This window comes from Hibiscus syriacus, unplaced genomic scaffold (assembly GCF_006381635.1).
Source record: "Hibiscus syriacus cultivar Baekdansim isolate YM2019G1 unplaced genomic scaffold, ASM638163v2 tig00110021_pilon, whole genome shotgun sequence".
NCBI classification, from domain to species: Eukaryota; Viridiplantae; Streptophyta; class Magnoliopsida; order Malvales; family Malvaceae; genus Hibiscus; species Hibiscus syriacus.
Window position 1 is genome coordinate 159,629 of NW_024062569.1, and position 60,948 is coordinate 220,576.

At 34.4% G+C, this 60,948-nt stretch overlaps 5 protein-coding genes and 1 non-coding gene across 7 annotated transcripts; 2 read left to right on the forward strand and 4 right to left on the reverse strand.

Annotated features, from left to right (window-relative positions):
- Positions 1–11,060: 11,060 nt before the first annotated feature.
- Positions 11,061–32,011, reverse strand: LOC120213487 (probable LRR receptor-like serine/threonine-protein kinase At3g47570). Its single transcript, XM_039211603.1, has 4 exons — positions 31,978–32,011; positions 19,225–19,597; positions 11,598–12,083; positions 11,061–11,470 (listed from the first exon to the last, which is right to left on the reverse strand). The coding sequence occupies exons 2-4, from the start codon at positions 19,529–19,531 to the stop codon at positions 11,061–11,063; spliced, it is 1,203 nt and encodes a 400-aa protein (XP_039067534.1). The 5' UTR covers positions 19,532–19,597; positions 31,978–32,011.
- On the forward strand, positions 29,604–29,676 carry TRNAV-UAC. Its single transcript has one exon. It is a non-coding gene; the product is annotated as a tRNA-Val (tRNA).
- Positions 32,012–32,145: 134 nt separating the features above from the next.
- On the reverse strand, positions 32,146–34,322 carry LOC120213488 (probable LRR receptor-like serine/threonine-protein kinase At3g47570). Its single transcript, XM_039211604.1, has 2 exons — positions 33,716–34,322; positions 32,146–33,665 (listed from the first exon to the last, which is right to left on the reverse strand). Exons 1-2 carry the CDS (start codon positions 34,308–34,310, stop codon positions 32,146–32,148), a joined length of 2,115 nt encoding a protein of 704 aa, XP_039067535.1. The 5' UTR covers positions 34,311–34,322.
- Positions 34,323–40,775: 6,453 nt separating this feature from the next.
- On the reverse strand, positions 40,776–42,667 carry LOC120213507. The gene is made up of 3 exons (XM_039211618.1): positions 42,347–42,667; positions 42,002–42,252; positions 40,776–41,079 (listed from the first exon to the last, which is right to left on the reverse strand). Exons 1-3 carry the CDS (start codon positions 42,627–42,629, stop codon positions 41,011–41,013), a joined length of 603 nt encoding a protein of 200 aa, XP_039067549.1. The 5' UTR covers positions 42,630–42,667; the 3' UTR covers positions 40,776–41,010.
- A 7,241-nt stretch (positions 42,668–49,908) lies between these two features.
- Positions 49,909–55,605, forward strand: LOC120213506 (nuclear pore complex protein NUP88-like). Its single transcript, XM_039211617.1, has 9 exons — positions 49,909–50,269; positions 50,981–51,132; positions 51,430–51,552; positions 52,076–52,220; positions 52,700–52,761; positions 53,226–53,442; positions 53,665–54,585; positions 54,879–55,128; positions 55,225–55,605. The coding sequence occupies exons 1-9, from the start codon at positions 49,973–49,975 to the stop codon at positions 55,479–55,481; spliced, it is 2,424 nt and encodes an 807-aa protein (XP_039067548.1). The 5' UTR covers positions 49,909–49,972; the 3' UTR covers positions 55,482–55,605.
- A 770-nt stretch (positions 55,606–56,375) lies between these two features.
- LOC120213509 (cytochrome P450 90A1-like) lies at positions 56,376–60,395 on the reverse strand. 2 transcript variants are annotated; one of them, XM_039211620.1, is made up of 8 exons: positions 59,820–60,395; positions 59,461–59,610; positions 59,018–59,251; positions 57,411–57,497; positions 57,251–57,329; positions 57,050–57,156; positions 56,846–56,976; positions 56,376–56,760 (listed from the first exon to the last, which is right to left on the reverse strand). In XM_039211620.1, exons 1-8 carry the CDS (start codon positions 60,336–60,338, stop codon positions 56,658–56,660), a joined length of 1,410 nt encoding a protein of 469 aa, XP_039067551.1. In that variant the 5' UTR covers positions 60,339–60,395; the 3' UTR covers positions 56,376–56,657. The 2 variants fall into 2 exon arrangements, with proteins under 2 accessions (XP_039067551.1, XP_039067550.1); XM_039211619.1 differs by having other exon boundaries at positions 59,018–59,263.
- Between the last annotated feature and the right edge of the window lie 553 nt (positions 60,396–60,948).

Below are 60,948 nucleotides of genomic sequence, written 5' to 3' on the forward strand. Positions count from 1 at the left end.
ACAGAGACAGTAGATTCAGAGATTTCTGCGCAAACAATGGGATCAAGATGGAGACAACAGTTCCCAAGACACCGCAACATAATGGTGTAGCAGAGCGCATGAACAGAACTCTGAATGAACGTGCCAGAAGTATGAGGATACATGCCGGCTTGCCCAAATTTCTATGGGCTGAAGCAATCAACACTGCAGCTTACTTGATCAACCGTGGGCCCTCAGTTCTTTGGATGGCAGAATACCAGAGGAAGTTTGGAGCAAGAAAGAAATAAACCTTTCACACTTAAGAGTGTTTGGTTGTATTTCTTATGTACACATAGACTCTGCTGAAAGAAGTAAGCTTGATGCTAAGTCCAACAAATGTGCTTTTGTTGGTTATGGCGGTGATGAGTTCGGTTACCGGTTTTGGGACTATGAAAATCGGAGATCATCAGAAGCAGAGACGTCATTTTCAATGAAAATGTGATGTACAAAGATAGGTCAACCGCAGAATCAAGTAATACCGAAGCTGAAACAAAGGAATTTGCTGAGTTCGAGGAGATTTCTGGAAATGATGTTCAGATCAATCCTGAGCAGTTCAAGAAGAACCAGGCACACCAGAACTGAGACGCTCCTCCAGAATTCCTAAACCAACCCAACGATATTCTCCTTCTTACACTACTTGTTGCTGACTGACAATGGTGAACCAGAGTGCTATGATGAAGCAATGCAAGTGGAGGATTCAGTCAAGTGGGAGTTTTCCATGAAAGATGAGATGGACTCGCTTATGTCAAATCAGACTGGGAATTAGCTGAATTACCACAGGCAAGAAAGCACTCCACAACAAGTGGATTTACAGGATCAAAGAAGAGCACGATGGGAGCAACGCTACAAAGCAAGATTGGTTGTCAAAGGCTTTCAGCAAAAAGAAGGTATTGACTACAATGAAATTTTCTCTCCAGTCGTAAAATTGTCTACAATCAGACTGGTGTTGAAAATTGTAGCTGTAGAGAATTTACATCTTGAGCAGTTAGATGTAAAGACAGCTTTCCTTCATGGTGATTTGGAGGAAGAAATCTATATGAGGCAGCCAGAAGGCTTCATAGAGGCAGACAAGAAAAACTGGTATGCAGGTTGAAGAAGAGCTTGTATGGTTTAAAACAAGCTCCTAGACAGTGGTACAAGAAGTTCGATAGCTTCATGAGTAGCAGTGGTTTTATCAGATGCCAAGCAGATCATTGTTGCTACATCAAGAGGTTCGACAACAGCTTCATTATTTATATTGTACGTTGATGACATGCTCGTTGCAGGCTCAGACATGCAAGAGATTATACACTTGAAGCAAAAATTGTCGAAGCAGTTTGCTATGAAGGATCTGGGCGCTGCAAAGCAGATTCTTGGGATGAGGATCAAGAGAGACACAAAGTCGGGGACTTTGATGTTATCACAGGCTGAGTACATCAACAAGTACTCTCCAGGTTCAACATGCAAGATGCTAAACCAGTAAGTACACCTTTAGGTGTCATTTCAGACTCTCCAAAGACCAATCACCAAAGACGGAGGAAGAACGTGCACACATGGTGAAGGTGCCGTATGCCTCAGCAATTGGAAGTCTGATGTATGCCATGGTTTGTACCAGACCAGATATTGCTCATGCAGTGGGAGCTGTTAGCAGGTACATGAATAATCCGGGCAAGGTACACTGGGAAGCAGTCAAATGGATCCTCAGATATCTTCGGGGTACCACAAACAAAGCACTTTGTTTCAAAGGTGGAGATATGATACTGACAGGCTATGTAGATGCTGACTTAGCCGGAAATGTCGACATCAGAAGGAGCATACAGGGTATGTCTATACTCTAGGAGGAACTGCAGTGAGTTGGGTTCTCAACTACAGAAGATAGTTGCTCTCTCCACAACTGAAGCAGAATATGTCGCTGTTACGGAAGCCAGCAAGGAGATGGTTTGGCTCCAAAGTTTCTTGGAAGAGTTAGGCAAGAAACAAGAAACAATATCTTGTATTGCGACAGTCAAAGTGCTATCCATCTAGCAAAGAATCCGTCTTTTCATTCCAGGACAAAGCACATACAATTGAGATATCATTTTATCCGTCTCTTCTGGAAGATGGGATTTGAAACTTGAAAAGATTAGTGGAGCTCAAAATCCGGCAGAATGTTGACAAAGACGGTGACTACGGATAAACTGAAGTTGTGTTCAACTTCAGTTGGCATGCTAGAATAACAAGACCAGACATGCTGCTGCATTGATCAAGGTGTGAAGACATATTAAAATCAGTCTTCAAGTGGGAGATTGTTAAAGTTTCAAAGTTTGGCAACCAACTTTGGAAAATGTTTTTTTCAAAGTTGGTAAATGTTTCTTTGAAAAATGTTTTCAAAGTTTGGTAAAATTTTGGTAGATGTTTGTTGAAAATAGGAATGGGTAAATTCACTTTAGTCATTGCACTTTAGGGTATTTTCAAAGATTAGTCCCTAAGTTCTACTATAAATACCCTTACCCATTAGCTTCAAAATCATCCCAAAACATTTCTTTCTTCCTATACTAGAGAGCTTTCTTGTGAGTAGTTAGTGTTTGTAACACTGTAAATTTTCTCTCTTAGTAAAAGATCTGCAGCAGTCCGGAGACGTAAGCACAATTGGCTGAACTCGTTATCAATTTTCGGGTATTATTTTCCGCTTTTATTTCGCATTCTCACTAATCTGGTTATAGGGAAATTACTTGTACTCGGTTTATTTCCTAACAAAATTTGCTTCGTGTAAACCAATATATAAAAAAATTCAACTAAACAAAGACTAAGACCTAATTCAGAAAAAAAAAACAATAAATACAAATACTAATTTTATCATCTTTATTAGCGAGAGGATGGAATGAACCAAAGCGGTGGAGATAATGAAGAGAAAGTAAATGTTGCACATCTTGGACTTTGGGAAAGGCTCCACTACCTCGTCCGAAATAAACAATTAAACCTATCAAAATCCTTTAAATTTTCACAGTGTAGATGCCCGTATGAGCCCCGGCTTATGAGATAGTACCAAGGATCGTCATCAGTATAGTAAATGCAATTAGCCTGCAACCTTGACAATCAGCGGCGGCAATGACAAAAGTGCAACAATTTCCCAAAAACAAGGAGCTATTACCCAATGAAAACATCTTTTCCCATTCCTTGTGTGCATATCTAGAGTGTCTCTGCCTCCAGTTGGAGGCGCAGGGGCTGCTCCATCGACATTTTATAGCTTTTGGACGTGCTGCATATAAATCTTGGCACAGAAAAATCTCATGAACAATTATACACATTACCACTTAAATAATCACATCTGCTCCATCGACATTATAAATCTGGGTCCATGCTTTATCCCCCGAGCTTTGCAAAAGCTAACCTATGCGAATAAATTGCCAGAACGATGCAATTAGAGCCCGCCTCTTCAGGAATCGAACATAATATCATTCTGTGTAAAAAAAACTTAAACAAATCTTCAGGTGTACGATATATCCATTGTTCTCTTTCAAAGTCGGGGAAAGTACGTAGTGAAGGGAGGGGAAGGCTGACTCTTGACAAAGGATTAAACAGTTGAATTTCGAGATCGAGGCCACATGTTACCAACCAACCAAAAGGACTTCCCCAACATAATCGTCCTCGTTCTCTGGCAAATCCAACTCTACAAAGATTTCTTCTGATGCATTATAAATACAACATTTGTCACTGTCTTCTGTCTCTGCTAGCAGTAAACATGCAGGGAAATTGAGTTTTCGATCCACGAGAGAAGCTTGCCAATTCCGACAGACTGCTGACATACGAATACGATCACGAACGGATTGAGTCTTATCTTCAATACATCTCACAAGATCTCCTGAAATTAGCCCAATCAAATAATTCTTCCTGCACCGAAAACATGATCAAGTATAAAGCTTTTGCTTCCGAATAGGTTTTGGTTGACTCTCTTCTAACATACTCCTTATATACTGTGATAAAAAAAATATAATTAATTAAAGTTAGGAATAAAAAGATTTAATAAAAAAAGTTAGAATAGAAAGAGTTCTTTTCTCGCAAAATAGTGAATAAAGTAATATTTTTAATGTATATTTAAACAAAGTAAAACTCTTTTATTTCTTACTCTATTTATGTTTTTTATTACTCCGTAATTTTCTTTCCCATCCATTCTTTTTTATATTATTCTTTTAGAAATTGATAAGAATGAAACAAAATAAATAAATGGTTGATATAAAATAATATAATATCAAATTTATGTACTTTTAAATTGATTTTTTAATTTCAATTTTTAATAACTTTATTAATCTGAAATAAATTGTACCATCATTATATAGGCTATATAGCATGGAAATGAATAAGTGGATGTAGACCTCTCATATTGTATCCGAGTTCCGGAGGAAGCCTTAGCATTTGTTCCCCCCTAAATTATGTCGAGAAAATTAATGAAGATGTTTCATCTATGTTTATATGGAGATTACTTCAATTCCCGGAACTTGCGAGGAAAGAATTTAATATTATTTTCTTACAATCAATTCATTTTTATTTAGGATTATTATTGGTCTTACATCTTTCTTTTCAATCTTGAAAGCAAGACAAAGTGAAGGTAAAAGGAAATTAGACGGAGAAAATGTGACTCAAATTCAACATTCAAGGTGTCAAAAGCTTAGTGGAAAGGCATATAAGAGGGAACATGATTTGTGTTCGTAAGTACCGTTAAATACGCATAAACTTCTCTCTCGAGATAATTCTAATAATTATCTACATATTTATTATTTAAAAATATTTATTAAAGATTAGATATTTATAAGATTTAATGTTTGTTTAAAATTATTTGTAAGGATAATTTAGATATTTTATGGTTAGAGGATAAGATGTTGACATTTGTCACAATCCAATGATTATTAAAATTTATAAATAGGGGAAAATAATGCAAAAAGTGTGTAAGCACGAATTATAAGAGAAAAAAGTTTAAAGGTAGATAATGGAATAATAGTGAGGTAAATGTGTGATATCGTCATTATATCATGTATTAATAGAAGTGTTATGTTATTTTATAATTATATATTTTTTAATTAAGCCTTATTTTATTTTAATTTCTTAGTGTATTTATATTAATTTTAATACATGATCAATTCTATCATCTAATTGATATATGATTGACTTTATCGTCTAAGCATTATTGTAGACTAAGAAATTATTAAAAGAATGTTAACTAATCAAAGAGTCACTACAATATTAATGGTCGACCAATAAAAACAATATCATATTAAACTTATAGATATAAAAGAAGAGAATCTGCTAAATTACCGAACAAACCAAACACTAACACAAAACAAATAATAATACTAGTTCCATCTCAAATCTTCCCCCAACAACTAGCCACCAAAAAGTATTAGATCCTAGAACCATGCTTTAAACATCTCAGGCCTAAGAGTGCCTAAACTAGTACGCTTTAGCGCCGTTCTATTTCCAACTCTAGGAACGATGCTGAAAATCACCTTACCCACTAAAAGGGATAACATGTTTATTTCCAAGAAAGATTCTATTGCCAAGATCTATGTAATATAAAAAAAAACCTTAAAAAGTCCTTAGCTTAGCAAAAAAAAATCCTTCATCAATTTTTTTTTATTGAATATCATATCACTCCTGGCGATCCAAGACTCTATATACAAGCAGCGCACCAGATCAGCCAAGTGCTCCTATAAAGTCCTTAAAAAGGAGCAGAGAAATAAAAACTAAATAAATTTGAAACATCTGAGTAGCAATTCCAAGACTCCCCCCAACAGTTAATTTCTCTCCAAAAGACAACTGAGAACCTACAAATAACATATAATATTCTTTTATTCTTTTTTGATAAATTATACTGGTGGTCCCTTATATTTTTGATATATTCGATTTTGAACAAAACCGACAGACAAGTCAAGCTAAACAAGAATTGGGCTCGAGAGTATGTAGAATGATTAGCGATGCGAGACTCTCGATATACCGTCATACATGATCGAGAACTGATCTAGAGAAATGATATGATAATTTCTAAAGATTATACGAAATGGTTTATTAAGTATGACAAGGTATATCTATTGACTTATTCAAACCCAACCCAAGATATTCATCAACGAAGGGCAATTGTCCACCGATGCAATACCACCCCAAGTGTATTGGGAAAGAGGGGATCATGGAAGAGGGATCGCTTCTAGTTCATTTGTAACGTCCGGACCTGCACATTCCACCGGTCCTGTCAATGTCAAATGTTTCATACCATTCTAGTCCAATACAAGGGTTTTATACATCAATGCGACAATGCTATCAGACTCGACGTATGCTAAATATGTCTTGATGTTGACTGAGACTGCTAGACCATATCCATTTAGTTATCAACTCTCTGTTCACCGCCGTAATTTTTCAGATTTTCGTCATTTCCATTTAATGATGGGATTGTTGATCAAACACCTCAACAATCATTATTTTTATTAGATCATCATATGTCACTATTATACTTATCAATAAACGATGATGTTAGGCAAACTGCAAACGACGATGATAATAATAATGATGTGAAGATTCTGATGATGAACCTCCAACATGAAAAAATTCAACACGTAATCGACAATTATCGTGTTGTGGAATCGATGGACATCAAATTTATCCGTTAACATGTGTATTTTTCCTTAGAGTATTTTTTAATAATATTTTTAATATCGTTCAAAAATATTTTTCGATTTTCTTTTGTAAAAATCGTATTTTTACTGTTAAAAATGGCATTTCTGTTTTATATATTATAATCGAGGAGGCACCCAAACAATATTTCTTTTCGGTTCATCGGATACATTCAATGACATCCATGATGGTGGATGTGCCCACTACATCAGTTCAGTCAGTGTCTTCCACTGATAGATTCGTTAAGAAAATACTTAATGTAAAAATAATTGTTTAAATTATACTCAAAATTAATTTTAAGTGTTTAAAGATTTCTTTTATTAAAAATATGTATTTAACATATCCGAGTTATATTTTTTTGTGTCTGTCATTAAATTTGATTTTTAAGTGACACGTGTCATACTTATAAAAATATAAAAAAAATATTTAAAAAAATTAAAATTTTATATACTTACGTTTTACTTAACTATCAAATTTAATAATATTAACGATCCAAACACTTAAAAGTGTAACATTAAAAACATTAAACACTTAATTTTAATACAAAATTCTTTAGATACTTTAAGTATAATTTAAACACCTATTTTTACATCAAGTAGTAAAGAAAAAGCTCTCCTCCGTGTTAATTGATTTTCTTTTAAACACTACGTTTTGATAGATTCAAATGGACCACAAATTAGCAGCAAAACATATCAACCACCAGCATTTTAACAATCCTGTGGAAACCGTTTTTCATACGGGCAAGGAACGACTTTGGGATTTTCTTTGAATTTTTTTGAAATGTTTTGAAGTCACAATCGAACTTTTGAATTAGATAAATCGAATACCTAAAATTTTCTTTTAAAATAATTTTTAATAAAATATATTTTTAAAAGATAAATTAGTATACGTATAACCAAATATTCATTATTTTTTGAAATAAGAAAAGGGTTCAAGAATAAATTACTTGTGGAGAAATATAAGTACCCCACAACGCTCAAAATTAGTACTCATTAATTATAAATTGTCTCTAATAGTAAAAATATAAGAATCCGAACATAAATTTAAATTACGATCTCATTATTCTAAATTCAACAATACAATTTTTATTTAACGAAAAATTTAAAAAAAAAATAAAAATATTTTAATATTTATAATCGAAAAGAAAATAATCTCTGAAATACTTTAAAACGAATATTTATCTTTCCAACCGAAATAAAAAGAATATAATAATTTCTCCAAAGAATTCAAGATTAAAATAAATTTATTCGACCAAAATGAATATAACTAAAGTAGACATTCAATTTTTTTTTTGGTTTTTCTAAATAGGGTATTTATTTATTTTAAAATATCAAAATAAGATATCTAGTTAATTGAAGACGATACTTTCTAAATATTTTTAAAATAAATAAATATTACCTTTAATCCAATTATAAAATCAATCCAATTATGCTTATGAGACTTTCATATATATTTATAGTATTAAAATGGGATGAACATAAAATAAAGAACAATAATTAAAGTACTAAATTTAAAGTATAGAAAATAAAGGACAAAAATGAAAATAAAATAAAAATAGTAACCAAATTACAATTGAATAATGACCAAAATATAATTAAAAAACAACATATCAAAAATTAAAATAAGACAAAATGTAAATAAATGACAAAATTGTGAATAAACCAAACATCATATTAAAATAGAGTATAACAAATGACCAAAACATTAATAAATAAAAATAGTATATCAAAGTTAAAATAAAATAAAATGTAAATATGACTAGAATAGAAATAAAATAAAATTAATACATCAAAGTTAAAACAAATAAACTATTAATAAATGACCAATATACAAGGAAACAAAAACAGAAAGTCAAAATTAAAATATCTGGAATATAGATAAATGACCAGAACAAAATGCAACAAAACCTGCAGGCTTAAATCAAAACTAGCAAATAAAGATGAATCTAGTGACCTAAATGTAAAATAAGGTAAGATATAAAGGATCTAAGGGGGATTTTCCCACGAACAGTTGACCAAATACATATGCTAAAGACAAGGATCACACAGCAATTTACCCATAAACTAGTGACCAAAACACAATTGGATTCCTAAAGTTAAAGAACCTAGGGGTAATTATACCACGATGGTGACTGAAACGCAAAACACGCTAAAGTAGCAGGGACCTTAACGTGATTTTGCCTAAAATCGCAATAGAAATTCTACTTCCTTCCCCAATTTTAATTCTACCCGAAAATCCCTAACTTCCCATCTCTTCTCCTCTTCCCCTCTTCACTCACGCGATGGCCATGGCAGCCGACCCTCTGACGAGCCGGCGTCAGCGACGCCTCGGCCACCCTATGTGGGTGGTCATTCCTACTCCGGCCGGTAGCTTACGAAACGTGGGGAACACCAAGAAGAAGACAGCCCCTAAACCACAACCTACGCCATCTCTACCCTCGCGCGAGAGCCATACCGAAGACCGACCACCATGCACGGTGGTCTTTTGACTCTAACTACACCTATGAGTCTACACTCTCCCCGGCGACCCTATCTCTCCGACGAACCCAACGGCAGCAAGGTAAGTTTCTAACCCCTATCTCTTTGTATTTTTTTTAAAACCTTGAACTAGCATAGAACGAAAGAAAATAAAAATAAATTATAATACCTTAAAATCTTAGGCTTTGATTTTTATTGCTGAGTCAAAGTCCCCCTTTTGTGTTACATTTCAATCGGGTTTTATAACCCATTACAGTAGGTATTAACAAAATAAAAAAAAATTCTGATATTGCTTTGAATTTGGTTTTGCTGTGTTGCAGGGGATAGGCTGCCGTAGCAGTTGGAGTACGTGGCAGCAGCAGTCGGTGGTGCAGGGCATGGGCACGGGTGCATGGTGCTGGTGGCAGCTTCACGTGGGCATGGTATGGCCTTGGCAGTGATGATGATGATTTTTTTTTTTATTATTAGATAAAAATTGGTGTTTACAAATCCACAAAAGTCCACACCATAACCCAAATGTAAAATAAAAAAGGCGTACAAGGAACTTGAATCGAACAATTAAAACTGCCACCAGCTAAAAACATTGTACCATCAAACAATCACCAAAGAACAACCAATAAATGGATGATCAATGGTCTCATGACTTCATCGCTTCCATCATTTCTTCATCATCGTAATCAATGAGAAACGATGGAAGCGATGAAGTCATGAGACCATCTTTTCTGATTGATGAAAAGAATTATCTCTTGGTTTCGTCTTTGGTGTCATCTCTTCCGGTTGTTCAGTGTCGTGTTGAAGGTTTAGTTTCGAGGGCAATGACTCAATGAGGTGTGATATGGGTATGATGAAGAAGATAATTCTGATGTAGTTGCCTTTAATGATGTCTGTCGGGATAGAGAAGTTTCCAGAAATTCAATTGAGTTTTGTTTTCAAGCGTGGCTTCACTTTTTGATTCTCTACAAAGAAATTGCTGGAGTATCCATTGAATTGCTTAGTGGCTGTTGGCAATGAGGTTCTACAATATTTGAGATGGTCTCCTCCAAAGGTTGGTTAATTGAAACGTAGATGGGACAGCCTAAGAGGAAGCAGCAAGCTCTGGGGGAGTTCTTAGAACAGAACCGGGGGCTGTTTTACTTTGTTTCGAGACATGCACCGTGCTTAGGTTGTTGTGTTGCTAGTTTGGTCTTGTTTTGCACCTTGATGGCTTTCGTATTTTCAGGAATTTTGTTCACAGGGGAATGGTCGTTTATGCTAGGTGTTCTTATTTGTTGTTAAGAGTTTGGTTCTCATGAAGTTTTATTCTATATTTTCAGTTGATGGGGGAGTAATTAGTAAGGATATTGTTTTGCAACCTTGGTGTTTTGTCGTTTCTAGTAGTAGGTTGTAGGGAGTGTTCGATTTGGTTGGGTGCAACTTTGTTTGTGTTGATCTTATTGGGTCCTATTTTCTGTATTGTCGGAGATCTGTCTGATGTCAATGTCGAAGCTCCCTTCTAACCTGAACTTTTCTCTAGGCGTAGACGTTTTCTTCGTCCCCACTAAACAATTCTGAAATTTTATTACCGTACTAGGCTCGACAGTAGGAAATCATCTAATCATTGTAGAGCTCATTGAGCATCAACTACACTAGAGAATCTCACAAAATCAAATACTATTTGTCTATCGTCATTGTTTGCTATACACGTCAATAGCATTGACATGTTCAATTGCAAAAATATCATTAATTTCAATAATATAATCTTTCAATGAATTTCCATAGACGTGCTCAATAACAATGCAGATATATTAAATTGCATACTCAAAATCCAACATCATTATTAATTAGTAAAACAATCAAAATCCAAAATCATTATTAATTAGTATAACAAACAAATCTCCTTTCCTATCACTTGAAGAAAATGCAAGGTTTAGTACTTCCTTGTATGAAGTTGTTGATTGAGAAGCATATCTAAGTTCGAACCACACAATGTAATTGAGGTGGACGAAGTTTGTCCCTAATGGAACAAAGTTTGGTCACAACATTACTCATGTCCATCCGTTCACTCGGCGATTCAGCAGAACAAGCGAGTCCTATCTCGAGTACCGAATTCAAGCACCAAAAGAGTTCTCTGTTTCCCAAACTGTTTCCACTAAGAGTAATGTCTAGGATGTTTCCTTGTCTGACTCTTTCTTGAAAAAGAGTGGGATCTACAATCTTGATCATTTGTTTAGGCAAATCTGCCTTAACAAAGTTGTGCAGATTTAAACCTTCTTTGAATCTTTCATCGGTCGGCCTTTTCCCTATAAACATCTCTAGTAAGAGGATTCCATAGCTATACACATCACCTTTTGTTGACAACTCTCTTCCCATACCATATTCTACAATTTTATTAATCACAAGTTACATATAAAATAATTGCAAAAAAAACCCTCTAAATATACAAAAACTGGTTTTAGATAGTACACTTTGCTTTTAAATAATGGAAAATAAATATATTGAACTTACCTGGTGGTGCATAACCAATAGTTCCTCTTATTCCAAGGGAGCTTGACTGATTACCAGGATAGCTAAATCCATCCACAGAAAGGAATTTTGTTAAGCCAAAGTCACTTAGATGGCCAACCATTTCCTGATCAAGTAGAATATTGCTTGGCTTGAGGTCACAATGAATTGTCGATGTTCCACAACGATGGTGCAGATATTCTAGTGCATGAGCAACATCTATTGCCACGTTAACTCTTTGAAAGAAGTTCATGTTTCTCTTCGTCTCTGGTTCATTCATGTGAACAGATGGATGCAACCAGTCCTCCAAGGTTCCATTTTCCATGAACTCATAAACCAAGGCTTTAAAATCATTGCCTTGATAATCAATACCTGAAATGGCTGTTAATACCTTGACTATATTCCGATGTCGAATATTTTTCAAGGCCTCACATTCAATCAAGAAACTCCTGGAAGCTCCATGGTTCAGAAGATTAAGCACTTTTACTGCTATAACGGCTCCACTTTCTTCAAGAATTCCTTTGTACACAAAACCAAAACTTCCTGAACCGACCAAATTATGTGAAGAGAATCCATTAGTAGCCCTTAAGATGCTTTGATACGATAACTGTAAAAGCGAATTTTCTGTATAAATTGCTATTGGCCGTTGCTTTTTCTTCTTTTTGAACCACAAGATGAAGAGACTAGTGAAAACCAAAGTCACTCCAAAAATCACAACAACAACTACAATTTTTAATCTGAGGTATTGACCAAAGTGCAGAGAAAGTCCAAGTCACCTTCTCTCCCATTTCCCAAATGATTTCCGTTTAAGAGAAGACTGGACAGCTTATCCAACTTTCCTAACAAAGGCACACTACCACTGAGTCTGTTATTATCAAATTGAACTGCATTCAAATTTGAGGCATTGGATATTGAAATCGGAATTTCTCCAGAGATTTGATTCCCCCATATGGAAAAGAAATCAATAAATGGCATAGTGATTGCAATGTTAGAAGGAAGAGTACCTTCAATCTTGTTTCCACCAATTTCAAAGCTTCTAATATTGGAGAGGTTGAACATCGCAGCAGGAACTACACCAGAAATTGCATTTTCTTCTACTGCAATAAAAGAAAGATTCTTCAGTTGTCCAAGACCTTCAGGTATGATCCCGGTTAATGCATTCCTCCTCAAAACAAGTGCCTCCAAGGATGACAAGTTCCCGAACGATGGCGGTATACTTCCGCTCAAACTGTTGTCAAAATTCAAGACTTAGAGGTTTGACAAGAGACCAAGCAATTCAGGTATTTCTCCTGTTAGCTGGTTGCTTCTCAAACCAACAGATTTAAGCTTCAAACAAGCGGATAAATTGGAAGGAATTTCACCACTGATGGAGTTATTGGATAGCATTAATCTTTCCAATCTCGTCAAACGACCAATTTCTTGAGGAATGTTGTTGTAGAAGCTATTGCCCTCAAGATTCAATTCCCTTAGGAAGCTCAAATTTCCTATGTACGGTGATAAAGATCCCGATAGTCTGTTGAATTGCAGTTCCAACTTAGTGGCTCTCCGATGTTCGCGACCACATGTAACGCCATGCCACCAACAGAAGTGAACGGAACTATTCCAAGACTCCATAACCCCGAGCTGATCACCGGTTATCATGGCTTTGAACTGGAGTAAAGCTTGTTGATCAGTGTCATTTCCTCTATCCACAGGAGTTTCTGCTAAACCAAGCAAGTTAAGACCCTGCATGTTGAAGCATGAGAGAAGAATTATAACTTCAATGTAAACAAGGAGAAAAAAGCTGGATAGCTCCATGATCATGAAACAATTTCTTAATTGATGAGATTGATTTGTATATGAGAAGGCTTGTGGATCATCATCAAGAAACAGAGTGCAATATAAATAGTTTCTGAAATCTGATCCTCGTCAAGAATAGAGTCGACAGACTTGACTGAAAGCAACAGGGAAAATTAGAGAACTATTGTATCTTCAACCTCAGTTTTATTATATAGTTGAATGACACGCAACCATTTATTAATTAATTACCAAGCAATATGAAAGCGAAGATGTTACAGAAAAAAATCCAAATATTATAGGATACATGTACTAAAACTGATTCTATGGAGCCTTTTATTAAGAATTTGTGTTTTTTAATTGTATTTAGATAATCTAATCTGATATAAATAATACAGAAGAGGTTGACTGATATATTATATATATTTTTGGAAGAAAAGTTCAATACAGACACCTATTTTATTAAAGACAATCATTATCAGTGTACAACAACCATTTTAAATCATCATATTCAATTCCACTGAAAAGCATTTCATAATAATTAATTTCAAGAACATTCAAAAAACCAGAAAACAAATTTATCTTCCCTTTCAATACAACTATACAAACACGTTTTACAGAATTCCGGGACTTGTTCTTTTATTATGAAATTCTAATACTAAACCAGAGCTGGAAGCCATAATGATCAGATTCGTGCTTTTTCCTGGAAAATGGTTCTTTACCAAATGTGAAATCTCACATATTTAAAAACAATAATATATTGCCTTACCTCATGGTTTTACACCGTGATTATCATCTGGCATGCAAGCTGGTAGGGGATTCACTTGGCAATAGAATCTGAACTGGAATTACTGCTTGTAGCATTACGTACATGATGCTGGAATATTCGTCATCAATGTTGTAAATTACTAGGAATATGTTGCCTTATATTCTAGTCAAGACAATATAAAATCTGAAAATTTTCCTAACAAAAATTTTAATTGTCGATTAAAAGTAAGAAATTTAGTTTGAGTAGATCTCTGCTACGCAAGTCTCGTTTGTAATCAAGTAATTATCTATATAAACATATATTAAAGATTAAAATTAGGAGTTAAGCCGTTCTCGCAAATTATCTTGTATTCTTCCTTTTTGGTATCAATGAAAATTGCTTACCACAAACCAATAAATACCAAATAAAAAAAACTACTATATGTGTCCATCATCTTCGTTAGCGAGGGGATGGGATGAGCCAAAGCGGTGGAGATAATGAAGAATAGAGTAAGTGTTGCACATCTTTGGACTTTGGGAAAAGCTCCACTACCTCATACGAAAAATACATATTAAACTTATCAAAATCCTTTAAATTTTGACAATTGTAGATGCCCATATCTGAGCCCCTGCTTCTATAGTCGGGCACTGTTTCTTCATCCGTCAAGTAAATACAATTAGGTCTACAACCACGATAATCGGCAGCATCGATGACAAAAGTGCAACAATTTCCCAAGAACAAGGAGCTATTACCTAATGAGAAGATCTTCTCCCAGTTCCTTGTGTGCATATCTAGTTTGAAAATCTCAAATCCAACTGTTACAAAGTGATTAAACCTTCCATGTTTATCTTCAACGTATGGTACAGCCTCGCGACATGCCAAACAAAGATTTCCACCGAAATCGAACAGATATTTCCCAGGGTAAAATGTAGCTGGAGGTGGAGGGGCGAATTCCTCGGCTTTTGGAGGAGTAGAATATATATTTTTGCATACAAAAATCTTTCCTGCATATGTACAATAATAGACTCTACCCTTGAAAAAAATGGCATCATCTGCTAAACAGACATGATGAATCGGAGACCATGCTTTATCCCCGACCCTTGCAAAAGCTAAGCGCATATCCGAATAAATTGCTAGAACTATGCAATTAGAGCCTGCTTTTTCAGGAGTCGAAGATAATATCACTTTGATTAAAAAAGACTTAAACAAATCTTCATTTGTATATGCTCTCTTTCCAGGGTCCGGGAAGGTAAGTAGTGAAGGAAGGGGAAGGCTGACTCTTGACAAAGGATTGAACAGTTGAATTTGGAGATCGAGGCCACATGTTACCAACCAACCAAAAGGACTTCCCCAACATCTCCTTCCTCGTATCTCCGGCAGATCCAGCTCTATGAAGATATCTCCTGATACATTGTAAATACAACGTTTGTCACTGTCCTCTTCCTCTGCTAGCAATAAACAAGCAGGGAAGTTGAGTTTTCGATCTGCCAGAGAAGCTTGCCAAGACCGACAAACTGCAGACATACGAATATGATCACAAACAGTGTGAGTCTTATTTGCAATATATCTCACAAGTTCTCTTAATATAGTAGCCCAATCTGGGATGACTCGGTCGAATAATTCTTCTTGCATCGAAAACATCATGATGAAGTATAAAAAATTTATTTGTTAAGAGCCTAAGTGGGTTTGATTGTTGGTTCGACTCTCTTCTAAATCTTTATATAGTGTGATAAAAAAAGACCCTAATCTGATTGTAGTTAAGAATTGAAAGAAGTTAAGAATAGAAAGAGTTCTTTTCTCTCAAAGTGTATGAAATAAAATAATATTTTTAAATTAAATTTAAACAAAGTAAAACACTCTTATTTCTTACTCTTTTTATGTTTAATTACAACCCCATAATTTTCTTTTTCGCATCCTTCCTTTTTATATTATTCTTTTAAAAATTGATAAATGAGGGATATAAAGTAGTTGTATTGAATCATTGAAGTTACAGCAAGCAGTGAAGAAATATATACACGTAGAGTCCTAGAATACAACCACCACTGGAAAGTTATCACATAAGAGAAATAATAATTTCATTCAAATACATTCAAATATTAGAAATAAGATAATTAAAGGCATTATCGCTGATCTCTGACAAATTTAAATGAACAAAGGGTTGGCATATATAATTATTAATCTCAATTTTTGTATTTTTAACTTCAAAATTGTATAACTTTATTATTCTCAAATAAACTGTTGCGTTTTTAATACTAATATGGTTATATAGCATTGGAAATGAATAAAGAGAATGTATTGACCTTTATTTTTTCAAAGCAATGGAAATCTTAATATACTAATTTTTATTTATATTTTTATAAAATCCTAAAATTTTAATGTTAAAAATTTTAATATTGTGATTTTGATCACAAATATTTGAAACCAATAAAAAAATAACTTTTGAGACCATAAACCTAACAAACATCTCTCGGATTAACCTTATTTTCTAATAAGCTCGTCATCAATTAGAAATTAATTTAATGGATACGTACAGATATATACCTCATGCTTTATTTAGTTAATGAATCCCAATTAACATTAATCATATTAGATCACTGTTAACTTGAATTAATCATTTTTAATGATAAATATTATATGATTATTATTTATTACATTTATACCATGCCCATATAATCTAACATAACTTTCATAAAAATATGTAAGAAAATACATTGAAATAATACCACTTAACGCTCCTACTCACATTCAACTTACAAGAATTAGTCGATTAAGTCTTACTTCGATTGACTATATTGCTAAAGTGTTTCAACTCGTTTTCAGCAGCACCACTCTTATAACACCACAACATACATCGTCGATATAATATTCATTGTATATTATTTCACTTGTGTCGAGTTTGATACAAGATTATTACATATTAATGCTATCGGATCATATTTTGCTTCATACATATCGTATCTGATAGGCGCTCCTCCTCCCTCAATGCCATCACAGCTAATTCAGCCAATCCAACCAATTATATTTTTAAAATTTTCGCAATTTGTATTCGAGGGCAAGATTATTAATAAGACACCTATATATTCATTATTCTTCACATGTCATCCATCATCGTTGATACTAACAACACATATTAACGCTTATAATATCGGATAAAATGTCAGATTATGCTTAGTTGAGCTTTTAAGGTGGTGCAGATTAGAGTATGCGTTAACTCGTGTTATAAATAATGTATTTTAGGTAAAATGACAAAATAGCAGAGCTGTGGCATTTCAAATAATGGGTCGGGGTTACGTTACGGACTAATGCTGGTTTCAGGCATGGTCCACAAAGAAAAATGGGAAAGCAAAACAATTAACCGACTCCGCTGGGGATCGAACCATAGCATAGCATTATAAATTCCTATAAACTACTAATTTTATTATCATTTTCAAAACTATTAAGCATAATACAAATACATAATGACAAGATTAGTACCAAATGTTTGTATAAACGTCACTTTATCTTCTATTCTTTTTTTTTTGGGAGTATTGTATCTTATAATATTTTAATTTTTGATCAAAATAATCTCTGTTCGATGAAAATCGTTTGTTGGCTAACAACCAATACATGTTGTTAACGTGGCTTTTTTATATTTTTAAAGTCAAATTTTTATTGGAGTTTGTATTTTAATGTATGTAATTTATGATTGAATATTAACGTGTTAAAAGTTTGACAACTCTTTTCATTGTACTTTAATCTAAATCTTTATTTGGTCTATGTACTATTTTTTTCTCATTTTATTACCCTTTCAAGTTCATGTCTGGATTCAGAAACTTGGAATAAGATTAGATCTAGTCGACTTACATATGAAGATGATCACATGGGAAAGCTACATTTGCTGATGCTTGATGAAAGTGAAAATTATCGATTACTTATGAATCAAAGACTTTATAGAGTATTTGTTTATTTCAGCATGTGTCATGACCATGTCACCATGTTTATTAGAAGGCCAACGAAATTACAGATTTCATGGCCAATTTGTCTGGCTGCAAAACTATGTTTCCCATGTGATAATATCCATAGCTTATGTTTATAGATCTAATGCAAATATTATTAATTTCGTCAATACAAAATTCCCAGGGATAGCTATTGACATGTTCCATAGCAATTCTAATACAACAAAACAGACTCAAAATCCAACTTTATTTATCTCAACTATCACTTAAAGAACAAACAATGATTTTCCAACAAGCACTTTGGCTGCAACTTAAGTCCATCCTTGTGGCGGCACCTTAGATAACTGCAATTTAATTAAACAAGGAACATGTTCCATAGCAATTCTAATACAACAAAACAAACTCAAAATCCAACTTTATTTATCTCAACTATCACTTAAAGAACAAACAATGATTTTCCAACAAGCACTTTGGCTGCAACTTAAGTCCATCCTTGTGGCGTCACCTTAGATAACTGCAATTTAATTAAACAAGGAAATCTCTTAAGCTTCTCCATATCATCTGAACACAATATTTTGTTAAGATGGGATCATAGGAATATTATTACCTGTTGATTCAGCAGCATATTTAAGTTCGAACCTCACGACGTAATCAAGTTGGATGAAGCTTGTCTCTAATCGAACAAAGCTTGGCAACAACATCACTCATGTTGATCCGCTCAATTGGTAATTCATAAAAACAAGCAAGTCCTATTTCAAATATTGGAATTAAGCATTGAAGATGTCTCTCATTTCCCAAGTTGTTTCCACGGAGAGTAATTTCAATGATCGTTCCTCGTCTAACTCTTTCTTCAAGAAGAATAGGATCTATAATCTCGATCATTCGTTCAGGCAAAGCTGCCTTAACAAAGTTGTGAAGAGTGAAACCTTCTTTGAAGTTTTCATCGATTGGCCTTTTCACCGAAAACATCTCTAGTAGAAAGATTCCATAGCTATACACATCACCTTTTGTTGACAACTCGCTCCCCATGCCATATTCTATAATTAATTCACAAATCACATATACAAATAGTTGCATAGAAACCCACTAAATATAAAAAATGTTTTTATATTGTATGTTTTTCTTTTAAATAATGTAAAAATGAATAGTGAATTACATGGTGGAGCATAACCAATAGTTCCTCTTAATCCAAGGGAGTTTGACTGATTAGTAGAATAGTTAAGCATATCTGCAGAGAGGATTTTTGCCAAGCCAAAATCACTTATATGGCCAACCATTTCCTCATCGAGTAAAATATTGTTTGGCTTGAGGTCACAATGAATGATTGATGGTACACAGTGATGGTGCAAAAATTCGAGTGCATGAGCAACATCATTAGCCACGTTTACTCTTTGGAAGAAGTCCAAGTTTCTTATCGTCTCGGGTTCATTGATACTGGTAGATGGATGCAGCCAATTCTCCAAGCTTCCATTTGCCATGAACTCATAAACCAATGCTTTGAAATCATTACCTTGGTAATCAGCACCTGAAATGACTGTTAATACCTTGACAAGATTCCTATGTCGAATACTCTTTAGCGTCTCACATTCAGCAAAGAAACTCCTGGAAGCTCCTCGATGAAGAAGATTAAGCACCTTTATTGCAATAGCTTCTCCACTCTCTTCAAGAACTCCTTTGTATACATAACCGAAGCTTCCAGATCCAAGCAAATTTTGCACGGAGAATCCATCGGTAGCCTTTAAGATGCTCTGATATGATAACTGAAAAAGAGAATTTTCTGCACAAATTGTTGTTGATTGTTCATTCTTCTTTCGAAACCGCAAGATGAGGAGACAAGTGAAAATCAAAGTCACTTCTAAAATCGCAACAACGATTGCAATTTTGAGAAAAGAGTTTGATACTTTGGTTGATTTTTTTGAGTTACATCTGGACAAGTTTAAATCAGGGATCCCTCCGCAAAGCTTATTATTTCCCTCAATATTTGTAGCACTTGCATTCTTAAAGATTCCTTCACTTGGTATCATTCCCTCAAAATCATTGAAAGAGAGATTTAAATACTTTAAAGCCCTAAAGCTCACAAGAAATTCTGAAACCGTACCTGAAATATTATTGTCAGATAAGTCCAATGCCTCAAGACCTCTCAATGAACTCTAAGATGAAGGAATTGACCCTTCAAACAAATTGCCATCCAAGAACAACTTCTCTAGACTTACACAACTACCAAGGTCTTTTGGAAGTAAACCAAATAAACTGTTGTGAGAAACATCAAATGTTCCTAGATTTTTAATGTTTTTTACTTCAACAGCAAGCTCACCAGTCAAATAGTTTGATGATAAATTTAGTGCAATGGATAAGGATGACAGTCCAAGTACCTGAGGGGGAATGGTTCCACTAAGATTATTATTAGAAAGATCGATTACAAGCAATTTTTGGCACATACCTAGATTTGAAGGGATGTTGTCTTGAAGATTGTTTAAAGATAAATCAAGTATAATTAAGGCTGTTAAATTTCCAATAGAATGGGGAATAGTTCCAGAGAGAAAATTATGAGAAGCAAGAAATATATTTAGGTTCTGAAGCTTCCCAATACCAGAGGGAATGAGACCTGATAGTTGATTATATTCTACAAATAGTGACTCCAAATTGATCAGACTACCAATCCCATCCGGAATGCTTCCCAATATTTTGTTGCATTTCATTTCTAGTTTCAAAAGGGTGCTAGAAAAATTGCTAATGCATTCGGGAAATGCCCCTCCAAAGTTATTATTGTTCATAAGTAGAATTTCTAGTTTGGTTTTATTGACTAAAGTGCATAGAAAGTTCAAGTCACCTTCTCTCCCATGTCCCAAATGGTTCCCGGATAGGAGAAATCTGAATAGATTATCTAGCTTTTCCAACGAAGGCACGTTTCCGCTGAGTCTGTTATCTTGAATTTGAAGTACACTCAAACTCGAGGCATTGGATATCGAAATCGGGATTTGTCCAGAGATTTGATTGTCCCATACGTTAAAGAGCTCTATATATGGCATAGTGATTCCTAAGTTAGAAGGAAGAGTACCTTGGATCTTGTTTTTGTTGGGGAAAATGAGTTATTTCCCACACGAACGTAGTTTTAAAATTGACCTAAAATGTCAAGATTAAAACCACCAAAGGTTGCACAGCGGATAAACCTGTCAAACTATTGAATATTGAAACACAATGGAAAAGAACCGAATAAAAACAATAAAGGAGAGAACACACCAAATTTACGAGGTTCGAAGAGAATATCGTCTACTCCTCGGGCACCATACCAGATTATAACTTCATTATACCGCCAATATTACAATAAATGGAATTCTTTAGAATTCCCAAAGGGGAGAATGAAGAATACAAGAGGAATTGAGAACTTGTTTTTGGGATGATTTCTAATGGAAATACTTAGGCCCATTTATAGTTGAGTTTTAAGAACAATATGTTCAAAGTTTGGCCACCTACCAAAGAATTTTCCAATGTGTACAAGTTAGCCACCAAATATAAAATTCACATGTTCAAAGTTTGACCACCAACCAAGATGAAATTTCCAATAAGTTGGCCACCAACCAAGATGAAATTTCCAACTTGTCAACTTAATTTCTAGACAAATCTAACAAATCTCCACCTTGGCTTGAAATTACCAAGCCTACTCAACTTCTTCATCTCCCCAAATTTGTAGTGCCTCTAATTGCGCTCACAAGCGCCACACACCCGAAGGTGTTAATACTTTCAGGATGTTAATCAAGTTCAAACAATAATTGAACTTGATTACTGTTACCACCTTGGTCATCATATCTGCAGGATTTTCTGATGTCGCAATTTTCTGAAGTAGAATCTTTCCTTCTTCAAAGATCTCCCGCACAAAGTGATACTTCACGTCAATATGCTTAGTCCTTGAATGGTAGACTTGATTTTTCGCTAAGTGAATAGCGCTCTGACTGTCACAATAGAGACTAATGTGACTTTGAACAACTCCCAAGTCTTCCATCAACCCGTTAAGCCAAATTGCTTCATTTACAACCTCTGAAACTGCCATGTATTATGCCTCTGTAGTAGACAAGGCCACCGTAGATTGCAATGTAGACTTCCAACTTATTGGGGCTTTAGCAAGAGTAAAAAAATACCCAGTAGTTGATCGACGCTTATCCAAATCACCAGCATAATCAAAATCAGCATATCCAACCACACACTGACCAAGTGCTTCATCCTGTTTAAAAACTAAACCAGCATCCACGATTTGTTGGAGATACCGTAGAATCCATTTCACAGCTTGCAATGTCCTTCTCCAGGATCATACATGTACATGCTCACAACTCCAACTGCTTGTGAAATGTCAGGACGCATACACACCATTGCATACATCAAGCTCCCAACTGCATTAGCATATGGAACTTTTGCCATATACACTCGTTCTTCGTTAGTTTTAGGAGATAATTGAGAACTAAGTTTCAAATGAGAAACCAATGGGATACTTGCATGTTTGGTATTTTCATTCATGCCAAAACATTGTAATACCTTTCTCAGATACTGCTTCTGTGTTAAACAAAGCTTCCCTCTCTGTCTATCTCTGCTTATCTCCATACCAAGAATCTTCTTGGCCTCACCTAGATCTTTCATCTCAAACTCTTGATTCAAATGAGCCTTTAATTTTTCTATCTCCTTTTGACTCTTCGAAGCGATCAACATATCGTCAACGTACAAGAGAAGATAAATTAAAGATCCATCTTTGAGCTTTTGCAAATACACACAATGATCATATTTGCTTATAGTATACTTTTGCCTCCTCATAAAGCTAGCAAATCGCTTGTACCACTGCCTCGGAGATTGCTTCAATCCATATAGCGATTTGTTCAGCTTACAAACCTATTTCTCACAACCACCATCTTTGTATCCTTCTGGCTGAGTCATATAGATCTCCTCTTCTAAATCACCATGCAAGAAAGCCGTCTTTACATCAATTTGAGCTAGCTCTAAATTCAACTGTGCTACCAAGGCCAACAATATTCTAATGGAGGAATGCTTCACAACAGGGGAAAATACTTTATTGTAGTCGATTCGCTCCTTTTGAGCGTAGCCTTTAGCTACCAACCGTGCCTTGTAGCGAACATCTTTCTTGCTATGAGATTCATCTTTCTTTACAAATACCCACTTGCATCCAATGGCTCTTTTACCTTTCGATAATTGTGCCAGTTTCCAAGTGTTGTTCTTTTCGAGAGATTGCATTTCTTCATCCATGGAAATTTTTCACTTATCACTTTCCAAGCTTTGTATTGCTTCTTGGTAAGTGATAGTGATATTGTTAGGATTTTCGGAAGCTCGAAACGACAACCAGAACGATTTGCAAAGAGGGGTCGGAACGGTTTTGTGTTTAGGGAGTAAGGAGATTGAAAGATAGAGAATTGCACAGCGATTTATAGTGGTTTGACTTTCTCAATCAAAGTCTACGTCCACTACCTTAGCTCCTCACCAAGGATTTTCCAACAAATTCACTAATTTGTTCTTTCTTTTGAGGACAAAGAGATAACCTTACAACTCCCTAGTTTTTCCGGGCTAAACTAGAACCTTTCCCTAGCTTTTACACGGGCTAAGCTAGAACCTTTCCCCTTTACAAAAGGATAAAAGATGTAAACAATAAAACATCTCTAAGGTAGGTGTTTACAAGAATTAAGCTCACAAGAACAAAATATTTACAAGAGAAAGATGAAATAAGAATGAAAAACTCTTCTCTTGTGTTTGATTACTTGGATAGTTGTTCTCATTCTTCTTCAAGTGTCCTTAGCTTGTATTTATAGCTTGGAATGTGTTTGAAGTCATATCTAGCCGTTGGGGATGTTTTGGAGCCGTTTGGGAATGATTTTTCTGTAAAAATAGGCTGCCCAGAATGGGGGGAATCGGTATCCCTTCATAGGGAATCGATACCCCTTCATAATATTCAAATATTATGACCGTTGGGCTGATGAACAGTGATGGAATCGGTACCCCCTTGGGGGGAATCGGTTCCCCTTTTACATACTGGAATTTATTCAAATAGTAATTTACTGTTCAAATAGTAAATTATTATTCATAAAAACATTTTTGTGCTCAATTTTAAATTAAAAGAACTTTGAATTATTTTTGTAAATTTTGAATAAATTCAATTAAGTCCAAATACATTTTGTAAATTTAATTCAAGTCCAAAAACCGTTTTGCCTTAAATTTTTATATCGAAACATAGTTCAACAGATATCATCATCAACAACTGGAAGAGCATAGGCCACCATATCAACAAATCGAGCAAGTCTACGAATTTCTCTCCTTGGCCTTGTAACTGCAAGTGGTTCTGGTGTCTCCAATGGTTCTTGGGTTTGAACCTCTTCATCTTCTGATTCTTCTATTGGAGTTGAAGAATCAGCTGCATCAACTTCTGGGATCATCGTCTGCTGAAACTCCACTTGTTTTGGAGTATGCTCCACCTGCTGCGGAGTACTACTTGTCTGGACAGCTTCACTTGTTACCTTGTTTACTAGGGCAGATTCATCAAAGGTAACATCTCTGCTACAAATTATCTTCTTGGTGTCTAAACACCAAAGGTGGAATCCCTTCACTCCATGGGTGATTCCCATAAAGAGAACCTTCTTTGCTCTCGGATTAAGCTTGGATTCCTTCACATGATAATAAGCAATGGATGAATCATAATCATTAGCAGGTTTTCCAGACCATACCTCCAATGGTATTTTTCCTCCTATCGTTGATGACTGCAGACGCTTGATGAGATGACCACCATATGTCACAGCCTCAGCCCAAAATGCCTTGCCTAACCCAGCATTAGACAACATACATTGAACTTTCTCCAATAGTGTTCGATTCATACGCTCTGCCACCCCATTCTGTTGTGGTGTATGTCTAACAGTGAAGTGTCGAACAATACCATGCTTATGGCAAACATCAAAGAATGGGTCACTTTTATATTCCCCTCCATTATCCGTCCTAAGACGTTTGATCTTTCTACCAGTCTGGTTCTCGATCATATTTTTCTATTTCAGGAAAATTTGAAGCACTTCATCTTTAGACTTCATCAGATACACCCAAACTCTTCTGGAAAAGTCATATACAAAATTTACAAAATAATGGTTTTCTCCCAAAGACGATGTCTTTGAAGGACCCCATACATCTGAGTGAATATAATCTACAATACCTTTTGTATTATATATAGTTGTGCCAAACTTCACTCTCTTATGCTTTCCTAGAACACAATGCTCGCAAAAGTTCAATTTACAAGCCTTTGCACCTTTCAACAATCCTTTCTTTGCCAGAATTTGCAAGGATTTCTCTCCAGCATGTCCCAACCGCATATGCCACAACTGGGTTGCGTCCAAATTATCACATCCGGAAGCTGCTGCAACTGCTCCAATAATTGTACTACCTTGATAGTAATACATATTATTTTTCCTGATGCCCTTCATCATCACAAGTGCGCCATATGTGACTTTTAAAACTCCATCTCTCATAGTGACTATTGAGCCTTTGGATTCCAAGGCTCCCAACGAGATGAGATTTTTCTTCAAACTGGGCACGTATCGGACATCCGTCAGAACTCTGGTTGATCTATCTTGATTTTTTTAATCGAATTGAACCTATCCAACAGTTTTACAGGCATTGTCATTGCCCATATAAACAACTCCTGTATTTAGTTCCACTAAATCAGAGAACCACTCCCGATTAGGGACATATGATAGGTGCAACCCGAATCTAATATCCACTCATCAGAATGGAATGTTGTTGATGAAGCAACCAATGATATGTCAGAGTCATGTGCATCATGCTCTGCAACATATGCATCTGGAGCAACTTTTTTCTTTCTTCTTCAGCTTCGGACAATCTTTCTTCCAATGGGGTTTCTCGTGACAAAAGGCACATTCATCTTTTCCCAGTGTGGACTTCGACTTTGATCTCCCTCTCCACTTTGGCTTTTGACTTTTCGAGCGACCTCTTGCCACCATGGCCTCCGCTGCTTCGTACTTGCTCTCCTTCTTGGTTTTCTTCTTGAGTTCATAACTATACAAAGCAGCAGTTACATCTTTAAGGGTAACATTATCATTACCATGAAGTAACGTTGTCTCAAGGTGCTCAAATTCATCTGGAAGAGATGACAACAACATCAAAGCCAAATCTTCATCTTTGAAGGTTTCATCCATGCCCAATAAGTCTTACACTAGCTCATTGAACGCAGTGATGTGTTCATTCATACTGGTGTCTGGTTGATAATCAAATTTGAACAATATTTTCTTCATATGGAGACGATTCTGAGAGCTTTTCTTCAAGAATTTTTCCTCCAAAGCTTTCCACATCTTACTTGTAGAAGTCTCATTCTTGTAGTCATACTTCTGCTCTCTGGAAATACAAGATCGAATCGTGCTGTACGCCAAACGATTGATTGTTCCCCATTCTTTCTCCTCCATATATTCGGGTTTTTCTTCCTCAATGGCAATGTCTAGACCTTGTTGGAATAAAGCGTCTAACACCTCGCCTTGCCACATGCCAAAATGACCGGATCTATCGAACAACTCCACCGAGAAATTTTCATTTGACATCACCCTCCTCACCGGTCCAGATAAAGAGCTCGATGTCTCAACTGATCCGTATTTTGGCATTTTAATTCTAACGAACAATATTTAATATCACGAACTGTATATTTTCAGCAACAGAACCACCAGGATAACCTCAACCGAAGCTCTGATGTCAATTGTTGGGGAAAACGGGTTATTTCCCATACAAACGTAGTTTTAAAATTGATCTAAAATGTCAAGATTAAAACCACCAAAGGTTGCACAGCGGATAAACCTGTCAAACTATTGAATATTGAAACACAATGGAAAAGAACCGAATAAAAACAATAAAGGAGAGAACACACCAAATTTACGAGGTTCGACGAGAATATCGTCTACTCCTTGGGCACCACACCGGATGATAACTTCACTATATCGCCAATATTATAACAAATGGAATTATTTAGAATTCCCAAAGTGGGAGAATGAAGAATACAAGAGGAAGAGAGAACTTGTTTTTGGGATGATTTCTAATGGAAATACTTAGGCCTATTTATAGTTAAGTTTTAAGAACAATATGTTTAAAGTTTGGCCACCAACCAAGATGAAATTTCCAACTTGTCAACTTAATTTCTAGACAAATCTAACAGTTTTGAGCAATATTAAAGTGTCTAATATTGGACAGATTGAACAATGCAACAGGAACAGTACCAGAAATTGCATTTCGGCTGATGGTGAAATATGAAAGGTTTTTCAGTTGTCCAAGGGATTCAGGTATAATCCCATTCATAGTATTACCCTTCAAAGAAAGTGCCTCCAGGGATTACAAGTTCCCCAAGGAAGGTGGGATGGTCCCTGTTAATCTTTTGTTGGGAAGCCCTAAGATTTTTAGGTTTGGCAAGAGACTCAGAAGAGCAGGTATTTCTCATGTTAGATTGTTGTCGTTCATATCAACAAATGTTAGCTTAGAACAAGCAAATAAATTGGAAGGAATCTCACCACTAATTGAGTTATTAACCATCTTTAATATTTTCAATCTTTTTAAACGACCAATTTCTTGAGGAATGTGGTTGTAGAAGTTGTTCCTAGAAAGATTCAACACCCTGAGGAAGCTCAAATTTCCAATATACGGCGATAAAGATCCCGAGAGTTCGGGAAATTGCAGTTCCAACTTTGTGACTCTCTGATGCTTTCTACAACATGTAACACCATGCCACTGACAGATGTGAATGAAACTATTTCAAGACTCCATATCCTGAGATGATCACCAGTTATCTTGGCTTTGAAGTGTAGTAAAGCTTGTTGATCAGTGTCGTTTCCTCTAATTTCAGGGGCTGTTGCTGCTGCCCAACCAAGCAAGTTAAAATCCTGCAAGATGAAGCATGAGAGCAAAATTATAACTGTTTCTTTTGTATTCCTTGCTCAAATCATAATTTTATTAATAGGCGCAAAGCCAACCAAAAACAACTTACAAGAATTACAACTTGAAGGTAAACAAGGAAAAGAAAGCTGGAAGCTTCCATATGCTTTCTTTTTAACTCCATCAACCTGTATCAATAAATTTCTTAATTGGTGAGATTGATTTGTCTTTGAGAGTGTTCTGTTCGTTAACAAGAAGAAGAGTGCAATATAAATAGTTTTGGAACTCGGATATAATCTATCAATTGGTTTAGGGGTTGACTTTTTTGTTTGACTTTATGCTCCTTGTTACTAAATACTTTTTGCACATGCTTCACAACAACACAATCTTAATTTAGAAACTTTTCATGTGTCTATAACATCTTATATAATATAAATTACAATATCAGTCGTTGACTTGCGGTGGCTTTTTGAACATTAAAAAAAAGGCTTTCTTTTTCTGTTTTATTATAACTAATCATAGTTGTAGTTCTAGTAAATAAAGTCTAGATTATTGTTGATTAGTTGTATATTTAAATAGAAAAAGAAAAAACAATAAACTTGGAATAAGGTTAAATCTAGTCAATATACATATATATGGAGATTATCACATGGGAAAGCTATATTTGTTGATGCTTAATGAAAGTGAAAATTATTGATTACTTATGAATCAAGGACTTTAGTTTAGAGAATATTAGTTTATTTCAGCATGTGTCATGTCCATGTACCAACCAAGTTGCAGATTTCATGGCCAATTTGTCTGGCTGCAAAACTAGGTTTCCCATGTGATATTATCCGTAGCTTATGCTATTTTGCATGTTGAGTGAAGCTGTTGTTTTGAAATATTTAACACTCGCAGAAAGCTCAAATCTTCGATATATGGCAATATTTATCCCACTGGTTTCAAAGTTCACAGTTTCAACTTAGAAAATCTTTCATGACTTCAGTTGCTTTTAAGACCAAGACATTGGCAAAAATGGATGCTGTTATTCAATGAACACATATCCCAAAGACGATCATAGGTAATCCTGACCTTAAAATCGAGCAGAGCCTCTCTATCTTTTTCATTTCCATTAATCACCAAAATTGCTGAACCAAGTAAATAAGGAACCTATAGATTAAAACATACGAGAAGAAAGGCCTTCTGAAGGTTGCAACTACTATGAGAGATTTACCTAGCTTAGTACATGCCCGTCTCAACTCATGCCTCCATTACATTGGCTTTCTCCATAATGCACACAAATGCAATATCCCCTGCCAAACAGACTTGGTATAAACACTCTGGCTGCAACATACAAAAATTACATCTAGTATCTATAATCATCCCCCAACTCGCAAGCCTATCCTTTGTTGATAATGTCTTCCAAAGAGCCATCAATGATATGAATGAATGAAGAGGAATGTACAAAGGAAACCATATAAACTTCCTCCATGGTGCTTTAGCTGCCTTTAGTTCTCAATTCATTCCAAACCTTTTAAATCATGTATCAGCTGGTAATTGTAGCACTTGCATAGCTACCTCAGCTTCAATAGTATCAGATTTCTCTCCTGGAGAATATAAACATATGTTAATCAAGTGGCCAAAAATAAAATCTGATTCCACTTTAAGTAATCAGTTGCTGTGGTGTAGTGGTTATCACGTTAGTCTTACACACTAAAGGTCCCCAGTTCAATCCTGGGCAGCAACATTTTTTAAAATAGTCTTTAAGAAGGAAAGGAATGGACTTTGGATTATATACTTCTTTTTGAATCAGTGGAGCCTGGCCTTCAGGGTTTCTAGTGTTGTGAGAGCCAATAATGAGAGTTCTCGCAAAAGGAAATAGGGTTATGGTTATGGATCATGACGAAGGGTGTTTGACTGAGGAAGGTGTCGAAGAACCGATGTTAATGCTCAAGAGAATCTCTGGGAGCTGGAAACCCCTACTCTTCGATGTTCATCCTAATGCATTTTGCAGTGAATGATTGGCCTTTTACACATTTAATTGTCATAAATCTTGATATAATATGCTATATGTTTGATTTTCAAGTAGGTACAATTTTTTTTTTGGGAAATATGTAAATTTATACATGCAGTAATAATCAAGTATCTTGAAATGAAGCTAATTTCTGGTAATGAACCGAGTGACTTGTTTAGTGTCTTAACCTTTTAGGTGCATATTTTTATTAAGATTTTCCTGTTTGTAGTTTGCATGGTAGTGTAGGGAAACTTTGACCTCACGTTACTGTTGGTTGATAAGGTTTCTCTATAAAATCATTAAACTCGCACACTTACAGAGTAATTTCTATGATGTGTAGAAGAAAATGCTTCCAAATCCAAATGTTATTAATTTCAAACAATATAATGTTCCCATGAATGACATGTTCAATAGCAATGCTGATACAATAAGTTACAGACGCAAAATCCAACATTATTAGTAATACAACAAACAAGTCGCCTTGTATGATCTAAGCCTCTCAAAAGTTTCATCCTTATGAAACCTTAGGTACCTGCAGCAGGAAAATCTTTTTACTTCTTCCTATTGTATGAATGCAACATTTATTGAAAAAGTAGTGGAAATAAACCTTAAAGGCTTTGCTTGATATGAAGGATGAAAAAAAGGAAAGATGAATTTTAATCATTTGATTAACAAATTTTTTATCCTTCCTCATTTCCATCCTTTATACCAATCAAACAATATAATGTTCCCATGAATGACATGTTCAATAGCAATGCTGATACAATAAGTTACAGACGCAAAATCCAACATTATTAGTAATACAACAAACAAGTCGCCTTGTATGATCTAAGCCTCTCAAAAGTTTCATCCTTATGAAACCTTAGGTACCTGCAGCAGGAAAATCTTTTTACTTCTTCCTATTGTATGAATGCAACATTTATTGAAAAAGTAGTGGAAATAAACCTTAAAGGCTTTGCTTGATATGAAGGATGAAAAAAAGGAAAGATGAATTTTAATCATTTGATTAACAAATTTTTTATCCTTCCTCATTTCCATCCTTTATACCAATCAAAGCCTAAGTGATGAAATGATTCAGTATTTTTTTTTGACGATTAGAAGTTATTACCTGTTGATGAGCAGTTTATTTAAATTCATTCATATGAAGTTTTGCTTGATGGAACAAAGCTTGCTAACAACATCACTCATGTCCATCCGCTCACTTGGAGATTCAGCAGAACAAATGAGTCCTATTTCGAATATCGAATTCAAACACTGAAAAAACCTATCATTTCCCAAGCTGTTTTCATTACGAGTCATGTCTGTGATTGTTCCTCGGTTGACTCTCTCTTGAAGGAGAATGGGATCTATAATCTCAATAACTTGTTCGGGCAAAGCTGCTTTAACGAACTGGTGAATACTTAAACCTTCTTTGAATCTTTCATCGATTGGCCTTTTCCCCGTAAACATCTCTAGCAAGAGGATGCCATAGCTATACACATCACCTTTTATTGACAACTTGCTTCCCATGCCATATTCTACATTAATTCATCCAAATTACTTATAGAAATAATTGCAAAGAAAAATCCTCCAAATATATGAAAAAACTGATTTTAGATTATATGTTTTGTTTTTAAATAATGGAAGAAATGGATAATTGAACTGACCTGGTGGAGCATAACCAATAGTGCCTCTTAACCCAAGAGAGCTTGACTGATTATTAGGAAAGTTAAGCATGTCTACATAAATGATTTTTGCCAAGCCAAAGTCACTTAAATGGCCAACCATTTCCTTATCAAGAAGAATGTTGCTTGGCTTGAGGTCACAATGAATTATCAGTGCTTTGCAATGATGGTGTAGATATTCTAGTGCATGAGCAACATCGATGGCCACATTAACTCTTTGGGGGAAGCTTAGGTTCCTTGTCGTCTCTGGTTCATTCTTGTTGGTAGATGGATGTAGCCAATCCTCCAAGCTTCCATTTTCCATGAATTCATAAACTAAGGCTTTAAAATCATTGCCTTGGTAATCTATACCTGATATAGCTGTTAGTACTTTGACAAGATTCCGATGTCGAATGTTCTTCAAGGTTTCACATTCAGCCAAGAAACTCCTTGAAGCTCCCTGATGAAGAAGATTAATCACCTTTATTGCAATAGCTTCTCCACTCTCTTCAAGAATTCCTTTGTATACTGAACCGAAGCTTCCAGATCCAAGCAAATTTTACACGGAGAATCCATCAGTAGCCTTTAAGATGCTTTGGTATGATAACTGTAAAAGGGAATTTTCTGCACAAGTTGTTGTTGGCTGTTGTTTCTTATTTCTAAACCACAAGATGGCGAGACAAGAGAAAATCAAAGTCACCCCTATAATCACAACAACAATTACTATTTTAACGGTAGTGTTTGATCTTCTGATCAACGTTTTTGAACTATATCTTGTCAAGTTTAATTCAGGGATGCCCCCACAAAGCCTATTGTTTCCCTTAACAAACGTAGCACTTGCATTCTTAAATACTCCTGCACTTGGTATCACTCCCTCAAAATCATTGAAAGAGAGATTTAAATACTTCAATGCCCCAAAGCTCACAAGAAATTCTGGAACTTCACCTGAAAGATTATTGTCAGATACGTCTAATGCCACAAGACCTCTCAATGAACTCAAAGATGAAGGAATAGGCCCGTCAAACAAATTGCCACCCAATAACAGCTTCTCCAGACTTACACAACTGCCAAGGTTGTTTGGAAGGAAACCAGATAACCTGTTTTGAGAAACATCCAATCCAACTAAGTTTTTCAAATTTTCTACTTCAACAGGAAGCTCACCAGTCAGATAATTTGATGACAAGTCTAATATAATGGACATGAACTGGATTCCAAATACTTGAGGAGGTATCGGTCCACTAAGATTGTTATGAGAAAGACTCATCCCCAGCAAATTCTGACAATTCCCTATACTCAAAGGAATGCTGCCCTGAAGTTTGTTAAAGTCTAAAGCAAGTTCGGTTAACACTGTTAAATTTCCAATAGAATGGGGAATAGTCCCTGTGAAAGAATTACTATCAGCTACAAATATGTTTAACTTCTGGAGCCTCCCAATATTAAAGGGAATGGGCCTTGATAGTTGATTTTGTGATGTCCTTATCAGCTCCAAATTGACAAGATTTCCAATCCCTTCCGAGATTCTTCCCAATATTTTATTCTCTTCTATTACCAAATGTAAAAGGGTGCTAGAAAAGTTGCTAATACATTCGGGAAGTATCCCTCCGAAATTATTTGTGCCTATGTATAGATATTCTAGTTTGGTATTATTCACTAAAGTGCTGAGAAAGTTCAAGTCACCTTCTCTCCCGTGTCCCAAATGGTTTATGGATATGAGAAAACGAGACAGATTATTCAGATTTTCTAAGGAAGGCACATTTCCAGTAAGTCTATTATCATATAATTGAAGTACATCCAGATTTGAGAAATTGGATATTGAAACGGGGATTTGTCCAGATATTTGATTTCCTCTTATGGAAAAGATCTCAACATATGGCATGGTGATTGGTAAGTCGGAATGAAGAGTACCTTGGATCTTGTTTCCACCAATATCAAAGACTCTAATGTTGGACATATTGAGCATTGTGACTGGAACAGTGCCGGATACTGCATTTGTTGCTACTCCGAAAAATTGAAGATATGTCAGTTGTCCAAGAGCTTCAGGTATAATACCAGTTAATCGTTCCTCGTCAAGGAAAGCACCTGCAGAGATGACAAGTTTCCCAACGAAGGAGGGATGCTCCCTCTCAAACCGTTGTTATGAAAACTCAAGTATTTCAGGTTTGGCAATTGACCCAGCAAAGAAGGTATTTCTTCAGTTAGCTGGTTGCCTCTCATATTAACTCGTATAAGCTTAGAACAAGCAGATAAGTTGGAAGGGACTTCACCACTGATGGAGTTATTAGATAGTTCTAATATCTCCAATCTTTTTAAACTAACAATTTCTTGAGGAATCTGATTGTAGAAGCTGTTGCCCGCAAGATTCAACTCCCTCAGAAAGGTTAAATTTCCAATGTATGGCGATACAGATCCCGAGAGCTCGAGGAATTGCAGTTCTAATTTGGTGACTCTCTGATGATTTCGACTGCATGTAACACCATGCCACTGACAGAAGTGAATGGAACTATTCCAGGACTCCATAATTCTGAGCTGATCACCGGTTATCATGGCTTTGAACTGGAGTAAAGCTTGTTGATCAGTCTCATTTCCTCTACCTGCATGGCTTGCTGTTGCTAAACCAAGCAAGTTAAGATCCTGCAAGTTGAAGCATGAGAGAAGAATTACAACTTCAATGTAAACAAGGAGAAAAGAGCTGGATGCTTCAAAATGCCTTTTTGATAGCTCCATGATCCTGAAACAATTTCTGGTATTATCTGTTCATCATAAAGGAGAGCAGAATATAAGTAGTGTTCGAATTCTGGTATTATCTGTTCAATCTCTTCCATCATGTTAAATTAAAACAGAGTCGACATACTTTGACTGATTCCAATATGTTAAAATAAAACAGAGTCGACATACTTGACTGATTCCAATAGAGAACTACTGTGGTCTTCGACATTAGTTTCACTATGGCTATTATTATAAAATTTGATCACATGCAACCATTTATTAATTAATTGCATATCAATATGAAAGCGAAGAATTAGTAGGAAAAAATGTCTGGTTGTTTAATGTTTTGAAATATGCTATAGGATAGATTGTAACCACCCTTTTTTATTATTATTTTATTATTATTATATAAAATATATATATAATAAAGAATTGTTGTAAGAGGACCCCCGAAAAGATGACAAAAAAATAAAAGGTGACTTTTTGACTTTTTTTCTCTCCATTTTCTTTCTCATTTCTTTTCTTCTGTTTCGGGCTCATTGGTTGCTTAAGGGGTGGCCACCTTTGAGCGGTCGCCGGCATGCGAGAGAGGCCATCTCAAGGCCAGGCAGCGCCGGCTGTTGGTGGCCTGCGGTGATCTCGTGGGTCTTTGGGGGGCTTTGGTCGAAAGCAAAGATTGGGAGAAGAGTTTGTGGTCACTTAGACCTTTGTTTGGCTTTCCACCGCCAGTTCGGGCGTCGGTCGGAGTTCTGATAGTCGCCGTTGATCGTAAGAGATGTTTTTCCGGCGTTAAGGCTCGTTTTTAAGCCTTCTCGGCCGCCGTGTGGGGGAGAGAAAGAGTGAGAGAGGAAGATAATGGGGAGAGTTTCGGCCGTTCAAGTTGTTCGGTCGGGCTTCCTTTGGTTGTGATCGGGGTCTCCAGTTGGAGTATAGTGGTCACCGGCCCAGTGGCCGGCGTGTGAGGGCCAGCGAGCGACGGCCGAGGGAGTTTCAGAAGCTTGGTAAGCTTCTCGGCCGGACTGCGTGAAATGGGGGGAAATATTTTGTGTTTTAATATAAAGGGTAAATCACACCTAGGCCCCCACATTGTAGTATTCTTTTAGATTTCTGGCAACCTGTTTTAGGGGAAAAATACACTTCAGTCCTCCAACCTTTGCCGCATTTTCACATTTTGTTCACTTGTTCCCTTTTTATTTTATTTCGAATTTCATGCATAACTTTCTGTTCATTTCTATTTTAGTCACCACGTACGATTTTGTGTTTATTTTAAATTAGATGGTTGATTTTATTTTATTGTATTTTGGCCATTGTTTAATTAATTTATTTATTGCTAATGTTTGATTCGATCTTACGGTGACCCGATTTGGGGTATGACTCGTATTATTATGGTCCGGATTCTATTAACTCCTAAATGTTAATTTTTTATTAATTTATTTGAATTATTGTACGACTTTGTGGTGACTCGACTCGAGGTATAATCCACATTATTATGGTCCGGACTCTATTAACAACTAATTTTTCTAACTTCTAATCGTTAACCGCTAACCACGAACAATTAACTTTTTATTTATGTATGTATTTTATGTTCGAACTATAGTACGACCTTACGACGCCCCGCACCGAAGTACGACTCGTATTATTTACAGTCAATGTTAAATATTAAAAATTAACGTTATCATTTTATTGTTATTTCTCTTTTATTTTTGTTATTTAATTTTATGCACATTTAAATTTTTGTCATTTACTTTTTATTTATTTAATTTCAGTCTTTTAATTTCATTATTTTAATTTACTATTTTTTATTTTTTTATTTTTTTATTTAATTTTACCCTTCATTTTTTAGTATTTTAATTTTAGTATTTTTTTATATTTTAATTGTATTTAATATTTGTATCCTTTTAATTTAGTCATTGATTGATCACTTTTTTAGATTTAGTTCATAATCTTTTAATTATTCGATTCATATTTAATCATTAAATTAACAGAATTCTTAATTTGGTCATCGCTTTTGCTCAAGGTTTCACTTTAATTATTCGAATTGCAATATTGATTAAAATTAATTTAAGTTGATATTAGAACCTCCACTTTAGTTAGATTTCAATTTAGTCATTTTAATTTAAGGAATAATTCGAGTTGGCCCTCGCCTAAATGCTCAAGGGACTATTTTGATTATTTGACTCAATAATTGGTTAAAATCAAATAAGAATAATATTAGAGCCTATATTTTTAGGTTTATGCCTTTAGGTTCTTTAATTTTCATAATTTGACAATGTAAGCTAGAGAAAACCTTAATATACCCTTAATTTAATTAGGATTAATAAAATTGTTTGATTGCATTTTATTTTAAAATTTAAGGCAATGTTCATTTATTAGGGATTTAATAGTATATCTCCCGCAAGTATGCTCAGGGGTGACTATTGGCGATTCCCAAAATAGGTCGACATCATTTTCAAGAATGCATAATGATTTCTAAAATCGAGGCAATGTCCGGTTATTTGGCACAATAGATGATCTTCCGCATTCATGCTAGGGGGCGAATATTATTGGCTTTAATAAACGAATATCTTTTTCAACTTTGCATCTGTAATGATTTTCAAATTAGATAAATTCGTACTCAAAATTTTCGATTCTAAATATAGGGTAATAAACTAGGTACCACTTTTTGGGCGTTGTGGGGTGTTAATCATTCTCCATGCGTAACTGACTCCCGAATCTGATTTCTGGATTTTCGCATACCCTAAAATTTGTTTTTTTTATACAAATAAAATGTTTTATTAAAATCACCCAATTTTTATGGTGTCTCGATCGCATCTTAAAATGATTGGTGTCGACTTTTCACATTTCCAAAACTTTTTCAAAAAAAACCCCTAAATCGATACTTGTTTTCTCTGCCCGGGCTAAAAACGGTGTCTACATACATGTACAAGAATTGACAACAACCATTTAAAATTGTCATATCCTTGTAATAATTTTCTCATATGTGCCAGTCCAGGGCTAGACGCCATTTATACGACACTTATGTTTTTTCTAAGATAAATATTAGAATGAAAATTACAGGTAAACAACTCTAATTAGGTTTACATTAACATTAGAATATGATCATTAGGTTAACCTTCCGTCCTATTGTTTTTAGTGAAATCATCCATATTTTATGTTAGAATGAATCCATGATTTTATATTATCGAACGAACGTATAAAAGTTTAAGGACAAAAAAAAACAAAATATCGATAAAAAAATATAAAAAACAATATCTAAATATATGAAAATTTAAAGTTTCCATGAGGAAGATCTCCCATGCCAACCTCCCCTCGATCCATCCATATATATATATATATAAAATACTATCAAATGTTGTATTGGAATTATAGTATATATAATTCTCCTTACTCCCTCAAAATCTGATCCATCATAAAAACCAACTCTATAGAAAAGAATAAGAGAATTATAAAATGACATGAAGGTTAAAAGGAAAACTAGAAAATATTAATTAATACCAATGGTTACTATTATTATCAAATGTATTACAAGAACATTAGTTGCAATTACAAAAAATATAAGAGTGATTTATTAGTTGAAAATATTTAGAGTTCAAGATAATAGAAATGTCGGGGAAGACGCGCAATGACATTTGTGATTATTATCACAACGTAGGTGACGCATTCAAACAAATAAAATATGCTTAATTGGTGAAATTTAATATTTCAATGATTCAATTTAATAAAAAATAAGAATTAAATTAAATTTTCACTATAAATTGAGGGGTTTTTTTAACCTTAAGTCAAATTTTTAGTGAAATTTGTATTAATTAAACATTGAATATTTTTTCTTTTAGTAAATGGATTTTATTAATAATAGAAAATTAAGATAAAGATATCTATATAAGGGAAAGCAAAAAAAATCGTTTGACCTGACAAAATACACGACATTATTAAAAAAAATCATAACACTAGTTAGTTACCCAAAACAAGATAAACGACATTATTAAATAGAAAAAAATCATCTTCGTATTGTGGTAGGTTGAGATGTGAAAAATTGCAAGATCTCTCTTATTGTGATGAAAGGACAGAAATACTATCAAGTTTTATGTTCTGTAGAGTTCAATGATTCTAAGGGATGAGATTGTTATTTTCTCATTCGTGTGAGATGATGACATTACTAATAACCACGTCTTGATAGAATTAAGCAAAAGAAGATTTTGTGTTGAACAAGATAACAGTGAGCATAACAATTTTGGAGAGTAGAAAAAGTTCAATTTCGTAGGCATAATGGAATTGAGAATTAAAAAAAGAGTTCAATTCTATGGATATAACAGATTTGAGGAACAAAAAAATTCAATTCGGTGAACTTAATAGATTTGAGGGGGGGAAATTAGTTCAAAATTGTCATCTATGATATGAATGAATGATGTACAAAGGAAACCATATAAACTTCCTCCACGGACTTCAGCGGCCTTGTTTCTCATTTCATTCCAAACCTATTTAATCACCTAACAGCCTTGTGGAACACCAGTATCAGCTGCTAATTGTAGCACTTGCACAGCTGCCTCCCTTAGTCCAACTCCATCTGTAGCTTTGGGAGAATGGGAGTTGCATCAGATTTCTCTCCTTGAGAATATAAACATATGCTAATCAAGTAGCAAAAAAGTAAATTAAATTAAATTAAATTAAAAAATTAAAAAAATTATGATTCCACTAAAAGCCATCGGTTGCTGTGGTGTAGTGGTTATCACGTTAGTTTTACACGCTAAAGGTCCCCAGATCAATCCCGGAGAGCAACATTTTTTAGAAAAAAAAAAGTAGTACATATAAAAAAAAAACATAGATTAAAATACAAAGAAAAAATATTAAGCCAAACATTAACCATGTTAATATTCAATGTTAAATTACTTATATATTAGAATACAAATTCCGATAAAAATTTAGCTTAAGGGTTCAAAACTCCCTGTAATGAAGTGATTAAATTCTGTAGGTTGAATATAACAAGATACTGTAGGTTAAGAAGCTCCTGTAGATCACCAATGTAGGTTGAAAATTTTAAGCCACCTACAGTATTGGTTGAAATTGTTTGGAGTTTAAGACAATGGAAATGCTGAGGAAGATGTGAAGTGACATCTGTGATCATTATCGTAACTGTAGGTGGCGCATTTAATCGACTCACATATGATTTTACAGTTTGCAACGATCAAGTTGAACGACGGATCCCCTTACCTCTCTCACCATCTTTTAATCTTCAACCGGAATTTCACTGTGTTAAATTATACAAGTGTATTAAGATTAAAAAAAAGAAAAGGTTGAATAGGAAAAGAACCAACGAGTTACAAAGATGAAGATGACAGCAAAAATAATCAATGTCAACGAAAACTTTCCATCTCTTTATATCTAATCGACCATGTTAATGGAAATGTATAAAGTTACAAACTGCGAGTTAGGGTTCGAGGTGTGTGCGCAATTGTTCACTCAAAAGATTTTGAGCGAAATTTGAAGCTTGTCTAAACCAGCTGACTGGGTGTGAAACTCAAAAAATGCTAAAAGATGTTTCACATTGGCCTTTGTAAAAAAAAATATATTATCTAAGGAATATAATAAGTTAATTGATATGCTTTAATATAATTTCCTTTGAGGAGTTTTGATAGATAGATAGATAGACTTTCATCTTAATCATTAATGTAAGTCGATCTACTTTGTTCATTATTATGAGACTCAATTATAAATAAAAGTCTTCTCCACCTTATTTGTATTACCATAGTTCATCTTTCAACTATAATTTTTTTGTGAATTTTCTTTTATTTTTTTACAATATATATGAAAATTATATCCAACATTATGAATTGTCTACCGTGAGACTCGATCTCACGACCACAAGATTAAGAGCCTTGCGCTCTACCAATTGAGCTGGCAGGCAACTCAAAGAGAAGCTAACTATCTATCCTAAACTAATATCCTGTTGCATTAGAGTTTGTATCTCCTCCGGTGGTTGTGTCAGGAATCTCGTTCCAGCCTCCTCAGGTCTTGCCCTTCTTGCCAAGCTGTCTGCCACCTTGGTTTAATTCTCAATTTGATCTGGAGCAAAATTCTTCTTTTCTCCCTCCCTAAGTAAAAATTATTGAAAAAAATTCTCAATTTAACATTTGCACTATTTTTTTTCTTAATTTGTGCCTTACTAAAGTAAAATACTTCTTATATATTATAGAAATACATTGCATAATAGATTAACTATTTTGTTTGAATTTTCTATTTATTTTTTCATACAACTTTTAATACATTCGATAGGTAAAGTGTAATTACACGCAGCTAAATGATACCTACTAATAAAAATGCATAAATAAATTTAAAAGTTATTATGATCAATTACGCATATAACTTCTTTATTTTTTATCTTTTCATGAAAAATAAATAATGTAATTGAGATACTCCGATCAGAGACTTTCCAAATATAAGAATTTACAATAATTAATTAAAAATTAAAAACTCTTTGAAAAGGCCTTAGGCCTATTCCTTCTTTCTTAAAAATATATCTATGTACAATACAAACTGTACACTCAAAATCATGAAAGAATGCTGAATCTATCCTCGAAATCTACCCTCTACCAAGTGATACTAAATCACCAGCTATACAAGTTTATATATATATATATGCTGCTTCCATTGCCAGACAACTGATCCGTTTATGGGGGCATGGAAGAATCAAGTGATCAGCCAAAAGGGGAGGAAAGAAAGGCTAAATTTTCACTCTTTCTTCTTGGGGAATCTTCTGGTACCTTGGGAACCCATTCTTACAAGCTGAGATCTGTTCACATAAAACCCATTATTAAATGTTATTAACATCTTTTACTCGACAACTAGGTGATTATGTTACTCGAAAAAGTACACTTTCCCTAAGGATAGCATATGAATTTCCTCAATGTTCCTTCTTTTACAATTCCTCTGCCTTTCTTGACATGTGAATAGAATAAATTTAGACGGAAAGGTAGAGTTTTTCCTCACACAAATATGGTTTACTTTTTCATGCAATCTTGTACTCATCAAAATTGTGAAATTTTGTGTTCTACTTCAATTTCGATAACATTTATTCAAATTTAACAAAGATCCAATTAATAGTCTAATTATACGGATTTTAATTTTTTAACCAAAAAAGTAGGACTATACTATAGGAATCAAAAGCAGAGGGACTAAATTTCAAAAATCTGAAGAGTACAGAGACTGAAGGCATAATTAGAACTACAAATATCTGTCTGCTTGTGTGTGAACATGTATTGCGTATATATGCAAATGCCGTAGGCGGCTGCCTTGGCCAGCATCTCAGAGAGTCAGAGCTACAGAATCCATGTATTTCTTTTCACTTGAAATTTGGAAAAATCAATTAAAATTTATTTTGAATTTGGTTTAATATAAAATTAAGGAAAAACTTGAGAAAGTCAAAAATTTAATTTAATTGAAATAGAAAATTCATACTATTCTAAAACGAGATATTAAGATTATTTAAGAATTAGAGTTAGAATTCAATTTATTTAAAAAAAAATTATTGTAGTTTTCTATTTTTCCATATAGTGAAAAAAACAATCTGTTACATATGATTTTATGACATGATCACTGTACGTATAGTTATCTTTCAACATTTATGTGACAATTCTTGCCCTAAACAAAGTTGCAGAGCGAGAATTATTTAGATTGATTTGATAAAAGAAGAGAGAGAGAGAAAGCTAACTTACGGCTTCAATGTCGATTTTGTAAACAAGGAGTTTCCTTCTTTCTCTGCAACTTGTTCTATAAGCCACAACTATATGCGCAATCGCAAAGGCAAATGAACAAATAAAAAGAGCAGTTTCAATAGCAGTAAATGAACCGAACATGAACGAAGCTTTCAACGAGACGAGAATCAACGACGAAACCGAACATATCATCGTAATTCCAAGGTATGGTCCCCTTGAAAGTCTTGGCCCGTCGCAAAAGCTATAAACACCTGCAAAAAGAAAAATCAATTGTACACTCTTCAATTTATTCGATAAGTCGTAAAGGGTCGAAAGATAAAATCTTGAATATTTTTGTTTACTTACAGATTATAACAGCTGACCTAACGATGGAGATGAGAGGGATATCGACGAGAGAAGATCTGAAATCGTAGTTGTTGAAACGGGAAGAAAGTGTTTCAAACAAAGAAGAAGAAGACGAAGGAGAAAGTGAAGCAGAGAGCAAAGCAGAAGGCAAAAGGGTATCGGCGATAACAAAGAAAACAGGAGCAGAGAACACAAGGAACGAAATCACCATAGTTATCAAGAAGAATACTGTTTTAAAAACTCTCAGAATTCTTCTCGATTTCTCTTCCTTTGAAATCCCCATTTTTCTTCTTCTTTGGGGTTTCAAAAACCAGAGTTTTTATGCACAAAGGAGGAAGAAGAAGATTGAAAATAAAGCTTTTTTAAAGAAGAAATGGCGATGAAGGCTCATTGTGTTGACTAGACTTGTCTAAAGTGACGACAAAGAGTTGGGAAATTTACACGGGAAGCAGGCGGTCAATGGGATTTGGAAGAGTATTTTTAACGAAATACCCATATAACTATCACAATATTTTTTGATTAAAATATGTTTCAAGTCCATGTACTTTTCATATATTTGAATTTCAATCCCCTTATTTTCTGATTAAAATATTATAGTCCTTTTATTAATACTATTAAATTTATTTTGTATAATTTATTGATGTAACATTTTGAAATAAACATACTAATTTGGTAACCATATAAAAAGAGAGGTTTTTTTTATTCAATAAAACGGTTGATAATATATTTTATATAAGTATCATCCTAGTTATGCATTCGGTCACACGATTACACTCGTAAAAAACATAACAAAAGGATAACCAGTTTTGATTGAGGAGGGCAGCCATGTGAGTGAGCATCAGGAGGCCCCTCTTGAATCCAGACAATCATTAATCATTGTGATAGTCTTCTTACTATCCGTCTTAACAAATTCATATCCCGAACAATATACATCCCTTCAAAAATACTCCACAGCTCAATATCTATAACCGCATATATTTCGACATTCTTCGAAATACCAATAGTTCAATCTCCCAAATGTGAGCGAATCAAACCACCACAAACAACCATACCCGAATCTACCCTCCTCGCACCATCGTATTCAATTTTACCCAATCCAAAGGTGGATATTGCCGCTGCATGTTGCGATTCACCCGAATACCACTTTGCAACTGCTCCTGAATTTTATAATAGACCTAAGTTTAAACCCAACAAAATTAATAATATTAATAATTGGACTTGAATTTTAATTTTGAAAAGTGGAGTAATTAGTTTCTTAAAAATAAAAACAAAGAAATTGAATTTTAAATTTTTGAAGAATACATGGACTGAAAATATATTTTAACTTAATTAGGGTTGTAAATTTTATTTCGATTCTAATTATGTCAATTGGTATTTTGATTCATCCTTCTCATATTATACTAATTCATATTGATATGTATAGGTATGTATTGGATGATATGAGCTTATGATATTTTAAATCAATTTTTAATATTTCTTTGAATATTATCAATTCTAATTATGTTTCAAGATGAATAAATCTGTTTATAATTATTCAGATAATTTATTTTTAGTTGCAATTCAAAATGAAAAAAAATGTGGAATAATTTTTTTGGGGATAGCTTGATACACTATATACACACATGAACATCTCAAAATTGGAATATATTTGTCTTGTGTTATAGGTATTTTTTTTAAATAGTTTAGGGTAATTACAAGATAGTATTTGGTCATAATATTTTTTAATCATTAATAACGCACACACTTTGTATATGCAGTTATTCGAACCCAAAACCTTTAAAAATAATAATAATCTCCTTAATCACTGATGTTATTATTATGGGAATCTTGAATGAATTGTTTTTATGATAAAATAATTAACTATTTGACATAAGAACGAGAATGATCATATGAAAAGTACATTTATCATGTGAAAACACCTGTATAAATAGAATCAAAACAAAAATTTAATATAATATTGTATGTTTAATTTGACCAAAGAATTCCTAATTTTCTTCTTCGTTGGAGTAGATTTTCATTTTTAAATGATTTGGTAAGACTCCAAATGGTTAGGTCAATGATTGTATGTTCTAGAGAGAGCTACACGTGCTCCTTATTTGACGAGTAGTGAAGCCAATTGCCTACGAGAGCCGCCCTTGGCCGGGTGGCTAACAGTCAAACTTCACACAAACTTGCCCAATTTACTTTGTTATCACCAGACAACACACATAACATGAGGGCTCAACCTATTTTCCCTTTTCTTTTCTTTTTTCTCTTCTCTGCATCTTCTTAGTTTGATTTAATATTTTCTTTTTTTTCCTTGTTCATTATCTGTTTTGATTTGATCGACATCGATATAACATTTTATATTTTATATTTTTATAAATCTAGAATTTATATTACTTTTATTTAATAAATCTTTTCCATCTTTTATGAAAATAATAAAAGTTCTTTTTTATGATATCATATGAATTTTATTTTTATTTTTGTTGTTTTATGATTCGATTTGTTGTCGGCCTTCCAATTAATGAATGTTCAATTCTCTTATTAATTTGTTTTATATTTTGAACTCTCAAATTAATTGTCTTGTATTTATAAGTTGTTGCAATAATTACAAATATATCGTATTGAGTTGTAATAAAGTCATATAATAATTTTTTTATTGTTAAGGTTAATTTTTTTAATTGTTTATCGGTTTATGTTGTTTATCATAATTTTTTAAGAAAATAATGAATATTTTAAACTATATTAATATTTTTATTATATATTGATTTTATATATTACTCCATTTATGCTATATAGAATATGTTGTCTATAATTAGTTATTCAATTTGGTTCAATGGTTAAGCATATTTTTTATTAAACCTGAATTTGAATCCTTCTAATGTCATTTTTGTTGTCATTAATTTTCACCATTAATAATCTAGTGTTGGACTTGGCTCAATGGTTGGAGTTTCTAAAATATTTTCGAGTTTGACCCCCTCAATATTTGATTGGATGATTAAATTTATTAATTTAAATTGAAATTAGGACTAAATTGATAAAATATGTAAATAATAAGAACCCAAAGTGTAATTGTATAAATTTACTTAACTATCACAACACTATTTTCGTAAAATATTAATGGTATATGGCTTGATTTGATAGAATGCGTAAGTAATTGTCACATCTTCATTAACGTCAAATATTAACAACAATGACTTCATTGGTTGTAATATAATAGTTGAGTAGTTTAATTGAAAAATTATTTAATTCAATGATCAAACTAGAAACAACCCTAATTTCAATTGGAGGAGCAAATTAGACCAGGTCGAAAGTTTAGTGATTAAATTGAAAATTTTAAATTTTAGTGATTAAAATAAGAGTGAAAATAAAGTTTAGTAAAAAAATTAATTTACCCCTTTTTTACAAATTATATAAAAGTATAAAAAATAAGATAAATTGCAGGAATTGTCACTTTTGTTTCAATTTTGTGCGTCATTAAATTTTAAAAAGTTACATTCTTGTGTGGACATTAATTTTCTTATTATTTGTATGTTTTTTCTTTTTCCAAAAAAAAATAGAATCAACAAGAGTTTATCTCTTAAAAGGACTCTTTCATCACCAGATCTTTTAAACTAAAAACCATATTATCCCATGAAATCCAATATCCTACTACAACTCAACTTCCCCAAGACTCCCATGCAATTTGGACTCTCACCATCATCTCTCATACATCCCTATTTAAACCCATCTTCACACCTTGTAGAGGGGTTGAAAAAATCGAGGGAAAAAAAGCAAAAAAACACGAATTTTTAAGAAGAGAGATCTACGAAAAGAGAGAAAAAAAGTTCCAAGAATCAACAGAAGTAAAACGCCAAAGCGTTAAGACGGCAAGCGAGTCTTCAAATCTCAGGAGAACGAATGTTCAACGACGAATTTCTAGACTTGAAGAAGGTAATATACGTGGCTTCGTTTCTATGGTTGAGTTGGATGATTAAATTCCATGTTGGCTTTGTTTTTTATGGTATGAATTGAAATGATTAAAACCTTAATTACCTTTATTTAGTATGGCATGAAAATCGTGATATATGGTTTTGCATTCCCTGGTTAATTCGTTTAGAATCAAATGTGATTACATCTTTGCTTGGCCAGCATTATTGAATTTCTTTTTCTTAATTTTGGTTGTTATGGTATTATTGTTAAATTGAACATTAGTCAAGCTTAATTAGTTTGCCAATAATCGTGATTTGATTTGGATTGTTAATTGGTAATGAACGTGGCTTTTTCTTCTTTACATAATTGGTAGAAAATTCCATGGTTTAATGTGATTGAATTGACGATTAAGGTATTATTTAAATTAATTGATTTGGTTAGAGTCGTTTATGTTATTTGTTTACGTATTCACTTCCATAGTTAATTAATAATTTGTTAATTGATTAAATTAATTTAAATTAAAATATTAGTGTTATAAGTTCATATTTGATTATGTTACTAATTAGTTTAATTAGGCTAATCGGCTTAATTGAATTATTAATTCACATAATAAGATTTGTTTTCTTATGGCATTAAGTCGGTTTAATTACGTTCATTTTTCGATTAACAATTTTTTTAATAACTTATTAATTGGTTTTTTACAAATGATTAACGTCATGAAATTCATTATTTTATTAATTGGCGTTAATTTTGACATCTAGACACCCTCTTTAATTATCCTTATTCATAATTGTGCCTTAAGGAAATAATTTGGCGATTTGATAATGATCTACTTTGGCTTTACTTAAGAATTTGAATAATAATTTTGATGCATATTGTTGAAATTTGGTATGTTTGAATCAAATATTTTTTACTTTTTTCAGTAGTAATTCCAATCGATCAAAGGTAAGTGATACGAATCGGTTTTTAAAATTTAATTTAAATTTCTATTTTTTTCCAATTAAAGACAACCGATAAATTAATTGATACCAAAAGGGCTGTTCACGGGTGCTAATTCTTCCTTGACCGTAACCAACTCCCGAACCAACCACGTTTCTGGTACAACGAAGATCAGGTAAGATGGTGTCCGACCCACCTAAATTCGTTTTAAAATGGTCGGGGGCGACTCCAATTCATTTAATCCAATTCATTTAATCTAAGTCGAAGCCCAATTCGGGACTCACTCGAATGACGGTTTCGACACCTGTCATTTACATTCTCGAATTATTAAATTTTGTTCACTTACATTATTAATTATTATATTTGAATCATTGAACCATTAGCTCCTATTAATTAGATGATGTGAAATGTTAGTAAAATGAGTTAATTTTTTTATTTTGAACCCTAACTGAAAAAATTAAGAGTAAAATCAAAAAGAATTGTTGAGAGTTAATCTTGCTATTATACATTAAATAAATAGAGTTTTTAAGGGTAAACTACACCAATGGTCACTAAACTTCGAGTAAGTTTTCATTTATCCCACTAAACTTTTAAAAGTTATAAATTAATCATTAAATTGTCGATTTGTAATAGAATAACCACTCGACGTTAAATGCCGAAAAGTTGGGCTGGACTGTTAAAAGTTTACCTGGACAGTGGAGCGCCACGCTGGACAACCTTTGGATCCCTGTCTACTGGCTCTGTCTCCCTCTCCGAAGCCCGAGCAAGAAGACACCCTTTGAACCAAAAATACTTAACAATGGAGGATTCCTCAAATCCCATTGTTAAAGAAAGAGTAGAGTCGATGGTTTCACGAGATAATAAGAGCCAGAATTGAGAACTCATTTCTCTCAAACCCTCTCTCTCTCGAATCAGGCCAACAGTTCCCTAACGTTTGATCTTAATACTTAACAAGGGAGGATTCCTCGAACCCCATTGTTGAAGAAAGAGTAGAGTTTAAGGCTCTGAATACCATAAAGCTCTGTGATTTCAGTTGTTCTTACAGTAGAAAAAGGTATTAAAAAACACTGATTTACAAAACTCTTATTTCCTTTTTCGAGGAAAGGAACACAGATTTCATAATCTTTTTCACATGATAGAACCAACAAAACATATGGGAATTTGTCATCTTTCATAACAGACCTGTCAATTCTTGCAACTGCCTGGAATTGTTATCAAAATAACATAAAAAATAAAATAAATTTCAGTGATCAAACATCCATGTATATGTATATTCAAGAGATTTTTCAAGGGAACCGCCCACATACTGGACTATGAACTGCAGTCACCAAGCGCGAGATTGTTGCTTTATCTGACTTTGTATTTAGGGTGATTAAAACACTTCGACCCTGCATAACTTCCATTATTGTGAAATCAAGATGGAACAAGTGGTCAAAGCAATTGGTAAACCTAGAAAATTTTACTTGTAATAAGGGTTGCTTGCGTGCGCGTGCTAAAGAAACCGATATGCAAAAGCTGAGCTCTTTCTCTTGTTTGATATCCCTCAATACATAAGCTTCTTCTTATGTGAATATTAACTTGCCTGATGCTTTCAAGCCATAGATGTGTAACAACTGGTTTGCCAGAACCAATCGCTTCCAACATATTCCTGGTGCGCACAAATTCAACAGTTCTAAAGTGTATTGCATCTGAAATAGATGATGCATTGGAGATACTTAGGCGGGCCAAAATATGGTGAAAAAGATCGAGGAATAAGATTTCGTTAAACGAGCTTTTATACCTTTAGAGAGATACTGAATCGCAAAGCAACTAATACCTTTTTCTAATGTTTAACTGAAATCACAGAGCTTTATGGTATTCAGAGCCCTAAACTCTACTCTTTCTTCAACAATGAGGTTTGAGAAATCCTGCATTGTTAAGTATTGGGATCAAAGGTTAGGGTATTGTTGGCCTAATTCGAGAGAGAGAGAGAGAGTTTGAGAGAAATGGGTTGTTCTCAATTCGTGGCTCTTATTATCTCGTGAAACCATGGACTCTACTCTTTCTTCAACAATGGGGTTTGAGGAATCCTCAATTGTTAAATATTTTTTATTCAAAGAGTGTCTTCTTGCTCGAAGCTTGAGGGGGAGAGCAAATTAACATGGACTCCAAAGGTTTTCCAGCGTGACACTCCACTGTCCAGGTAAGGTTTTAATGATCCAGCTCAGCTTTACATAACTGACGTTAATGACCGTTAACGTCGAGTGATCATTTTGTTATAATTCAATAAAATTAGTGATTAATTTGTAACTTTTGAAAGTTTAATGAAAAAATATTAGTGTAATTTACTATTTTTTTAAATGTCGAAAGTTAATTTAGTGATTCACTGTTGTCGTATTAGATTTTGTGATGGAAGTAAACAGAATTATTTATAGAAAAATACTTCATGTACTAAATAAATAAGAAAACGATTTATGACATTAAAGAATTTGATATAATACATATACCAAATTTACAATTTACCCTATCAAATAATAACCATATACATAAAAATGCATTGAGACAACCATACCCGAAAAAAGAAATTTGGGCTTATTTGACCCAAAACCAAAATAGCCTTTTAAACATAAAACGTAAAGTTTTTCCCCTCTTTTGGTAATAAACGACGTCGTTTAAAATATTTGCCGTTCGGTTCACCTTTCCATTCCCACCTTTAGTAGCTACCTTCTTCTCGACGCCATTATAGCAGGAAAAGGAAAAGCTCGACGTTTCCACAGTTCCACTCTCACAAAGAAAGAGGACTGTAAAACAAAAATGAGGTTCCACTTCAACTTGGCGGAATTGAATGAGGACGATTCTCGAAGATCCTCAACACCTAAAGAAGAACTCCATTGGGTTCCGCTTCAAAACCACCCGGTTTTCACATCCGCCGAAGGAGGAGCAACGATCGCCACCGTTTCTGCATTAACTCGAGGTATTAAGAATCTTCTAGCTTGGGACGGAGCCTCAAGACTTTACTATTGGGACTCCAATAAGCAATGCCTCCATCGAATCTCCACTCGCTTGGGCGAGCCTGACCCTACCTCCGTCGTAGCTGCCTCTCCCTCTAAAGTAAATTCCGAATCTTTACATAAGATAAAAAAAATTAGAGACATTTTTTTGTTTACTTAGCTTGCTGATTTTACTACTGGAACGTTGTTTGAAATTTTTGAATTTTTATCTTTGTGTAGAAAGAGAATGAATTTGAAGAGACGATTAGGTTTTATAAATTTTGGATAGTTATCTCTCTTTAGCTTTTTTGTAAAAGGGAACAGGGAAAACAAAAACAAAAACGTAATAGAAAGAGAATGAATTTGATTAGATTAGTGTATATATATGAAAGTAAAATCACGCATTTTGATATTTAAAAGGATTAGCTTTCTTATTTTTATTTTTCAAATTCTGTTTCCTTTGTATGAATAAACTTGGTGTTTTGCGCCTGAAAACCTGGTAAGTTTGAGCAAAGCATAGGAGTTTAAGAACCTTGGCATGTTTGAAAATCTGATAGCGATAGGCAATGCTTGCCATTACCCAATTTGTATCTATGGTTAATGGTTATAAGATTCTTCCTGTGTGCTTTTTTTTTAATAAAAATTGGAGGTCTCATTAAAAACTACCTTCGTATTCTTCCACATACTAACAAGTATGTTAACGAACAGTGGAAGGAAGAAAAGAGTACCTCATATTTCATTAAATAAAACACCCAGAACATATGAAAAAACATACCTCGTATTCTTCCTGTATGCTTGACTTGTTATGTTTATTAATGTTGATACTATATAGGTGTTGCGAGCGGACAAGGAGCTGAATTTTGTGGTTAATAAAATCTCTATCAACAGGAATGGATCAGCTTTACTACTAGCTGGTTCAGATGATCTATGCATCATGTTTCTTTATGGGCGTTCTTCCACTAAAGACAATGCTATCATTTGCAGGTAACTGTGTGAACTAACATGGTTTATGTATTATGCATCCTGTATTTCGTTTCTTCTGTATTATGACCAATTGAGGATCTTGTTGATTGTAGCTACATGTTTTTTAAGTTGATATGTTTGAACACCAGTTATTGCAATAATATATGGTTTATGAACCACTAAATATTAATATACATAACACATCTAGATTATAGTTTGTAGAACCTATTGCTCATACAAAGGTTTGTACTCTGCTTGTGGTCTGTCTCTCTGGTTCCTTGTATGTTTCTACCTAAAGGTTGACATTTTGTTCTGCAGGACTGTTTCAGTTGGTTCACAAGTTTATTCTAGTGAAAGCAGTGCAATACGCATCCTTCAAGTGTCATGGCATCCCAATAGTGACTCTCATGTTGGAATTCTCTCTTCTGATTCAGTTTTCAGGTATATAAAAATCGTACTGTGATGTTCAGTTTGCATTAATTGATCATGGTCTGGGGGCTGCTGATCATATAGTACTTCCTCTGAGATTATACGTTGGTTTAGGAGGAGAGGTAAAACTTTGCAATAAAACTTGTAAGAAATGAGGATAAATGTATTTTAAGAAATGGAGGCTTCTTTAATATATGGATGCTGCCATCGATGTCCATGTATATTTATTTATATTTGGTTCATTTCTTTCTAGCTCCACAAGATTTCAATTCCATTTGAAATTCTCTCTCTCTCTCTCTCTCTCTCGTCGGGAGTGTTTGAGTTTGCAGATATAGCATGTAAGTATTTTTTATAGTTTGTTACATATGTCAAATTCCTTCATTGGTTTTATTCTTCTGCGTATTGGAATGCATTTTTTATGGTAGTCCTGTTAAAAAATAATATTTTTATGGCAGTCCGGTTTTTAAAATCATATGCATGGTAATTGAGTTTGATTGAAGTATGTGTTAACTTCTTATTTTTAACTCCTCTGCAGACTCTTTGATTTATTCTCTGATGTGATGCAACTGGAACAAGAGTATTATCTGCAGCCTGTTGAACCTGGTAGATCTAGGAATGCTGCATCAATCTGTCCTGTTGACTTTTCTTTCGGGGGTGACCACCTGTGGGATAGGTTTAGTGTAAGTTCAATTTATTCTAGCATGTGAAGTATTTTTATTGCTGTTGCTGTGCTGTTTTGAGTAATTGCATAATTTGCGGTGACTTAATGTGATTCACGGAAATCTTATTACTTGATTTGTTCTATCCTGATCAATGACTATTTTGTATCTCCCTTTGAGTTCAGTTGCTGAACTAACTAGGGATTGATGGATTGCAGTTGATATTTCTTTGCTTTATTGATGAATCTGTCTATAATTCTTCCCTGCTGGTGTGTGCTAAACCTTTCAAATCTTATTATGCAGGATAAATGTGGCTAAATGATTTGTTGCCTCATTGGTCATGCTTCTTTGTACTTAATGAAATTGCTAAACACGCTTTCTCTTTTGATTTTAAAAACTTTTATGATATCATTTTCTTATTGCTAAGCTTGTTACGTTTTGGATTTAATTACCATTCACATATTGTGGCAATTATTGAATATAACTTTTATGTCATTTAGGTTTTTGTATTATTCAGCGATGGAGCTGTTTACATCCTCTGTCCAGTTGTTCCATTTGGAAGGTATTCAATATTTTTAAATTTTATTTGTTTTATTCTTTTTCTTGTTTTACTTGTCTTTCCAGTTCTTGTATTGAAACCATCTTCATAAACGCTGCCACGCTTATAAATTCATTTGAACAATGTCAGACTGATGTTACTGTTAACACTTGCTATACTTTGCTTCAATAAATCAAGATACTTGGAAATTAATGGGGTTAAATCATGTGTATCGTCTTGTTTGACGCCTGCCATAGGTCATGGGGCTGTATGGTTTAATCGTTTCTTCACGCTGATGTTGTTAAGTTGATACGGCTGCGGCTCATTTCTATCCTATGCTGTCTGTGGCCTAGAAATTTATCTCATGCCTTCTCTTGCATCTTGCTATTATATAACGATGTCATTGCCTAAGAAAAGTTTGATGTTGATTTGCTACTTTTTCTTGTTATATTTATTTTTGATTCATTGGATGATCTATTTCTAAACAGTGTTTATAAATGGGAGTCAATATTGGAGATATATAGTGATGCTCATACTTTTGGATTGAACTCGGCCAATTCAGCAGCTGTTTGTAATTCTAATATGGCAATCTCGTGGTTAGAAGAAACTTTTCCCGAGCTAGCTCAACAAGCAGCAGATACGGAAAATCCATCTACCATAAAAGCTCATTCTCATGCTTTATTTGATGCATCACTTGCTCTGCAGGTATGTGAAATAATTTTATTGTACCCTATCTAAGGGATGCATTTGGTTTTGATTGGAGATTTTCATTTTGTTTGGATGTGCAATTTATGCTCTTTCAAAGAATGAGCAATTTAGGGTCGATCTGTGTATCATGGCATGAAAATTTCACTGAGAATATTTTAAGGCTTTGTTATGTGATCATTTCATTATCAGTTAACCTTTCGATTTGATAACCTTTTCCAGGGGCCATTACATAAAGTATGTCGTGCTGGGGAGGATGAAGCTCTTGCAGTTAGGGGTGCCGAATGTGAGGGCCGCGCAGTCAGTTTTATTTATAATTTAGTCAGCAAAGACTCGATTCTGGTGACTGCCTGGAGTGGTGGGCAATTGCAAATAGATGCCCTAGCTGATGAAATCCAGCCAGTCTGGGTAACTGGTAGTGCACCACGTCTTCGTGTCGATTCCCATGATCACGTTCGTGGGATTGCTATGATATGCGAATCAATCACTGCCAAGCATTCTATTGTGAAGCTTGATCAACCACTTCATAACACTGTTTGGTTGGGTCATCCACCTCCATTGTTGAGACTGGCGATTGTGGATTTGGCTTTGCCAAGGAAGACTGAAGGCAGTTCTCTTATCACAATGTTTGTGGATCCACTTATGCCCGAAAGAATATATTCTCTTCATGAGGGAGGGGTAGACTCGATAGTCTTGCATTTTCTCCCTTTTACATCCCAGATCAATGGGAAGGATGAGAATATCAAAACTCCCTCTGTGCATCCTGTACTGAGTACATGCCAGGGAGAGACATCTTTACCTTCTCCTCTTTTCGGCTTCACCTCACTGTCTGATTCATTCGGATATTCGTGGGTTGTGTTAATCACTTCAACTGAAGAATGTGTTGTGCTAGAGATGAAAACCTGGAATTTGTTGCTTCCCATTCAAATCGACCAAGAGAAGCCTGTTAGCTTGGAAGAACAGAAAGAGAAAGATACTCCAGATATCATAAGCAAAGAACTCCTCAGTGGTCCAAAGTCGGTTCTGGTTCCTCATGCCTCGCCTAATCTGCATTCTATCTCTGCAGATTCTATCGAGGGTCGATCTGCTCTTCATCAGTACTTCAAGCTTTTCCATGAAAATTATGTCGAGTATGCGCATAAGGTGAGGATGCATCAATTTAACTGATATCCATTTACTGACATCCAAGCAAAGTCTAAATGTTGAAAAGGCTCTTGCTCAGATGTAAAAGACTTGTATATTCCCTCGTAACGGGAATTGGAAGTCCTGAAGTTTAATTTTTCTTGAGGCTGATGTTTGCACGGTTTATTGTCAATGTAACATTTTTCTTGATTCTAGAACTGGTTTTGCCTTTATTGTCTGGGAAGCTGAAGAATTTATATTAAAAAGCCATTGCCTTTATCATTACTTTTTAATTGATTTATTGACTTCTCTAGGTGTACTTTGAGCTGAAACATCATGGACCTCAGTTGAAGAGGATCATAGACGACCAGCACACTCGGTTGAACAAGGCACAAGAGAATATTTTGAGAGTTGAGGCAAAACAGTCTATGCTGAATGAGAGGATTGATCGTGCAGTCCAGCGACATGGTTCTTTGGAACAGCGATTGCAACATCTGAGAAGACTGCCCGGGGTACAGAAGAAACCATTGTCTAGAGCAGAACAGGAATTTAAGTCTGAACTCGGTAATCAGTTTCGTACATCACAATAAATTTTACTAAGAACATAGCGCAATGATAAACACCGCGCATCATTCAACAATTTGTTTGATCATTATGCAGATCAATTCGCCGGAGTAGAATTGGATGCTTTAAAATCTTCGATCAATACATTAAAAGCAAGACTTAGAAGGTATACACAATCTTCAAAAGACAGTGTAGCAAACCAGAGAAGGAAAATGCCTGGTCGGAACAATGTGCAGGATACTCAAATCTCTCAACTGAGATCGTCACTCGAGAAACTCTCACTGCTCAATAGCGAGAGTACAAAAAAGGTTGAACTCGTTGAATCGGCACTGAAGATGAGAGACAGCAGCTGAAACAAAACACCAGTGAAAAGTTTTGTTGTCCAAGAGATATGAAGTTTTTCAGGCTAGGGAGATGACACATTTATGTATTATTACAAGACCAATTAATGCAATGAATGTCTTTTATCTTATTATCCACTCAAATCCATGGCCCTTTTTAGAATCCCAGTGGATGATAGAGTTTCTGATTGCAAGTCTTAAGAAATCTGAAAAAGTTGGTGTTACTGACGACAGAAAATAATGGCAAAGAAAAAAATTTAATACATAAATTTACGTGAAAAATGCTTGACAGAAAACACTATGTGCTTAAAAGAATAAATTTATTATGATCGAAGAAAATGTTATAATAGAATTGCAAGTGCACACGCTCTGAAAATACCCTCTCTCTATATATAAAAGGTATGAACATTATATATTAAATAATAAACACGTATCATATTAAAAGTTCACATTCATCACAGGATTTATCTTTTTCTTAATTTTAATACTTCTATTTAACAATCTCTAGAATAATTTATTAACATTCTCAGTTGACACTTTTCCTTTCTTTTAGGTTGTGAATTCAATATTGATTAGGAGAAAAATTTTCCAACAGAAAAAAAAAACTTCGTAAAATGTGTGGCATCATACAAGTTTAAACTGCATTAAAGACTTTCAAATTACAGTCTTTAACGATTAAGAACAAATTACATATTCAAAAATGATTTTGTAATATTTTCTTGGTTTATTGCACAAATTGTTACATGAAGTTGGTAATCCTTTTAATTGATAATTGAATGTTCTTAATCAAAAACATATATCCCCGATGCAAAAGAATTCAAAACATAATGTCATAGTAACTCGTATAGCAAGTTTTTTTTCTTTTTTTTAAAATAAATAATAAACCGAACTCAAACTAGAAATGAATGAAAAATCGAATACTGTCGCATCTCTTTGATTGTAATGGAACTGGATGGATGCTAGCATTAAGAGCATTGTTACGAGTTTGAATGTGGATGAAAATAGATGCCCGCTACCTCCCTTCCTACTAATACTGCAATTCCCAACATAAAAGAATAAAGTTGATTTACATTCACTAAACTCTATTTTGTTTCTTCTTCTTCTTCTTCTTCTAACTTTGTTCATTGCATCCCACACCATCCAAAATTTATTGCACCTCTTCTTCTAACATTTTATCTTTTACATTGGCTAAGAAGACAATGCACTTCGACGCCTCAAGTTGATCGGGTACCGCTTCTGCGTTCGGGTCGTCGGAAAGAAAACTAGCTTGTCCTCCTCGGCAGGTTCCCAACTGTTTCCAAAAAAAAAAAAGGTTACTTAAACAATGCAAGTTTGCATCTAAAGATGGAAGATGTGGAGCAATAACAATTGGTTACCTGAACCGAGTTACCAGGTGGTGTAAGAATACGGAGAGTTCTACTCTAGCAAGCTCAAAACCTGGGCACAGTCGAGGCCCCCCTCCGAATGGTGTGTAGACATTTCCGGGGCAGCTTACCCCCGAGTTATTCTGTTTCAAATTGTTACTCACTCGTCAGTAATGGTTCCCGGGCACGGTCAATGCACGGATTTAGAAAAATTACCTGCCATCTCCACGGATTGAAAGTGCGAGCGTCTTTGAACTTATCGGGGTCGAGATGTACGGCCCTAAATGATGCGAAAACCTTCCAACCTTTTGGGATTGTGTAGCCTGATTGAATGAGCCGGATCAGTAAGGACAAAGCTAGCCTTAAGTTTACAGTAACATGATTATTATTAGACTGTAATCAAAGCGTATTCCTAACCTTTTATATTGATATCCGTCATTGCTCGTCGAAAAACTCCGCTGATTATGTTTGCAACACGTAAAGTCTCATTAACGACCTGAAACACATTTAAATTCAATATCAAGATTAAAAAGAATCAAATTTTAGTTGTTCTTCGAAGGCAACGAGTCGAACTTACACATTGAGTGAATGGCATTGACTTGTAATCACTCCATTGTAAAGCCTCGGATTCGGTTTTTTTGGCCCTAATCCCCTCGTGTTCTTCCTGCCACCATTGAAGATAATGACCTCATTAATCTCCATTCGGAAAGACAGAAGAATTAGGCACAGATATGCGTATGACATATATTTGAATCTGTCAAATATGAACATTAACATTAAAATAATCCCAAGGGCCTATGTTCGCCTCAAAAGCTAACATAGGCCATGTGGTATTCTCATGAGCCCAGTGGCTTTAAATGGTCCTACACAGCAATGATTCAAAGACCCATGGGCCATGTGGTGTTCACATGAGCCCAAATAACCTTAAATGGTCCCACGAAACCCTGATACAAAGAAAATCTGACGGCTAGGATTCAAACCATCACGTGGATCTACATAAAAGATGGTTTTGAACCAAAAAGCAATCCTAGGAATCAAAAAGTTTATTGCTTTTTCAACTTCTAGGGTTAGTGACCCTAGCTTTTCAAAAAAAATTCACCACCGTCCGATGGTCCTTTCCCCTTGAAATCAGCACCTCTCATTTCCCAAAGTCCCAACTAGGGACCAAAGGTCAAATCATACACCCTATTGTACACGATAGCATCCCAATTACCCAAAAATGCCCTTTGGAATCTGCAAGTGTGGGAGAAGGGCTCTATGGTCATTTCAAGAAAGACAAAATAGTCAAATAGTAGGAGTCATCAGAGACTCTGACAAAAGGGTCAGACTTTTCATTTTTTCCTTTAAAATTACTATTTTTTAAATATCATATTATAATCACATAAATCCGATTATATTAATAATCGAATTATATTTTAAATAAAATATTTAATATTAAATCTTTTATCTCTCGATCAACTAATAATTATAATATTATATAATATACATAAAAAGGGCATGGGATCACATGATGGGAACAATTAAAAGAAAAAAGAATTATAATAATAAAAAAACAAAAATTCCCATATCAAACTCACGTGTGGCAAAGTATGTTTTCCCAAGTGCATATTTGTTCATATTATTATAATATAGTAATAATAAACTCTATTTAAAGTAAGGAGAGGCCATGTGATTTTATCATCCCACTCATCCACGTGTTAATGGTTTGTGAGGATGAAAAAGAAAAGCCAGGCCAATTTGGGTGATTATTATTTCCAAGGTCCAACTATGAAAATTTTGAGGTCAAATTATTATGTTGGTCCCTTGTTTTTATTCAAACTAAAGATTTAGTTTCAATAGTTATATATGTGATAATTGATTCTTAACCTTTCCCTACGTTAACTAGTTAACTATTAAGATTAAAAATATGACTAAATATGAAAATTTGAGTTAGGAATACGATGAATTTCGATTTAATTTTATAGGTTTCCTAATTCATGTTCGGAATGGGTTTTGTGCACGAGATATTTGGGGTAGAAAGAACTGGACATAGGATAAAAAAAATTCGACACTAACAATCGTCGTGACCTACAAATTATAGAGATGAAATCTATAATTTACACACAAGAGGGACCAAAACTAGAATTGGACCAAAAAGAAAATTTATTTGTAAAAGTTAAAAAATGAAGGGGGAAAACAACATACCCTGAGTTGAGCCAAAGCAAGAGGGGTCTCAGTCAAGAACTTGACAGCAAGAGTCATGATGGTGGATGTTGTTTCATAGCCAGCAACGAGCAAAGCCACCAAGAAATCCACAATCTGTTCATCTGAGAAATTGTCATCCCCCGCCAATAATGCTGCCAACATATCATTCTTCTTCTCCCCTCCCTCGTACTCTCTCCTCCTCTCCCTTACTATTAAACTCAACGCCTCCGCCACCTTTGTCCGAGCCTGTAAACCCACATTCCCATCATAAACACTGACGGATGCACATTGGATTCACGGTACACAAATGTTTATCTTCAAATTTTCATTCATTAGTTATCTATTTTACTTGTACAAAAATTTAATATTAAATGTGTCTCGTTCTCAATAATATTTCTGGATCCATCTTTAATTATAAATCTTTATAACAAATGGTTACTTACTTTGATTGCTCGACGGTAAGTGGTGGAAAAGAGAGGGAAAGGAACAGTGAAGAAGCCTTCAATAACAAGGACGTATTCTCTTCTTAAACTTTCACTCCATTCACCAGGATCATAACTCATTAGCTGCTTCACTGTTAACTCGAAGGTTATCTATAAAAACAATAAATTATTAAAATAATAATAAAAAAGATAGATAATAATGAAAATGATGCTTTAAAGTTTTGAAACAAAATGATTTCAGCCGTATCTTTTTTTTCCAGGGAATCTGAGTCACCACCGCCATTTTTAACGTGTTAATAATCATTAATATGTCAACCACCGAGTCAACTCGGAACTATATAAGGTACTGTTTTTTTTACCTTCTTGGCTTCTTCCATGAGGAAGACATGGTCGGTCCATGAGTCCATGTTGAGCCGGACTAGCCGGTCTATATCGACCAAAAGATGATCCCGGATTATCGACGAGTTAGCGAAACTCATGGTCAGGGAATGCATTCTTTTATGGAGGCTTCCTTTCATTAACAGCAACGAGTGTTTCCCGAGCAAATTCGATATCGAACCGGGGTAACTGCAGTCGAACAGCTTCCCTTCGTTCTGCAAGATGAACCGGTTGGTTTCCGGGTCGGCTGAAAAAACAGTTGGTTCGCCAAAAACATGTGTGGTGAAGATCGAGCCATATCGGCTCACCCTCTCGTCGATGAAGGGCTCAGGGTTTTCAGTCTTGTAAGCGGCTATAAGCTGCAGTGTCTCGCCGACAAAAGGTAAACCCAAGTTTCCAGGCGGCAAACGGAGGCGCCGGATACGGGAGGCGCGGAAGAGGAGGAAGATGACGGCGGAGATAATGGCGGTGATGAAAAGATAGTGAAGAAAGAAAGCCATGAAAAAGTTTGCTTTGTTTTTTTTTAATATGAAAACACAAATTCAAAGAGATTTTTTTCCTTGAAAGAAGAGAACAAATGGTGAGTTTATAAAGGAGGAGAGAGTGAAAGGGAAGATAGTAAGAAGCACACGAGGGGTAGTTTCTCATACCTGTAAGGCATCTAAAGAGGTGGGGATGAAAAAGAAAGAAAATTAATTGTTTTGGGGATATTTCCATATCTGACACCTTTCTTTTCCTGTAAATTTAATTTTCACAGGTTTTTTTTCTAATTTCCAAAATTATTATTTTATAAATAATGTTTTTTTTATTTTATAATGATTAATATTAAAATATTTCATTTCTTAATAAAGTCATATTGATCTGATTATGGTAATGAATTATAAAGAAAATGCTGGCAACGTCTATAAAATTGTGTAGGGTGAGGTATATTTGGATTGCAAATCATTTTTTAATTTCTTTCCATAGTAATTAAATCTAAGAAAAATCTAATAAAATTACCAATTGCGTTCACTTCTTTTTAAAAATGGAAAGAATTTTATGTTGAGATAAGGGTAAATTTATCTGTTTCTTAAGTGACAGTCCACCTAATATTTTAGGTTAATATAAAAT

Bases quoted from the DNA above. Each gene is read 5' to 3' on its own strand.
- LOC120213487 (XM_039211603.1), bottom strand. From the start codon at position 19,531: ATGGCAAATGGAAGCTTGGAGAATTGGCTGCATCCATCTACCAGTATC. The intron at 12,084-19,224 runs GTTATGCTCCAC...GAGCCGTTATAG, and splicing joins TGGATTAAGAGGAACTATTG to CAGTAAAAGTGCTTAATCTT. The intron at 11,471-11,597 runs GTAAGTTCAATA...ATAAAATTGTAG, and splicing joins TATTGGTTATGCACCACCAG to AATATGGTATGGGAAGAGAG.
- LOC120213488 (XM_039211604.1), bottom strand. From the start codon at position 34,310: ATGGAGCTATCAAAAAGGCATTTTGAAGCATCCAGCTCTTTTCTCCTT. The intron at 33,666-33,715 runs GTTTGAGAGGGA...TCATCTCTGCAG, and splicing joins CTTGAGTTTTCATAACAACG to GTGCTTTCCTTGACGAGGAA.
- LOC120213507 (XM_039211618.1), bottom strand. From the start codon at position 42,629: ATGGGGATTTCAAAGGAAGAGAAATCGAGAAGAATTCTGAGAGTTTTT. The intron at 42,253-42,346 runs GTAAGTAAACAA...TTCTTTTTGCAG, and splicing joins TAGGTCAGCTGTTATAATCT to GTGTTTATAGCTTTTGCGAC. The intron at 41,080-42,001 runs GTAAGTTAGCTT...TTATGTGAACAG, and splicing joins ACAAAATCGACATTGAAGCC to ATCTCAGCTTGTAAGAATGG.
- LOC120213506 (XM_039211617.1), top strand. From the start codon at position 49,973: ATGAGGTTCCACTTCAACTTGGCGGAATTGAATGAGGACGATTCTCGA. The intron at 50,270-50,980 runs GTAAATTCCGAA...GATACTATATAG, and splicing joins TAGCTGCCTCTCCCTCTAAA to GTGTTGCGAGCGGACAAGGA. The intron at 52,221-52,699 runs GTAAGTTCAATT...TATGTCATTTAG, and splicing joins ACCTGTGGGATAGGTTTAGT to GTTTTTGTATTATTCAGCGA.
- LOC120213509 (XM_039211619.1), bottom strand. From the start codon at position 60,338: ATGGCTTTCTTTCTTCACTATCTTTTCATCACCGCCATTATCTCCGCC. The intron at 57,498-59,017 runs GTATGTTGTTTT...CAATGGTGGCAG, and splicing joins TTGCTTTGGCTCAACTCAGG to GAAGAACACGAGGGGATTAG. The intron at 57,157-57,250 runs GTTAGGAATACG...TCATTCAATCAG, and splicing joins GACGGATATCAATATAAAAG to GCTACACAATCCCAAAAGGT.